This window comes from Betta splendens, chromosome 2 (genome assembly GCF_900634795.4).
Source record: "Betta splendens chromosome 2, fBetSpl5.4, whole genome shotgun sequence".
NCBI lineage: Eukaryota > Metazoa > Chordata > Actinopteri > Anabantiformes > Osphronemidae > Betta > Betta splendens.
Window position 1 is genome coordinate 28,043,885 of NC_040882.2, and position 66,064 is coordinate 28,109,948.

The following is a 66,064-nucleotide window of genomic DNA, read 5'->3' on the forward strand; positions in this document are numbered from 1 at the left end:
CACAGACACGTGAAGGGCAGATAAAAAGCCACAGGGAAGTATTTAACTGGGATAAATAGAAGGAGGAGACAGACAGAGATAATGAGACAAACGCAAGTCTCTTGAAAGTTTAGACGAGGGAATATGACAAAGCGTATGCAGCGATTAGCTTCACTGTGACTACGGTGGGAGACGAGGAAAGACCGCTATGTTTACTGTCTTAGTTAAGTTAAGTTGTTACTTAAAGACATTACACCACAATCACACTGATAAGTTGACGACTCTCCAACAATCGTCCGCTTTGTGAACGTTACTCCAGTAAACTAACGCTGCACTGGTGAACCTGTGTAATGGAGTGTTATAACTACACTAACTGTGTGCAGAGGTGCGTGTTAAGCTGCTGATGCTGAGGTTGTAGGTTTGAATCTCTAACGTCAGAAGCTGAAAGCGTTTTTATCGAATTCTGAGAGGGGGTGGAATGTTTACTTCCTCCTGCAGGGGGCGCAAGAGAAAATAATACAGAAGCACTGGTTTAGATCCTTAACGTGTGGTGATAAAGATGCTGAGCTGACGGTGCCTTCTTCCTGCAGCAGCTCTGCTCAGGAAGCGGACAGCGTGGTTCCGGACCAGAACCAGGACCAGGAGTCAGAGGCCGGCGGCGCTGCTGAGCACGAGTAGTGGAAACCAGAGGCTGAGCCGCAGGCGAGGAAGCGGCCACGGCCTGAATACTTGCTCCTGGAGAGGAGCGGGCGTGAGGGCTGACGCACCGGACGCAGGGCGGCCCGGTCAAACACGCCTGGAGCAGCGCTTCAAGCTGCCCGGCACCAGCGGCAGCACCAGCAGGTCCACGCGGCGCTGCCGCCAGGAGCACCTGACGGTCCACATGACCCACAGCAGGGAGAGACCCTACGACTGCAGCCTGTGAGAAGGCTTCACCCAGAGACACTGCCTGAAGACGCCACCGGGAGCCGCAGACGCCGCTGGGTCTGAGTGCTGCTCATGGGCTGTTGGAAACGCGTGGATCAGCGCCGTGTGGAGACGTGGACCGGTTCCGAGCTGCTTCCCTTCAATCAGCTGTTACAAACTCTAGCTTCAGCGCACAACACGTCAGCTTCATATGAGTTTATAGCTTTGATGCTGAGCACAGAATCAGTAACTGAGGTTCTGTATTTAACCAGAACCAACCCATAAAGGAGCTCCAGTCTGTGTCTCTTACTGTGAACGCGTCTCTGATGAAAACAGACCCTCATTAAACGTTCATTTACGTTTTTTCAGCCGTTTGATTCCATTCACAGCCAGTAACCGTTGCTCCTGAACGCAGCACGCTCCGCTCGGACCCACAGAACCTGCCTACCTGGGCCTGCTGGGTCGGGTCAGGGCAGCTCCAGCAGGCCACGCCGGGCCAGGATGCGCTGAGTCCGCGCGTGCACCCGCGTCAGCGCCTGGACCAGAACCCGCAGCACAGGCTCCGCCTCCTGCTGCTCCACACACACCAGCCGCAGGAAGAAGCCGCGCTCCGGCAGCGCCACGAACAGCAGCTCCGCCGCGCGGCGCAGCATCCAGGGGTGGTGGGGGGCCAGCGCCTGCTGGTAGGCCTGCCTGAGGACCGGGAGGGGCCGGGAGGAACCGAGAGGAACCGGGTGGAACCGGGAGGGGCCGAGAGGAGCCGAGAGGAACCAGGAGGAACCGGGTGGAGCCGGGAGGAGCCGGGAGGAGCCGGGTGGAACCAGGGTTGAACCACATGGAGCCAGGAGGAACCAGGAGGAACCGGGAGGAGCCGAGAGGAGCCGTGAGGAACCAGGTGGAATCGTGAGAACGTTGCAGAACCAAGAACACGTAGGTTCTTCTTGGGTTTTCACTCCTACCTGCCGAGCTCTCCTGGCGTTTTGAACCTTCCTGCTGCGTCCGGCCCTTCAGCCAAACCCTCCAACATCAGCTTGAGCCACAGCAGCGAGCGGTGCAGGCGCAGCAGCGTCCGGCAGCCGGAGTCCGAGCGCCGCGAGAAGTCCACCATTCCTGCTCCCAGCTCCGCCTCCACCATGGAGCCCACGGAGCGGTAGGCCTCCACACAGAGGACAGCGTCAGCCCCGGGGTCATTCCAGCCTCCCCCCTCACCCTCAGCCTCACCCTCAGCCTCCCCCCTCACCCTCAGCCTCCCCCCTCACCCTCAGCCTCACCCCTCAGCCTCAGCCTCACCCTCAGCCTCCCCCCTCACCCTCAGCCTCCCCCCTCACCCTCAGCCTCACCCCTCAGCCTCAGCCTCACCCTCAGCCTCACCCCTCACCCTCAGCCTCTAGCCTCTCACCCTCAGCCTCAGCCTCTAGCCTCTCACCCTTCCTCACCCTCCAGCCCCCCTCTCCTCCCCTCAGCCTCTAGCCTGTCTCACCCCACATCCTCTCACCCTCACCCTCCAGCCTCCCCCTCTCTTACCCCACTCAGTGGCTTCCAAGGAGCCTCTGCCCCGTGTGAGAGCGACAGCTGTCGCATCAGCAGGATTTTCTCCTCCACCTTCTGAGAGAAGAATCGGACCACGGCCCCCAGAGACTCCATGAAGCTGGAAACGAGAAGGACGAGCTGCTTCAGTCTGCGGTAACAGCAGCAACGAGGAATGAAAGGAGGACAGGTCTGTACACGAGGAGCTGGTCCCAGCTCTGCAGGTACGGCTCCAGCAGGACGTCGTCATCGTCCGACAGACTGGACTCTAAGCTCAGCAGGAGACGCCAGGTCTGGAACCTCTGGCCCGGACACTCCTTCAGAACCGGGGCTGCCTCCCTGACCCGCGGAGGCCTGGGCTGAATGAACACAGACACTGAGGCATCGGAGCTGCGTTCACACCTCCCACGTGTGAAGCCTGAAGCAGTGAAGGTTCAGGATTGTTGCTTTTACCGTGTGGTAGAGGCTCAGACACGGCGGCCAGGCGGCGCCACAGTCTGGACCTCCGCCGTGAGCTGAGGACACAAACCAGTCACAGTTACTTAGCACAGACACGTTACGTAAGAGAATCACAGTCAGTGAACACAGTCACATGTCATTTCCACCAACCGTCCGCTTCAGGACGTCACTGAACAGAGGGTGCCCAGTGATGGAGGCAGGAGGAGCCAACATGGCCGACCAGCGGCAGCGACACTCACGTAGCCAGAAGGAGCTGATGAGGAGCAGCAGAGCCAACATGGCCGCCAGCAGCAGGTAGCGGAGCAGCGGCGTCCGTCTGACGAGGACCATGGCGGCGACGGCGTGCTGTGATTCCAGCTCCGTGTCACAGGCTCCGCGTCCGTCTGCTGGGGTCAAAGGTCGGCTACGCGCTCCCACAGGTAGCGACAGAGCAAACAGCCCACAGCAACCTTTGCCCTGCGTCTGTCTCACAGGAGCTAATCAGCATTCTGCTCAGAAGTTAATGTTTCATCAGCAGGAAACGGAGTGAGGTGTCGAAACAACAGGCTTTTTTTAAAGGAGTTATTAAAGCAGGTGCCTCTGTTAAACACTGGTTAAACACAGGCCCATAAACAAAGACAGTGAAGAAATCAACACAAGCACAAAGTGGAACAAACCGCATCGTGGTTGTGGTCACTTTTCCTCATGGTGCTTGTTCTGAGTTCTGTGTGTCTGTGATCGTTCTGAGTCTTTGCTTTTAGTCTCTGTGTCATCGTCATTGTTTTGCTGGAGCAACTAAATAATCAAATGTGTAAAGTCACAAAGCTGTTGTTTAGCCCAGGTTCACGGAGGCGACTACAGCCAGATGTACTAAAAGGAACAGAAACTCCAAACTAACAAAACCGTGTGAAGACCTGCTTCCTGTGCTAATGAGCAGAGCTCCAGACCCTGAGAACCAGTGAGGTATGGGTGGGGGGAGGCGGGGGAGGCAGAGGGAGGCGGGGGAGGCGGGGCCTCATCGCCTGACAATACCATAACGTGACTAAAAAAGCGTAAAATGAAAACTCGTTTCTGTCCATTGATCTGTGTTATACATGTTATAAAATATTTTTTCCTTATAATTTCGATTATCTTAACACTCTCCTGAGTAAAAATCGTTAAAACTGCACATTTCATGATCTAATATGGCGAGAAAACCGGAAGTGAGGCGTCAGTGAGGGGAGTCTTAGAATGAGTATGAATCATGAAAAATCCTGTACATGGAGGCTAGAGGTCAGGTCTCTTACTGCTATATGTGATATGTTCCTTCAAGACCAAATATGTTCCTTAAGGTGAGATAGGAATGAAGATAAAATGTGAAATGTGGCCAGTAGTAAAATGCATTCTGACAATTAAATAGTAAAAATACACTCTTTTAAGGTATCATGGTTGTAAAGTCTGACTTTGTGCCTCCGCAGCCATCAACCTCACCGCACGCCACCATCTAGAAACCAGGAACCCCATCAGTACTGGACTGACTTCCATTTGAGCTGTTTCATGCTTGTCAAGGAATCGGCCCAATAACAACAGTCTCCTGACACCGATGAGAAAGGATTTATTTATTCAGCAGCCGTAGGTTCAAACACAGAGGATCCAACACGTCTGCAGCGCTGACAGATGGTCTTTGGAGTCCGGTGTCAAACTATTTGTGCTCGTCTTGAAGGTAGAACTTTGGCTCAAACCTCAGTCCATTATGGCTTTGAAACAGAGTACAAAGGTTTTCATCCACATTTGAAGGAGGAGCTACGACTAAATCATTACGGGGTTGATAAGAAGGATGAGGAGTCCTCTACAGTGAGAATCACAAAAGGCTTCAAGGTAACGGTTCTGTTCAGACAGGACGAAGGAAGTGGAAGAAACTAATGTGGGTTTTACTTTAACATGAAAGTGTTTTTGCAGCTCTGGGATTGATTTGCCCTTGATTTTATTGTTTCACCAAATACTGATGAGTAATGAAACAGCCCATTGTCCAGAACCTGTCAGGAATGAACCCTGTTCAATGACCAGTGGAGTCAGGGACTGGAAACCAGTAGCTTCTGATGATCCCTGAGTGGAACCAACACTTTCCTGAAGCGATCGCGTCGTTGTAGGATTATTGAAAGAGACTGGATTTGTTTTAACGAGGTTCCTCGTGAACCCACAGCTGTGAACATTAAAGCATGTGAAGAGGTTCTGGTTGTGGAGTCGGTGAAGCTGAAACGTGGTGGAAGGAACGCATCATATTAATACATACACATGTGCTGGAACCCTGATAACGTCTCCAGACACAGACACCGCAGCTGGAGCAGAGGCAGTGGACCTGGACCGACCCGCTGAGTCTCCAGACAAACAGCCCAGAACCTCAGGCCCAGTCCCATTCAGTCCGTTTAGGATCACCTGCTGTAGCTCAGGTTCAGGTTCTGTCCTGGTGGTTCAGATCAAACCCTCCGACACCTGCGGTGGACGTGGAACCAGGCGACGGAGAGCTTCACAGACGACTGGGACCGGACCTTCGCTGAGCCGGTTGAGAGATGCAGCAACAACTGCTCCAAGAACTCAGCAGAACCGATGAGCTGAACTCTGATCTGCTCTGAGGGTTCAGGGTTTTTACAGTCCTTCAGCTTTGACCCGTAGGACGCAGTCCAGCCCCGGACGCTGCTGGAGAACCTGAACCAGCATCATCACAGACACTTTTGTAGCTCAGCTCCGGTTGTAACTCTGGGGTTAAACAGCTTTTGAGGCGTAACACTGACCTTCAGGGTGCTGAGGATTTCTCCAAACAGATGTTGAGCTTCCTGAGTGTGGGGCTCGTCGAAGTAATCTGACGCTGAAACCTCGAGCTCAATGGACCTGAGGTTGTGACACATGCCTGCGCACACACAGAGGATGTGAGTGTTTGTGTACGTGCACTAATGACCCAGTCCATCTCATGCTTCGTGGTCTCACTGTGGAAGTGCAGCAGGGCCTGGCCGCTGACGGGCGTGTGCACCAGGACCAGCGTCTGCAGGGCCGTCAGCCCGGCCTCACACAGGTCCGTGGCCGCCTGGAGGCCGAGGTCGCTGAAACGCTCCAGCTCCAGCACCTGCAGCTGAGCACAGCAGCGAACTGCGCCCAACACAACAGGCATCAGCTCTGGACTCATCAGGACGGGAACAACAAACGGCTCCACTCACCAACATCGACCAGTCCCCGGGTCCCACAGCTGGCCCCGCCCACCCCGAGGCAGCGGAGGTGTGGCCAACATCGACCAATCGTCTGCAAGCAGCGCTCCCCAAAGCGAGTGGGCTGTTGGCTGAAGGAAGGTGTGTTAGCAGCTAGCGTAGCGTTAGCGTTAGCTGTGACCTGCAGGTCACTGAGGCATCGCTGCTGCGTTATAACTAACCATGGGTGAGCTGGCGCCACCTGCAGGCTGCTGATGCTCCTGCAGCCTGCACCCAGGGCCCAGAGAACCTCGTGACCCACCGGGTCTGAAGAACTCCTGCACGTAGAGAGGTAGCGGTCAGTCGGTGGACGCTCAGGTGAACCGTGAGGGGCGTTACCTGTACGTGAGCGTCTGCAGGTTCCTGCAGTAGCAGCTGGTCAACCACAGCGTCCTGTCCGTCAGGATGTGGGAACACTGGGACACCCACAGGTGGAGCAGGCTGCCTCCCGCTGACCTCAGCACAGCCTCCACCCCCAGCTCCACACTGCCTCTGGGAGAGGACGCACCCAGTCAGCTCAACTACAACACCCACAATGCACCTGGAGCACGGCTTTAGTCTGTGTCTACACCTTGGTGACCTGTTCATCACTGTAATACTAACGTCTCTGGTCGTGCCTTTATCCGTTCTGACCAATAGGACAACTGCTGAACTCCTACTGAAATTAGATGTTACTATGGCAACGCGCCACAGTGAAGAAAAAACAGATTAAGAACAGCTCTTCCCTGGTGAGCAGCGCTTTACTACGTCCTTAATCCCTGAGATGTGACGACACGTTGTCTCATGTCTGTAAACCACTGCTTTTAGTGTGTGTGTGTGTGTGTGTGTGTGTGTGTGTGTGTGTGTGTGTGTGTGTGTGTGTGTGTGCGTGTGTGTGTATTTATGTGTGTTTGTGTGTGTATGTGTGTGTGTGTGTGTGTGTGTGTGTCTATTTATGTGTGTGTGCGTGTCTATATATGTGTGTGTGTATTTGTGTGTGTGTGTGTGTGTGTCTATTTATGTGTATGCGTGTCTATATATGTGTGTGTGTATTTGTGTGTGTGTGTGTATTTGTGTGTGTGTGTGTGTGTGTGTGTGTGTGTGTGTGTGTGTGTGTATTTGTGTGTCTATATATGTGTGTGTGTGTGTGTGTGTGTGTGTGTGTATTTCTGTGTGTGTGTGTGTGTGTGTGTGTTTGTGTGTGTGTGTGTATGTATTTCTGTGTGTGCGTGTGTGCACACCGTGTGCTCCTGTGATAATCCTCTCGCGTTTCGCCGGCTCTTCTGCTTCGAGGTCTCAGGTTGTGCAGAACCACAGTGTGCGTCTGAGTGCACCACTGTGACAGTGTGATCAGGAACTAGACGCCACAGGGAACAAACAGTGAGTGTTACTACTGTGACACGGATCAGAACCAGTGGCCCATAATCACAGCATGCGCTGGCTGTGGTTCTGTTGGAACCAACATGCTTCACGCTGTGTAGACCTGTAACATGAATGTGACGCGTTCGCTGAAGTGGTACCTGAGCCGACACTCGGCCGTTCTCCAGGTGAAGACGGGTCCAAACCGCCGGGTGCCGAGCAACAAACCTCCAATCAGAGCAGACCTCAGCGACACGCAGCAACGAGCGCACGTCCAAATATGGGAAGACGCAGAAAAGCCCCGCCCTCAGCCTCAGGGTGTCGGCCTCCAGCTGTCTGTCACCATGACGACGGGAAGGGGTGGAGCACAGCGATGAAGGGGCATCTGAGAGGACGAAGGAGGACTCTGGTGTGAACAGGAAGCGTCAGGAAACAGGAGGATCAGCTGGACGCTCACCTGAGCCAGGTGTGTGTGTCCTGATGAACCTCCTCCGCTCAGCGCTGCTCCAGAGTCTGAGCTCCTCCTCCTCCTCCTCCTCCTCCTCCTCCTCCTCCTCCGTGCTATGGTGACGGTTCCCCCATCCTCCCTCTCCAAACCTGTAAACACAGAGGACAAGGTTCAAATCGTCCCATACAGAGGTTTTCTGACGGCTCATGGTTCGACAGGACTCGTTTACCAGAGTCGCTCCTCTCGTCCTCCACCTGCAGCGTAGCGGTCACCGTCCAAACCGCCCGAGCCCAGAGACAAGGTCCGTGTACGACTAGCAAAAGCACTGAGGGAAAACAAAGAACATGAAGGGTGGCGCCCCGGTCAGAGGCAGGTAATAAGTCATAGGTGTGAGTCCAGTCAGAACGGGTTTCTCTCTGACTCCCTGCCCTGTTCTGGTACCTGTGGGGATGGAGGCTGACGGGCCGGTCCCTCAGTCTGCAGGAGCCTGAGACGCTGTAGCTCCTCTGGAGGAAGAGATTCATGCCTCTTAATCTGTGCAGGCCTTAAGGCTGCGACGCAGGTTAATGTTAAACTGAGGGTGAGGAGCTTCTCACCCGGTTGCCCACGGTTTCCTGCATCTTGTTTGTGATGATGTCATCAGAGCCGCTGCCTCCTGGTGCATGCGTGCAGTGGTTGGGATGCGAGTGGGAGCTGAGCAGCAGTAGTCGCTCCGCTCGCTCGGCTCGAGCCAACAGCGTCTCCATGAACACCTGCCAAAACGAATGGAGCGTCAGGCCTCGGCCGCGGCGGGTGAGCGGAGCCCCGCCTCCATCCGTACCTGCAGCCTGGACTTGGCCTCGGCCTCTTTCTCAGCCGTGTCCCTCAGAAAACACTCGACGTCGACCATCTCCCTGCAAAACACATAAATGCAGTGAAGACACGACCCCGTGGTTCTAATTAAGACGTACGTATGCGGCGAGCTGTAATAATGGAAATAACAGCTGTACTGAGATGTACATGTAACGTGATCATTACATAGGACCTGAGGCCGACTCGCCTCCATGGCCCTAACACTGACTCACATACTGTCCCAACACTGACTCGCCTCCATGGCCCTAACACTGACTCACCTTCACTGTCCTAACACTGACTCACCTTCACTGTCCTAACGCTGACTCGCCTTCACTGTCCTAACGCTGACTCGCCTTCACTGTCCTAACGCTGACTCGCCTCCATGGCCCTAACACTGACTCACCTTCACTGTCCTAACACTGACTCACCTTCACTGTCCTAACGCTGACTCGCCTTCACTGCCCTAACACTGACTCATCTTCACTGTCCTAACGCTGACTCGCCTTCACTGTCCTAACGCTGACTCGCCTCCATGGCCCTAACACTGACTCACCTTCACTGTCCTAACACTGACTCACCTTCACTGTCCTAACGCTGACTCGCCTTCACTGCCCTAACACTGACTCACCTTCACTGTCCTAACGCTGACTCGCCTTCACTGCCCCAACACTGACTCACATACTGTCCTAACACTGACTCGCCTTCACTGTCCTAACACTGACTCACATACTGTCCCAACACTGACTCACCTTCACTGTCCTAACACTGACTCGCCTTCACTGCCCTAACACTGACTCGCCTTCACTGCCCTAACACTGACTCGCCTTCACTGCCCTAACACTGACTCACATACTGTCCTAACACTGACTCGCCTCCATGGCCCTAACACTGACTCGCCTCCATGGCCCTAACACTGACTCGCCTTCACTGCCCTAACGCTGACTCGCCTTCACTGCCCTAACGCTGACTCGCCTTCACGGCCGCTCGTATTAACCAGACAGAAGCAGGGCTCAGTGAGGCAGACGAGACGAGACGAGACGTGACGTGGCCTCTGTGTGCAGCCTGCGGCTCAGACATGTGTCCTGTGACATTATGCTGAGGCCAATCAGTCCATTTTACACAAACAACACAGGAGGAGGGTTCAGAGACAAAGGAATGAAGCTGTGAAGGAGCCTCAGCAGCTCATGTAGAAGGTACTGACTGCTGCCGTTCACTCAGCTCTGCCTCCTTTTCCTGCAGATCTGTCTTTAATCGCTCCATCATCTCCACGGCAGCTGAGACCTGATGGATGAATGAGACACTACTAAACATCTGAGCAGGAACAGGAACAGAAGCAGTGAAGCAGCTGCTTCCTCACCTGTCTGGACAGGTATGCTGCCCTCTCCTCCACCTCCTGCTTCTCCCTCCTCAGTCGCTCCCCATCCAGCCTCTCGCACTCCAACTGCGCCTCCTTCTTCTGTAGCTCTACCCTCAGTCGGCCCATACGCCGGTTCACTCTCTCCTCCACCTCTGCGAACGTCCGGCTGATTTTACGGTCCAGCGCCAGTCGCTCCTCCAGCCCGATCCCCACAGCCAGCCCAAACTCCACCACCCCCTCACTGAGGCGGGTCCCGGGGAGGGCCAGGGCCGTGGACGCCTCCACCGGAGCGTGGTCCGCCGGACCAAACATCCCCCTGAGGAGCTGGACGGATGCAGACGAGGATGCGAGGTCCAGGCAGGCCGGTGGCAGAGGGAGGCCTAGAAAAGAGCCCTGCTCAGCGGAGCCGGGCGGACCGGGCAGCGGGAGGAGACCCGCGGGTCTGGAGCTTCTGGCCCGAGCCTGAAACGTGGGACCAAACGCACCTGATTTTAAATGAACTCATTACTGATAACAAAAACCTCCTGTTCATTACCCAGTTAATGTGTAGCAGATTAGACAAGTAGATCAGTAATATCACATGAACCTAGAACCGGAATGTTGTAACAGGAGGTCCATCGGCACTGCACACTTTAGAGCTTGGTCTAAATCACCTGTGACAGCACCAGCAGCGTGTCATAGGTGTGTCGGCTGACCAGGTGAGCCCGGAGCTCAGGTACGGACCAGAAACGAAGCTCGTCACCACAGCGAGGGCAAAAGTAGGGCAGCTCCGAGGATGAGGAGGAGGAGGAAGACATGTTCAGCAGGGAGCTGCAGACCTGAGCGATTCAGGAAACAGTGAAACAAGGTGTAAACCTGCAGAAACTGGGTCAGGATGTGTGCTGCATAATTGATTGTATGGACATAAAGATTTAATGAGACCGGAATCTGTACATTTGACCCAATTCTGGTTTATGAATCATTGTGGCAGTTTAAATATCACACGTCCTAATGTCAGGTCCAACAGAGCAGAAGCTGACACGTCTTCACCCTCTGACAGCGTCCTGAGGTCAACGCTGAGCAACGTTAGCCACGGATGGATGAGCAGGAAGAAAGGAACGTCTGACCTCCTTTAACCCGGAGGCACAGACAACAGACACACAGAATGACTTTGACTGGATGACGTGAGGACTGCAGGTCTGAATCCATTCAGCACACATTTAAATGTGTCTGTGATCAGCCTCAACTTTGTGTGAATAAAGCAAAGTGCTGAGCTCCTATGTAACACACAAGCCTCCAAACCAAGATGGCCGCCACAGCTTCATGGACTGGACGTGGACCATAGACGGAGGAAATGCTCATCCACAAAGTGAGCGTCCAACATCATGCTTCAACAGTCAGCTCTCAGTGATTCAGCTCCAAAGCACGAAACAGCTTTTCTCCAACAAAATCCAATCAAGATGTCTTTAAGTCTAAAGTAGTTTGTTAAAACAGCAACAGAAGCGTTTGTGTAGAGTTTCTGAGATTTAACAATTACATTAATTTACCGGCAGAGATTTAATTAATTCTAACTACAGCAAATAAATAAAAAAACATTTTGATTAAAATGGCCATTTTTCTGTTTTGACGCTGTATTTGGGAGCATTTAAACACATCACATCTGATTAAGTGCAGTAGTAGAACGTTTTCTAGTCATTTACGTCAGTTATTAGTCGTCTCATAAATGTTAAGACCGTTTATTCAACACCTTCATTTCAGGAAACTCACCTGCGCTGGACCGTGCGTCACTCGCTCTTCCTCCTGATAAAACCCGTTGCCATAGTTTCCAAGTTTCCGGCTCCAGGCTCGCGCGGCGGCGGATCCACGAGTCCACGCGGTCCGGAACCGTAACGGTCTCGTGCAGGTGGCGCAGCGGCGGGAAACGTTTCAGGCGGCGAGCGTCTCAACCGCCGCCCCGCCCCCTCCCCTCGTGGTGTGCAGCCACCGCGTGCTGCTGACGTAAGAGCCGCGTGACGTGTCAGTCCAGATGTGCAGACGACGGCGTACGGAGGAGTGGGCGTGGGTTTAAACAAAGTTCATCAGCGTCACTCACATTAATGACGGATCCAGTTATTAATAAACCAATTAAAGTGGTGGAGGCTTTGTTTACTTTATGAGTGAAAACATCTGTACCAGCTGTTACCGTCGCTGCTGGCTGAGGAACTTCTCCTGATCATAGGTTCTGAATCATTCAGTCTGCAGGTTTTAACACAGGTTTCTGTGTCCAGGTGAGTCTGAGCATCCTCTGAATAATGATGATGTGGAGCCCAGAGGGACCAGGACCCTGGAGGACGGACCCTGGAGGACTGGACCCTGGAGGACTGGACCCTGGAGGACGGACCCTGGAGGACTGGACCCTGGAGGACTGGACCCTGGAGGACGGACCCTGGAGGACTGGACCCTGGAGGACTGGACCCTGGAGGACGGACCCGTGGAGGACGGACCCTGGAGGACTGGACCCTGGAGGACGGACCCTGGAGGACTGGACCCTGGAGGACTGGACCGTGGAGGACGGACCCTGGAGGACTGGACCGTGGAGGACGGACCCTGGAGGACGGACCCTGGAGGACTGGACCCTGGAGGACGGACCCTGGAGGACTGGACCCTGGAGGACTGGACCCTGGAGGACGGACCCTGGAGGACGGACCCTGGAGGACTGGACCCTGGAGGACGGACCCTGGAGGACTGGACCCTGGAGGACACCAGGCTGCAGGGTTTCAACCAGGACATGTTAGTCTGCTTAATGTCCTCTCCTGTCAGAGGTCAGAGGTCAGAGGTCACGATTCAAAGGAACCTTGAAGCCTCCTTTCACTGGTTTTGGTGCAGACGCTCTGTCCTCGTTCTCTGAGGGTTCTCTCTGGTTCCTCTGTTTGATTCTAGCCTTCAGTCGAGGCAGAACGTCCTTCGTCGCTCATCATCCTGATGGAGGTGTTTGTTGTGAGTACGAGTCACACTTCATCATCTTTCACGTACACGTGTTCCAGACTTCAGGCAGTGAACTGGATCCATGTTTTTACTGTGTGTTAAAACCATATAAAGGCTGTGCTGACTCTAATGTCTCTAACGTGACTGTGGATATTTTAGTTCTGCAGTGTTTCCACTTCCCTGTTGTTTTTGGTTCTGCCTGTAAATCTGTTGAGTACGATTCGTTACTGCAGAGATTCTATTGCATTGTTAGATTCAAATGAACATTTAAATTTGTGATGCACTTTAAGCACAGGAACATTTCTCAACTAAAGCTGACATTCATCAAACATGGCATTTAGCGGTTTTATGAATTAGCCTTGAGCTGTGATATTCAGTAACCTGCCACGAATCTGCTTTATTATTATCACAGCAGCACAGATCAAAGCAGCCAGTGGCCACAGTGACCAGCAGAAGGGTTTTAATGGAACAGGATTCAGTCCAGTTTATTTACATAGCTTCTCTTCAGCACAGATTAGGTTTTAGAGCTGCATCTGAGGGACCGTGTGCTTCCCTGTTCCTCAGTGGCAGTGAGCAGCCGCGTCCACTAGGGGGCGCTGGGGGCCGTGGACGCCAGTCTAGAGGCTGCGTGACCGTCGGTGCCACAGAGCTCGGCCTCCTGCCCCACATTTCCACTGAGCCCCTGAGGATGAACCCGCACTCCTCCTGTGTGTGAACATTCATGACTTCAGGAGGATCCACAGACTACGGGTTTAGGGTTGCACAACATGCACAAACACATGACATGAACTGAAGGTGACCATAAGAGGTTAAAAACACATTTGCAACAACTCAAAAACATAAAAATACATAAAAAAGAGATGAACACAAATGAAACTCCATTGGTAAACGGCTGATGATAAAGACACTGAGTTACTGCAGCTTGAAAAGAATCAGGCTGTTGATTCTGATTCTGATGAAGTGAGTCAGAGGAGTTTGCACATTTTTTTACTGTGAAACTAAAACTGGATGAAACCGGTTTCCATGGCAACACGACCTTCACAGTTCATAGATCTGGACGCACTGTTATACTGAGAGGACTAATAGTAGTGTTTGTTGCCTGGCAACAGCATCATGTTGTTGAATGGATCAGGAAGTACAGGAATCTGTGCGATGATGATGATGATGATGATGATTATAATGAGATGGATGTCAAATTAAGTGGAACTGATGCTAAGAAAGATAAAACGGACACAAGAATGCAGAAGACAAAGTTGATGAAGGGGACTTTGACAGTGACAGTGATGAACAGGATGACGTAGCGATGACAGGAGCAGCGACTCAGACTGCACGATGCTGATGAAGACGATGGTGCTGACGAGGGCGAAGATGTAAAGAACAAGAAGGACAATAACAGCAAAGACAGTGATGATGACAATGACAAAAGAATCACGAGGACATGATGACGACGATGATGAGGATGGGTGTGATGATGAAGAGCGCGTCTGATGTTGATAGAAGCTCTCAGACCGGTTTGCTGATGGTTTGTTTGTTTGTTTATTGACAGCGACAGCAGCAGCAGCAGCCTCCATGTAGAACGAGGGAACAGGAAACCTGCACAGCTCCCACCAAGCTGCAGACAGTGGAACCGCACAGTCCTCACAGCAGCTACAATCAGTCCATAGAAAAGTGACATCATTGCACATTGATCCACCATAGAAATGTGGCGTCTTCTCTATAAATATATACACTCTGATTGTAAAACAGTGACAGTGTAAAGAGGTAAACAAACCATCTAGAAAAATAGAGCTATGATACAAACATAGAACTCCTCAGTCATGTCATAGAGAAGCATTGACATAAAAATATCTGAGTCACAACAGACCAGAAGCACGACATCCACGTTCTTCACTGTTCACATCCTCATGCAGAGAAGTAGAAAATGTATATTTTACAGTGAGACGTTGCTCCTTCAAAGTCTTTGTACACGTTCAGAGTCACATCAGGCCAGAAGCTTTCCAATAAACGGACGTTTGAAAGTTCAGAGCACCATGATGATGATGATGAAGATGAGCAGGAGGTAAACCAGCTGGTCCGGGTCAGAACCGGACGCCGTCGGGAAGAATACCAGAACCACCTCCTCTGAGTCCTCGACCTCCTGCAGCGGTGACAACATGCGCCTTCAGCGGATGCGCAGCTCGGACGCAAACACCTCCTCACCCAAAACCTTCACGCTGTGACGTCACACTGAAACGTCGCTCTGACGGCGTTACGGTTTGTCGGTTCAAATCCCGAAGCTTTAGCAGCCTCGCAGGTAAATGTGTGGCAGCTCGTTCACACGCCAGGCGCGTTCAGGGCGAGCGAGTAGGCGGCCATCATCTGCGCGCGCAGCTGCTGCTTGACGTGGACGCGCCCGTGCCGCTTCCGCTCGTCGCTGCGCGCGAACCTCTTGCCGCACACGTCGCAGGAGAAGGGCTTCTCTCCGGTGTGCGTGCGCGTGTGCGTGGTCAGGTGGTCGCTGCGGCTGAAGCTGCGCGCGCAGATGGCGCACTGGAAGGGCTTCTGGCCGGTGTGGATGCGCACGTGCCTGTTCAGTTCATCCGAGCGCGAGAAGCGGCGCTCGCAGCCCTGCACGGAGCAGGGAAACGGCTTCACCTTCAGGCCGTTCTTGGCGGGAGCTCTTCTGCCCCCGCGTGGCACTTTGGGGGCTCCTGTCGCGTGCACGCCGCTGATGTTGACTATCGGGAACGCGCCCTGCAGGAGGGAGGAGAGCAGCTGAGCGTCCAGCGTGGAGGGGAGGGGGGCGGGGGGGAAGTGGAGGTCGTTCCCGTTCTGCACGAGCTCCGTCTTGACGAACGGCCTGCTGATGACGTAGCTGCCGGGATCTCCCCCGGCAACGGGAGCGGCCGCCAGGCTCTTCAGCCACTCCTCCAGCCCCAGCGGCTCCTGCTTCACCTCGCAGCCCGGCCTCTGCTCGCCCGGGCCGGACTCGGAGCTCAGCAGAGCGTCGATGAGATCCGCCGCGTCCACCTGTTGCTCCAGAGCCGAGAGCGGCAGCAGGCAGTCGGCTCCGAGCGGGAACAGCGCGTCGACCCCGGTCATGGAGGGCTGTGCGCACCCGCTGCCGCAGCTGGAGGTCCCGACCTCGCTCTTAACCACCACCAGCGGCTGAGCGGCGGGGGCGGGGGCGGGGGGCGCCGGAGCCGTGCTCGTGCACGGAGAGACCAGCGGGGGCGAAGGCGAGGCCGGCGCCGCGGGGGGCGCGCGCACGGCGTCGCCCTGGTGCTCCATCTCCGTGCAGATGCCGACGATCTCGGTGATCATGTTGAGGATCGCGTCTGCGGTGCTGCTCAGACCCGCCGCTGCGGCCGTGGGCTCCGGCTCCGCGAAGAAGCCGCCGGTGTCGCCGAGGGACGGAGACAGCGTATCCGAAGAGCAGTCGCTGAAGTCCGAGAAGAAATCTGAGTCAGAGGCGTCGGTTCCCGGAGAGAAAACTGGAGAGAGGAGGGGGGGGGGGGGGAAGAGAGGGGGGGGGGGCTGTTATTGCATAATATCAGATCAGCAGAGCAAATCAACACGGTGTGAAGACGCATCTGCAGCGCCACATCTGGATGACGGCTATTATTCTGAGACGGGTTCTACCCAGAACGAACCACGCACGCAGTGACGCACTGATGGAGACACGCACCTTGGCAGAAAGGGGAGCCCACGTCAGAGTCCGCGCCGTCGCTGGGGCTCGAGCCCACGCTGTCCACCCAGGCGCTGCACGCGTCCTCGAACTCCGACATGAAGCTGTCCTCGCGCTCCAGAAGCATCGCTGCGTGAACTGATTACGGCTAATGCGTGTGAGCTGCTGCTGAGCCGGAGCAAAGCTGGTTCTGAGCGGGTAGAGGTCCAGGTGATAATCCGTCAGCGCGGACTGAGAGACACTGTTCGTCCGCTCGGTGATGCTGAAGACGCCGGGCTCCCTTCGCCCGCTGCCCGTTTTATACTCTCCGTCTCCTAGGTAACTCCTCTGCTGCTCCAATTGGCTGGCACCGGCGCGAGGGATTCCCCCCGCCGAGCGCTTCGTACCTGCCCAAATATGGGTAGCATCCGGTGGTGACGGCGGGTATCCCCATACCATAATAGGACAGGCGGGAGAGCGACGTAGACAAGAGAGGAGAGAGGGGTTTCCTTCACTGCGGCAGCAGAGAGAGGCACGGAGAGAGGTTATACAACCAGGAGGGAGGGAGGGAGGGATGGAGAGGGTGGAGGATAGGAAGGATGGAGGGAGGGATGGAGAGGGTGGAGGATAGAAAGGATGGAGAGGGTGGAGGATAGAAAGGATGGAGGGAGGGATGGAGAGGCTGGAGGATAGAAAGGATGGAGGGAGGGATGGAGAGGGTGGAGGATAGGAAGGATGGAGGGAGGGATGGAGAGGGTGGAGGATAGAAAGGATGGAGGGAGGGAGAGGGTGGAGGATAGAAAGGATGGAGGGAGGGAGAGGGTGGAGGATAGAAAGGATGGAGGGAGGGATGGAGGGGAGTGAGGGATGGAGAGGGTGGAGGATAGAAAGGATGGAGGGAGGGATGGAGAGGGTGGAGGATAGAAAGGAGGGAGGGAGGAAGGGAGGGAGGGATGGAGAGGGTGGAGGATAGAAAGGATGGAGGGAGGGATGGAGAGGGTGGAGGATAGAAAGGATGGAGGGAGGGATGGAGAGGGTGGAGGATAGAAAGGATGGAGGGAGGGAGAGGGTGGAGGATAGAAAGGATGGAGAGGGTGGAGGATAGAAAGGATGGAGGGAGGGATGGAGAGGCTGGAGGATAGAAAGGATGGAGGGATGGAGAGGGTGGAGGATAGAAAGGATGGATGGAGGGATGGAGAGGGTGGAGGATAGAAATGATGGAGGGAGGGATGGAGAGGGTGGAGGATAGAAAGGATGGAGGGAGTGAGGGAGAGGGTGGAGGATAGAAAGGATGGAGAGGGTGGAGGATAGAAAGGATGGAGGGAGGGATGGAGAGGCTGGAGGATAGAAAGGATGGAGGGATGGAGAGGGTGGAGGATAGAAAGGATGGAGAGGGTGGAGGATAGAAAGGATGGAGGGAGGGATGGAGAGGGTGGAGGATAGAAAGGATGGAGGGATGGAGAGGGTGGAGGATAGAAAGGATGGATGGAGGGATGGAGAGGGTGGAGGATAGAAATGATGGAGGGAGGGATGGAGAGGGTGGAGGATAGAAAGGATGGAGGGAGTGAGGGAGAGGGTGGAGGATAGAAAGGATGGAGAGGGTGGAGGATAGAAAGGATGGAGGGAGGGATGGAGAGGGTGGAGGATAGAAAGGATGGAGGGATGGAGAGGGTGGAGGATAGAAAGGATGGAGAGGGTGGAGGGTAGAAAGGATGGAGAGGGTGGAGGGTAGAAAGGATGGAGGGAGGGATGGAGAGGGTGGAGGATAGAAAGGATGGAGAGGGTGGAGGATAGAAAGGATGGAGGGAGGGATGGAGAGGCTGGAGAATAGAAAGGATGGAGGGATGGAGAGGCTGGAGGATAGAAAGGATGGAGGGAGGGATGGAGGGAGGGAGGGATGGAGAGGGTGGAGAATAGAAAGGATGGAGGGAGGGATGGAGAGGCTGGAGGATAGAAAGGATGGAGAGGGTGGAGGATAGAAAGGATGGAGGGAGGGATGGAGAGGCTGGAGGATAGAAAGGATGGAGGGATGGAGAGGGTGGAGGATAGAAGGATGGAGAGGGTGGAGGATAGAAAGGATGGAGGGAGGGATGGAGAGGCTGGAGGATAGAAAGGATGGAGGGATGGAGAGGGTGGAGGATAGAAAGGATGGATGGAGGGATGGAGAGGGTGGAGGATAGAAATGATGGAGGGAGGGATGGAGAGGGTGGAGGATAGAAAGGATGGAGGGAGTGAGGGATGGAGGGAGAGGGTGGAGGATAGAAGGATGGAGGGAGAGGGTGGAGGATGGAGAGGGTGGAGGGAGGGATGGAGAGGGTGGAGGATAGAAAGGATGGAAGGAGGAAGGGAGGGAGGAAGGGATGGAGAGGGTGGAGGATAGAAAGGATGGAGGGAGGGATGGAGGGATAGGGTGGAGGATAGAAAGGATGGAGGGAGGGAGGGAGAGGGTGGGGGATAGAAAGGATGGAGGGAGGGATGGAGGGATAGGGTGGAGGATAGAAAGGATGGAGGGAGGGATGGAGAGGGTGGAGGATAGAAAGGATGGATGGATGGATGGATGGATGGATGGATGGATGGATGGATGGATGGATGGAAGGATGAACTGATGGATGAACTGATGGATGAACTGATGGTGCAGGGTTGGAGAGGGTGGATGGTAGGGTGGTTTCTGACAGGATGCATCAAAGCATGAAGGACTGAAACATCTTTTCTTCATTTCTGAGTTTGTGGGTAACTTTGCCCTGAGCTCAGTCTCACAGGCAGCGCAGCTAAAGCTAAGGCTGGTGCAGCCTGTCTGGAGCCCAGACCAGGTCCAGACGGGCTCAAATGCAGCCTCTGCAGCCAGGACCCATCAAGCAAAGCGGGATTTTATTGTGAAGGAGAAGAAATGCAGCAACTTGTGATTTATAAGGTTTCAACAAAGGTCAAAGGTTCCTGCAGGTCACAGTCTGTTATCAACACATGCTGTCGCCGTCTCGAAACCTCTGAGATCTGTGAGCAATGCAGCAACTCCTAAAATGTTACAGGAGCCTCTTTAAACTGCAGCTTCTATTTAAATCCAGGCAGACGGACGCTCATGAAGTGAGGCGTTCAACAGTGGAATATTAATGCTAGCGCTGGCCTGAATACAGTGTCAGAGGAGTGGTACCACCAGAACAAGACATCATGAATTGAACAAATCTGCTGCCATCGAAAGTAGAAAATGTCTTATTGCTGTTAATTATCTCCAAAAATAAACATTTACTCGTTCGCTAAAGCAAATGGGGCCGAGTGTTGAAATGAGCCGCCTTTCGTTTTCCTCCCAGGCTGCGTCGCACTGAGACCTGCTTCAGCACCACGGACAGTTCTGCAGTGCTGCAGAGTGGGCGAGCGACATAGAGACAACACAGAGGAAGAGAGAAAGGGAGGGAGGGGGAACATCACATATTCCTGCCCCACATATGACATTCCTGCACATCAACATTCACCCGAAGTGATGCTGTCGCCATGGTAATGAGCCGACATCCAGGGCAGTTATGTAAAAAGGACGTCAGGACCAAAGGCTTCGGCTTCTGGCTGTTCAAAATGCTTCTGCTTATTATTTATGTAACTGAAGCTCTACTGTATCAGTCCTAACTTAAAACCCATAAGATAACGTTGAGTCTTAACTGTACGTTTTATTTGCTCCTGGCTGCAGCGCCCCCTGCTGTCAGGAACCAGACGCGCATCAAAGACATGAGCCACGTAAAGGCCTGACATACGAAAAGCTGCGCGTCCTGAGTCCAACCAAAGCGTCACGTTACATATATGTAGATCAGGAGATATTTGTTCTCCAATGTCATCCATTAAAAATCAAAACACAGTCAGCAAACCGTTGTCAGTCCATTTATCCTACAGGAATATAATGAAAAGTTTTTCACAAAATTCAGATCAAGGTGGTTAAACGTCACAGGTATTTTACCCACAGAGGACTTCAAGCACTGCCTCTTCCTCCTGGTCACGTTTCACGGTCTGTGTTCATTTGTCTACGGTTTCTATTTCTTATTTTCTGTTGAGTTCATTTCATTGACTTAGTTTAAGAAACAAAATAACAACAGAGCCACACGTTTACAAATGTGACATGAAAAAAGAAGGCAAACAGCTGCAGAGATTAAAAACAGCCACAAACATGTTTTTAGCTCCAAGAGGAGCCTGAAGACGTGGACCGGACCCGCGTGGACATTTGGCCCCGCGTGGAGCTGGGGTCACGCTCCATCTGCGGATGCTGGCTGCTCCTCAGCACCGTGTTCAGGCGGCGCTTGCGTGTGTTTGCAACCAGACTGACAAAAATAGTGCTGGACCTTTGTCTGAGACAAATCACAGCGACGCGCGACCAATCAGCTGACGACGCAGAGAGAAGCGGACGCTCGCAGGAGCATGGACTGAGCGCGACATGCAGGGTGATGGAAGGATGTGAGCGTGGGGGAGGGAGGAGGCTGTTGCCATGGCGCCGCCTCCACCTGTTACACATCACACACATTCACGCTGCGTGGCGTCAGACGCGTTCGTCTGCAGCCGTTCTCACGCGTCGAACAGCAAACGGGTCAGACGCTCGCAGTCCACAGTGGATCTTTGACGTTCACATTCATCACACTCTCCTCACTGCACACACTTTGTTCACACTGACGGACGTCACCTGTTCCCTAATTATTCACTGAAACAAACAAACGACAACAAAGCGGTAAAAACCCCCAGAGCACCAGCGGCTCAGGACTTCTGCATTAGAAGGTCTGCAGCGGATCCTGCTGTAGTTCCTCGCTCGGCCACTAGGCGGCTCTGGCTAGACTGCTTCAGACCAGCGACGAGACACGTGTGTAGGTCAGAAGGGAATATACACAACGTAATCAGTCCAAGAGACACAAAAGGTCAAAAGGAAGGGTACAGAACGAGACAACACAACAACAACATTATAACAACATAACACAACACAACAGCAACATAAGAACACAACCACATTATAACAGCATAACAACAACATAAGAACACAACAAAATTATAACAGCATAACAACAACATAAGAACATAACAACATAACAAAAGAACTACACAACAACATAACATAATTATAACAACACAACAACTTTATAACAATATAACAACAGCATAACAATCCAACAACATTATAACAACATATCCCTTATGATCACAGTAAAAGAAGACCCCACGTCCTCCTGGTTCTTCGTCTCCTGACGTAAACGCTCCGTCTCGACGCTGAAGCCTCATAACGGATGCGACGCTGCCCACGGACGTCTGACAGCTGATAACATCAAGGTTGGCTGAGCGAGATAAACCCACGGTCAGTCTGAGGCCGGCCCACACGTGACCTTTGACCCCTCCAAGGTTCCTTTGTGCGAGGACTCCTTAAAAGCCGACCCCTCGGCCTCCGCCTTCAGTTCCTCGCAGCCATGTTCTCCCAGCTCCTCTCCTCGCTCCCTTCCTTCTCCCAGCTCCTCTCCTCGCTCCCTTCCTTCTCCCAGCTCCTCTCCTTGCTCCCTTCCTTCTCTCCATCGCTGCTCCTCGTCTTCTTCCTTTCTGTGTCGCTGGTCTGCTTTCTGATCCCACGTCGTCCTGGTTCTGAAGCCCGAGCCTCCATCCCGTGTCTGCCGAGGGTCCCGGTCCTGGGGAGCCTGCCGTGGCTGGGAGGAGGCCTCCCCCCACACCTGCTCTTCTGCCAGCTGGCCCAAAGGTGAGACTCTACCACTGGTTACTGCTGTAAAGGGCCCATAATGTGTCAACAACCTAAAAGGACCAGATCATTCATTAATGTCTTTGAAGCATCGTTTAGTTGTAAAAGGCTTTGTTCCAAAATGCTCATTAGTGTTTTTAACTCAAAAATGTATCTGGCTTTTTTCCTTGCAAGATTCAAAAGTGTGTTTTCTCCCAGTCAAACCAGTGCGAAGCGTGAAGCAGCGTGTGGCTCGTGTGTGAGTGAAGTGTGCCTGTGTCGTAGACTCGGGCCCCTGTTCGCCCTCTACCTCGGGCCTCATTACACCGTGGTGGTGAACGGCCATCAAAACGCCAGGGAGGTGCTGCTGCACAGAGGGAGGGACTTCGCCGGACGGCCGCGCATGGTGACGGTTACTATGACAACGCAAACGCTCAGAAGCTCCGTTCATCAACAGAACTTCAGGATTGTTTTCATTGTCATGAATAATAAATCTAATCTAAAAGAATCTAAAAGTGTAAAGTAGTTGAATGAAGCTGCATGTGCCGCTCACGCTCCGTCTGGGCAGGTGACCACCGACCTTCTGACCCGCGGCGGCAAAGACATCGCCTTCGCAGACTACTCGCCGCGGTGGAAGCTCCACCGCCGCCTGGTCCACAGCTCCTTCGCTCTGTTTGGAGAAGGAACCGGACGGCTGCAGGACATCGGTGCTTTATCACCATCACTACACTGTAAAACAGCAAACACCTAAGAGAAGTTTATTCACGTACAAGTACTTCAGACATTTACAGTACTACACATTATACCACTAAATACAGCTAATACAAACACATGCTACATCTGTCACGTTGAGTCCAGAAGCAGCTGAGTTTAACTCCACCGACTCCACCCGGAGGTCCATGGTGCATCTCATTATACGGTTCATTCACTGAGTAACAACTGTGTGTGATGAGGCTGTGGTTCCGCGGCGTGTGCTGAGAGTTGGAGTGTGAGACGTGTCTCCTGGGTTCTGTTCTGACTCCATCTCTCTCCAGTCTCGTCCTCGGTGGACGGCCTGTGCGTCCAGCTCTTATCTGGAGGGACGCGAGGCTTTGACCCCGCGCCTGCCGTGATCAGGGCCGTCACCAACGTCGTGTGCACGCTGGTGTTCAGCTCCACCTATCGCCATGGCGACGCCGAGCTGCAGGAGGTGGTCCGGTACAATGATGGCATAGTCCAGACGATCGCCAGCGGAGCGCTGGTGGACATCTACCCCTGGATCAGGGTACGACCCCCTGCACGCGGACCTACTGTTGATACTGGCTGTGCTCCTTAACCCGCGTCCACCCTCAGGTTCTTCCAAACAAGGTTCTGAGCAAACTGAAGGACTGTATCACAGTGAGGGACCGACTGCTGACGCGCAAACTGGAGGAACACAAGGTCAGTGCTCCGTGACCCACAATGATTCTGATGATTGATGAAGATGGAGTGGCTCCAGGAATGTGTCACTCTTGGACCCGTGTCCAGGCTTCGCTGAGCGACGGCGAACCCCGAGACCTTCTGGACGCGCTGCTCAAAGGCCAGAGCGGCAGCCGCCGAGGTCAAAGGTCGCGTGGGTCGGAGGGCGAGAGCATCACAGACGACCACGTCCTGATGACGGCGGCGGAGGCGTTCGGAGCGGGGGTGGAGACCACGTCCACCACGCTGCTGTGGATCCTGGCCTACCTGCTGCACCACCCGGAGGTAAGAGGCTGCGGTGGCAGCGCCGCTCCCTGTGAACCAGCAGTGAGTGAGTGAAACCCTCAGGTGCAGGACCGGCTCCAGAGGGAGCTGGATGAGAAGGTGGGAGCCGAGCGGGCGGTGAGCGTGTCCGACCGCAGCCAGCTGACCTACCTGGACTGCGTCATTAACGAGGGCATGCGGATCCGGCCCGTCAGCCCGGTGCTGATCCCACACACGGCCATGACCGACAGCAGGTAACGGCACAGGCTCCGTGGGCTCCGGTCTCAAGGATCATGTCCTGTTACTTTAAGGATCTCCAGGCATCACTGCAGTAGTTGAAGTGCCTTCACATTAAACACTATAGAGCATAATATTCATGTTTAGTAAGTTAGACGTTAAAGTATCGTCTATTAGTTTAGCTCAACAGGAGCTAAAAGTGGCAAAGGATAAATACTGATGTGGAGCTGATGAAGCAGTGGCACCTCGTGTTGCTGCACTTGATGCAGCGTGTGCTCACAGACGTTTAGCTGTTAGCTAAACCTCTGAGCTAACAGGGAGGCCACGCTAGCTTCCAGCGTCATGTTGATCCATCCTGTCCATCCTGTAGCATCGGGGGCCATTCCATCTGCCGTGGAACCCGTGTCTTGGTCAACATGTGGTCAATTCATCATGACCCACAACACTGGGACAAACCGGACCTGTTCAACCCAGGTAAAGTACATACAAGCACAAACATTAAAGGAGCTTCTCATCTGACCCTGTTTGCTTTCCCATCTTTCCAGATCGTTTTCTTGACGACCGGGGTCAGAAGGTCACGCCTACGTGCTTCCTGCCATTCGGAGCTGGACCTCGGGTCTGCGTTGGCGAATCACTGGCCAGGCTGGAACTGTTCCTCTTCCTGTCCTCTCTGCTGCAGCGAATGAGCTTCAGGCTGCCAGACGGGGCTCCCCTGCCCAACCTGCAGGGGCAGCTGGGCGTCGTCTTGCAGCCGTTGCCCTTTAAGGTTGTGGTGACTCCGAGGCCAGGGTGGGAGAATGGAGCAAAGTAAACGACAGTCAGGGCAAAGAACCAGGAAAGAAAGATAAAAGGCTTTTATCCAATAGAGCAGCGTAAAGGTGACTCTGATTTACTTATTAGAGGCTTTCTGACATGTTTGTATCTACGGAACAAAACATTCCTCAGTTAATTCAAATGTAAACATATTGATTCCTTTTGTCTGAGGCTCATCAAAACCAGGAGGAATGTGATGACTAAGCAGATGGATGATCGTGGCTCCGCTGCACAAACAGACAAACGGGTTCAGAATCTAACATTTTATTTTATTGAATATCTTCACACACATTTAGAACAGGCTGGTTAAGTTAGGTCACACACATACAAACAAACAAACAAACATACACACTAAGTTAGTATTACTAACAATTAGCATTGTTCTCATATTACAAGAATTTCAAATCAAAGACAAATCTCTTTGATTCTTAATTCAACTCTGCAAACAGGAAAGACAGAAGAGATTGGAAAAAGAAACTATCGATGCTCAGTGAGGAAAGTGCTTCTACGACAGAGTGAGATTTTAGTAAATTCGCTAATTTTGCCAAACACTCGATGAGAAACTGCTTCCAGTCTCCTCACAAAACATGTGAACATTGATCAAACATTATGATTCCAAAATCTAGAGTTAAACAGACCTTTGACTAGGTTCACTCCTCAGTCAGTCCTGGGTCCACAACGAATGGAGAACAAACACACTCAAGCTGAAAACTGTCCTTCAGCTTCTCATTGTCTCCTCGTTTGTTCTAAAATCTTGGCTTCCTTCGTGTCCTAATAGTTTGTTAATGTTCATCCAAAGGCTTCTAGGGTTTGTTTCCGCCTTTTTTTTAGGATTAATATTGTCTATTTAACATCCTCAGCAATGTTCTGTCACCTTTTAATCAAATTAAACCAACTAAAGCTTTGCTTGCTTGTTTGTTATCTTGGTTTTTATGTGCATGTGGGGATCAAGGACAGGAAGAATTCAAAATCACCGGTAAAAAGGTCCAGCTGACAACAAATAGCAGCTCTGGGCTGAAGGTCTGAGAAGCTTCCAACAGCTGCATCTAATAACTGGGTCGTATCATGTCGGCAAAGTGTGAAGCCAACTTTTCACCACAAAAACAACGTAAAAGCACGTAAAACCTATTGAACATCTCTTGCAGATGGATTTAAAGAATACTTCTATTTATGGCTTGGGAACCTGCAGTGATGCATCACTAGCAACTCTCACCAAAACGTACAATGCGGTTACTGACAATAGAAAAGCTGTTTGAAGCTTTTATAGATAGAAACCAGAGCTGACGTGCTGATGTGAACCCAGTCAGTGCAAAACTCTACAGAAAAGACCATTGTTTAATGTTTCATCCACTGAAAGTTAAATTCATAACAAAAACAGACAAAGTGTGGTTCCCAATGCTTCGTTTCACCCCAACATCAGCCTCGAGTCTTCTCAGCCTTCACTCAGCTGAAGATTTTACATCTCTTCATTAGGAAGTGAACAATGGTGCCACTAGAGCCAAGAGACCTTAGAGAAGATCAGACCAAGATCCAGACGTTTTCAAAAATAGAGATTAGAATTAGAAAATAGTTTTAGCTATTTTTCATTAGCCCTAATGTTTGAGATAAACATTAGAGTTCAACAGATGAGTCAACGACAGCGTTTGGGGGGTTTAACAACTCCTCTGGTGCTGTGAGGTGAAGGTCCAACCCTCACGTCCCTGAAGGAGGCTGATCTCAGCTGATGAACCTTTGGGAACCTGAAACACAGACATACCTCTGACCTCGTCTCTCCACTCATTCTAGCCTAGTCCACACCCACACAGAGCGAGAGCAGCTCTATCTAATGCTAAGTAGTAACAGCTGTCAAGTAGAAATGGCACTCAGTAACCATGGAGATATATAACCTTATTAGTTCAGGTAAACAAAAACACCATCCACCACAACATCAACCACAACATCGACAGCTGGGTGTCATCCTGGAGCTCGGTCCCTCAGTGTCGACAGCTCCTTCGTCCTCAGGCAAACACTTAGCCTGCATCCAGTCGATCAGTCCATGACAAGACGTCATCAGAGAATCTGTGAGAATCTGTGAGCTACCTGATGTCCAGATTCCTACAAACTTACTCACAGAGGCTTAAAAAAACAGAAGGGAAGGTAAGTTTGATCCATCTGTGTACGTTTCCCAACTGGTGCATGTTAGCTTCCAAACCGACCATGCAGAAAACATCCAGGGGTCATTTATCCCACGTTGACCGGCCTCTCCATGGACGCTGCTTTTGTTGGAAAGAAGTCCAACACTGGCCACTGCAACAAATGGGCGAAGTGTGGGAAGGCTGAGTATGGCTGCAGCGTGGACACGAGGGTCAGGGGTCGTCAGTAGGACTCACGGCCACCGCCATGATGAAACATAAAACAAATCCCTACGTTAAACTAGACAGAGACCGGTGGGGAACTAAATATTCATTGCGCTGCACACATGATGGTCTGTAACAGACAAACAACCCACATCCAACATCATGGGGAGAATGTGGCTACTCAGGTATTTGATCAACACTACCAGAATATTACTGTCACTAAATCCATGAAAACCCGCCTGAGAATCACCTGGGTATCAGGTTCCTTCAGTACATTCATGGCTTCAGTCTGACCAGGAACTGCTGAGGTTCACCGGCTTTTAGTGGAACCAACGTGTCAAAAGTCTCAGAGCACTCGCAGCAGAATGTAAATGAGTGGAAGATCAGCCAGTTCAGAGCAAAGCGCTAGATAAAAGCTGTAATTACTGGAGTGTAGGGAAACGGTCGTGTCCAGAACTGAGCAGAATGGACCAATCACCTGCAGCTACAGGCGGCGGGGGGCGGGACTCTTAGTGGCCAAGGTCCCACGCGCTAAATGTCAACATGCATTTATGAGTGTGATTACGTGACCCCGGCAAAACAAACGCACTTTGTAGCAAAAGGTATAAAACAATGAAAGAGACGTGTCGCTCCCAATAAAGACTGTACCATGTGTCCATGGTTACAAAGCTGCTGCCTTTGAATGACTCCCAGGGGGTTTCAACATATCCTCATCCTTAACACATCAATCACCTAAGTGGCACCAACAGTGCATTGCTTTGCTGTCAACCCAACCTCACACGCTTTGATGTTTCTGGGAAGATTATTTACATACAGACTCCTGCTGATGAAAAATATTGCTCTTCACTAACTTCAGCTCGAAGCTAATGGTGTTTCTGAACACACCAGCATGTACTACACAAATGTCATTGACAAAATATAGTGTAGCGTTATTGTTTGAGTGAGGAAACAAGCACTGACAGCGTACTAAACATCACTAAACCCTGAAGGAGCAGTTCGACCTGTTGCTGAACTCTGCAGGACGATGTGAAGTCAGTCTTTGAGCTCTGGATGCTGTTGAAGGAGGGTGCAGGCGTTCAGACACAGCTGTGGTGTCGCCACAGAATGATGACGTGATCCTGCCTCTGTTCTGTTCGCTGCTTTGTTTCTTTCTGAAAGTGCCCATTGTTGATTTCTACGTGTCAAAGCCGACGCACAGGAAACCGACTGATCCTGATGAAACTCTGCATGAGGCTGGAGTTAAACGCGAGGTCTGAGACGCCGTCCTCCTCTTCCATCAACCACCCACCTAACTCCGCTTTCCTGACAGACTTGGCCAAAAACATCCCCACTGATGAATGAATCAGTTTTCCCTCTGTCAGTCAGAGTGAATCATCCTCCTACATCGTCTCCCTCCATTTTCTAAACAGCGTATTTGTTTCCAAGCCTCCGTCATCAGACGAGACAAACGAGGCGTTGCCTGTTAAATGTGCAACTTTTTTCAGTAGCGGCCGACGTCAGACAGACAATCTGATGTTTGCTCCAAGTCTTAATGTACAGGAAACATGTCTGCAGACTTTGATGCAAACATCTTGCGCATGGTTGTATTAGTCAGGGGCCTGTAGACCAGACTGGTCCTGCTGGGAACGTCTGCAGCTGTGTGAACTGTGTGACCGCTACATTTCCACATTAATGATCGATCCTTACAGCATCACCCACTAAACAGGAGAACATCTGGCCACGTGCAGCAGACAGTGGAAGCAACCACCGTTAGCATGCTAACATAGCTACTGGCTAAGGTTTAGCTAATGAGCAGACTCGGCAGAGCAGCAGACACGGGACAGGACTACACTAGCTGATGACTGGATGAAACAATGGCTACTACGACTCAGCACCACAGCTACAAAGGGTCTGTGGACCCAGAAGTCCCAGAAGCAGAGACCAAAACAAGTGAATTGTGTGTTTGTAGTTTGGTTTATGTCATGAAAACAATGGGGTGAAGACAAACTAAAGGACAGGGGAGAAGGTTGACGTATGTGCTGGTTGTTGGTAACTTTGTGTTCTTACTGGATCCTGAAAACCAGATTGGGATCAGAATGTAAAACCAGGCAGGCGCCGTACGGGCTCCTTAGGTCGACGGGCAACTAATCACTTCAACGACCAACAACTGGTTGCTTCAATGTGAGCAGTTCCAACTTCCCAAAGACCTCGCCTCTGTCCAGGCTTCACAAGCTGTTTCATCACTGACTGACAACGGTCCAGACAACTCAAACATGAAGAAGCACTGCAGTATTTGTGAGACTGAGGTTTTACTTTTCAGAGATTCCTAAAACCAGTCACTATAGAAGCAAACACACCATCACTAATGTTTATGAGCTCCTGTTTCCTCATCTGATGCACGTGTTGGTCTGACTGACAGCTGCTGAACATGTGATGTAACACTTCACTTGACCTCTATTCACCCTGGTTTGGATGGTGCAGGTCAGTCCACTTGGTGATCACACCGTCTCCATCACGATGACAACTTTGCCGCTGTCCTCGGACGTTGGTGCGGTGCTGGAGGTCGGGGGCTGGTTACACAGTGTGAGTCCCTCCCCTGTGATTATCTGACCCCTGGCAGGGCAGTCCACACTGTCATGGAGATCAGGGTCGTCCTTCTCCCCCCCTCCTCCTCTCCTACCCTCTTTCATCCTTTCCCCCTTCTCTTCATCGTCCTCCTCTTCCTCATCTTCCTCGTCCACCCGACACCTACATACCTCGATTCCAGAATCCCCGGTCAGTCGACGATGTCTATACTGGCTCTCATCAGCTGCAACGTCATCCTCATCCTCGTCTTCATTACCCTCCTCCTCATGATCCTCCTCCCCGTCCTTCCAGTTTGGAGGCCCCGGTTCAAACACGTCCACACAGGGGGAGAACAGGGTCTGTTTAGGAGGGGACTGAGTGGCACGAGGTGAGGGAGACAGCGAGGACGCATGGCCCGAAGACCCACCTTTGTCTGACTGGTGCAGAGCAGTGAGAGGATCCAGAAGTAAAGATGGAGCAGGAAGGGAGGCGGAAGGAGAAGGAAGGCGTGGGGGCGGGGTTGGGGAGAGAGCGGGGGAGGGTGTTTGAACAGGAGCAAGGGAGGCTTCAGACTCTATGTTTATGGCCGGGCAGAAAGAGCTGGGAGAGGAAGGAGGAGCAGAACCAGAACCAGGCCTATGAAAAGCCTGGGCAGAGGGATCAAGGTCAAATACAACAGGACCAACAGCTGCAGACTCTGGGCTGGGAGGAACTAGAACCACAGCTGAGCCACTAGAAGGTTCTGTGTTCTGGCACACGAGTGGCTCACATGAGGCGGCGGCTGCATCTGTAGCACGAGTAGGCTTCAGATTTAGAATGGAATCAAGTGTGAAATGATGCACAGAGGTGGTTTTATACTGTGCTTGTGGCACTGAGGTGACCTTTGTGGGTTCGGGTTCGGGTTCTAGGCCTTGGCTCAAGTTTGTAGGTACCTCTCCCAGAACATGGGTAATTATTGTAGACTCTGCACGTGAAGTGCAGGTAAGGCTGGTAGGTACTGGGCCTGGCAGGGGAAAAAGGTTTGTGGATACTGGTTCTGTGACTTGGATCAAGTCTGTAGGTACTGCGTCAGAACTAATTGGACTTTGGCTGAGGTCTGAAGATGCTGGCTTTAGCAGAAGGCTGGAGTTTGGGTCACAGGCTGTGGGACTAGTCGAGCCTGTCATTGTGGCCAAGCTTCCACCACCACCTGTGGCTGGTACTGAGACCGGGCCAGATAGAACAGTGGCTGCGTTAAAGGTCCTTGTTAGGGGTTCTGGGGTTCTGGTGGTTGTGGGACCGTCACACGTGTTAACTGTTGGGCCTGAGGGGCCTGGGTTCATCTGGGGACACTCATCTGTGGTTATTATTTGGATGGAGGGGAGCGGTACATCAGCAACGTTTGGACTGGGTTGGTTACAGAGGCTACAGGTGCTGACTGCTGGGGCACACTGTTGCATTATGGGGGATGTAGTTCCAGCAGCCACATTAGTACCAGGAGAGGAGAGAGGCGAGGCAGCCCTTGTAACGAGGGCAACGGTAACAGTCTGGTTGGGAACCGATGACTCCGTGGCAACAGGTTCCTGTGGTCTGGCAGCATCTGTATCACAGACGGCACCTCTGGGAACCAGTCTGTCAGGAGAAAGCCGCGTCTCATTTACCTCCAAGCACGAGGTGGCGGCGGCGATGGTCTCCATGGTGACATCAAGAGTGAGGGGCGTGGCCTCGCTGGGCGTGGAAGCGTGGCTAGTGTCTGTCTCATAGGTGATAGGTGCTGAGAGAGAGGAGCTGCATGGAGATGACGGGCAGCAGGAGTCACAGGAACAACTGGAGCTACAGGAAGGAGACGCAGCACAGAGCTCATCCACCGCCACACCTTTTATTAAGGCCTAAATGGTTTAGAAATTGAACTGAATGTGACACTAGACAAGCTAAGATTGTGGTAAAAGCCTTTACGCAGAAGCTAACGATGGCATCCTGACTCTGCCATCATTCAGAAAGCTCACCTGTTGTCGGAGCTCAGGGAGGAGGGACCATCGCTAAGCGGCCGGTGCAGCAGGGGGTCGTGCTGCGTCAGCAGGTGGGGGTCCGCGGCGCGGGGGGGCTGCGGGTATCGGGGGGTGGTGAACACAGAGCTGTAGGGTGGAGGAGGGGTGGAGGGCTGAGCTGCTACCTCCTCGTACGACGGCAGCTTCAGGGACGCCAGGAAACCTGGAACACAGGAATGGAGCAAGTGGACACAAAATACGTCGTACTGTGGGCTTTTACGTCATAATCACAGGAAGGAATAATTCTAATAACCAACTGAAGGTCCTTGGACAGAAGCCAACACAGAGAGGTGGTTAAAAAGTCCAGGAAAACTCTGACCTGGATTATTATGTGAAGGTCAGCTCTGATCCTAATGCGAACTCGAGACTGAGCTGTAAACTGCCACTGAGCTGCACAGCCACACATCGCTCGACACCGATCACACAAACACACTGAAAGCAACGAGCACTGCGCTGCCTGACGCTGAGTGAGGTCTTACTGAGGTCCAGCATGGAGGAGGGGTAGGAGTTGGCTCCGTGGTAGGCCAGCAGGCTGATCTCCCTCTGCCGCTGCTGCTGCTGGACCCGCAGTTTGGCTCGACGGTGTCTGTAGGCACAGCAACAGCTGAACAGGATGAGGACGGTCCACAGCAGCCAGAACCCTGCACACACAGGCCCCGTTACAGAACCTACAGAACATCAGCCAAGAGCCAGGGCTTCACTCCAGAGGCCACTTACACCAGAGCTCGTAGTAGTAGGTGCAGCAGCCCGTCTCTCCACAGCAGTGACCCGTTTCACACAAGTATCCCCCGTTGGCGCTGGCCCCGGGGCAGTACCGCGGTCTCCCCAGCAGGGGCAGGCTGCCACCGGAGTGGTACTCCATCGCACCCCTGCTCTGTCTGGACTCAGCCCCACGCCACCGTCTCCCTCCCACCACTAGCCGCTGAGCAGCCGCTAGCCGCTGGGCAGCCGCTAGCCGCTGGGCAGCCGCTAGCCGCTGAGCAGCCGCTAGCCGCTGAGCAGCCGCTAGCCGCTAGCCGCTGAGCAGCCGCTAGCCGCTAGCCGCTGAGCAGCCGCTAGCCGCTGAGCAGCCGCTAGCCGCTAGCCGCTGAGCAGCCGCTAGCCGCTGAGCAGCCGCTAGCCGCTGAGCAGCCGCTAGCCGCTGAGCAGCCGCTAGCCGCTGAGCAGCCGCTAGCCGCTGAGCAGCCGCTAGCCGCTGAGCAGCCGCTAGCCGCTGAGCACGTGGTCCTGGGCGGACTCGCTCTACATTTTCAGGTGATTTGGTTTTTCACTGAATCTTTGGGGGAAAAAATATGTGTTCAGCTCAGTGTGTTAGCGATTAGCTGCTAACAAGAAGTAGCTTCAGGAGGTAAATATCTAATCTACATGTTCAGAGCAGCTGAGAGAATTTAACGGTGGAGATTCTGCCAGAATGACCAGTGGGTCAGAGACGTCCTGGGCTCATTGCCAGCGACTACGACGCCTGTGGAGGATTCAGGGCCTCGGACGTGGGAGGTCTGCGTAAATCGGCCTAATGCGCTCAGGGTGTCGTTCCAGGCGAGCTGATGTATCCTCTGCTAGCAAACCCTGGAGGACAAGGACCTGCTGGTGGAGCGGCACAGGATGGAGGCAACAGGAGGTTCTGTACTGGAGAGAGGAGAAAGCAGACAATAGTTGATTGATGAGAGCTGGACAGCACGTCAGACGCAGCTGAAGCGTCCACTACGAGAGGCCTGTTTGAAATTCAGCACCGCTGCGGCTCAAAGCACAGTGCTCCCTCACATGTCGCACACATGCATGTGTTCCCACCGCTCACGTGATGCCTTCACTGGCCTGGACCCTATGCAACTGCTGTGTTTCTACATTAATATGACATCTGTCTGTGCTTCAGTGACTGAAACACCTCAGTTAAAGTCAAAACGAAAAGCCTGCAGCTCAAACAGTCCCCAGATTATCCACCGACCGAGTGTCATCACTGCGCGATCAAACAGGCTTCTGGCTGAATCTGAGTTCCAGCATTGTTTCCTGCGTCCACGTCCCGTCAGCTCTGGACACACGCCCGTTGTTCCACATTAACGGCTCTTTGTTTGAGCCGTTGCTGATGGTGAACTTCTTCACCCTGACATCAGCCGCTGCAGAGCAGCTGCTGGACGCTGGCTTCCGTAGGTGACACTGGCGCTGGTGAGTCCAGACTCCAGAGCTCAGCTCAACGCATCACACCATCAACGGCACACAACGAGACCGTGACGTGAGTCCCTGCGTCTGGAACAAAGCACGAAGCTCCGTGATCCGTCAAACCTCCAGGCTTCAGGTCTGAGCGGAGGACTTCCTACAGAGCGGTGCCAGCGTGCTGCAGTGCTGCACACACACATACGCGCACATGCATGCACGCACGCGCACAGGTAAAACGACAGCCCTTGCAGAGGTAAACATGTCTAATCACCAGTCAGTGAACGCCGCACAATCACCGCAAAGGCGAATCTGACAAGCGCAGAATCCTCCCACACATGAGACACGGCGCGTCCCGGAGCCCGTGACCGCAGCACCGTGTTTATGTTGACGGAAAGCCGTCCCCCGCGGCGAAGCAACAAAACAGCCGTACCTTTCCACCGTCAGGGCGCCGCCGCCGCCGTCGGTGTGATGGCGGTCTGTGCGTCGCTGCTCGCCGCCGCCGGGGCCTCCTCTCTCCGCGTCTCCGGTTCCACGCCTCCTCGCGCTCCCTCCTCGGTGCGACCCTCCGCGAGCCCCGCCGCCATCAGCGCCAGAGCGGCGCGTCAAGCGGACGTGGAACGAGACGGCCCACTTCCGCCGCGCTACGCGGGTAGATTTCAAAATAAGAGTCAAGTCAAACGAAAGAAAAAGTCATTTCCACTTTTGACTAAAAATCAAAGGCCGGAGGTTAGAATAAGTGACCTTATATGCTCACATGAACGAGCCCAATACAGTTAATGTAATAACTTACACAAGCAGTGACAATGAAGAACCACCACACAAGTGTTCGTCTGTTAGGCAGCAACGTTTTAGTTGGAGTTTGAATATGCATATGTAATTATAAAGACTTAAACATAAACGCTTACATGACAGGCGTGGAGAGATTAAATAAAGACAGGGTTATAACTCGTCCGCACTTTAATTTCTTCCAAATGAACAAGCGTTTCTCAAACCGGAAATGGAGAATGTCCCTGTTCTTTTCGAACTCGACAGCCCGCCATTACAGCCGTGAACCAGTAACGGCACCCACTGTTTGCAGGACGGGGCCTGTCTGTCGATGACAGCACTGAGGGAAATAACTGAAATAACACGACGCATCACATTTCATTAGTTTCCCCAACGGTAGTACTGACGCTGCCACAGCCGTTTTACCTTCTGTGTGCAACAAATGCCTTGCTTTCTATAAACATGTCTCCATGGAGGTGGAAGAAAATAAATAAAACAACAAAAGAACAAGATGCACAAAGCGTTCACATATAAATCTAGTGTCGATAATACATTTAGAAGGGACGATTAAAAAAAGAGGTTATGGATTCGCCTGGTGGACGCTCTGGCTTCTGATTGGCCAGATCCAACAGGGCGCAGGCCAATCAGCGCTCATGATGAAGGAGGCTGCCGATCTTAGCAACAAGAGAGCGTTTTTATTTTTTAGACTGAGGAAGAGTTTGTAATTTCTGTCTATATACAATAATACAGTTTGGCAAGATGAGCAAAACAAAAAAGATTGTTTTGTTTCATTACCTATTTTACTTTGTCTCACTTTGTTCTTTTCTCCTTTCTGTCCTGTAGTGTCCTTTTAACGGCATTATTTTTTTCTTAGACGGTTTTGTTTTCTATATTTAGGGTATAAATTATTTAATAAATAAAATAATAAATGCAGAGGTTTGAAATGTGTTTAGCATGTATTAGTTTTATATAGTGGTATTTTTTTATTATTTCTAAAAAGCTGCAGTGCAGTAATTACAGTAACTTAAAATTAAAAAGGGCACTGCACTAATCTGCAGGATAATGTTAATTTTTCATTTATGTGTCCAAGATCATGATTAGAACTTCATATACGTACAGTGTGAAACCCAGACTTTTCCTCGTATCGTGTTTCCCTCTGGTGGTTGCAGAACGTTCTGCACTGAAAGTTATGGAGAAGGAGTCATTTTCAGGATAATAACTAAATAATAATGTCGATTTACGGTGCAGTTGTAAAGTAACGCTTCAACTGCCATTACTAATTTTCCAACTTTTAATTATACAAATGTTTAATCAAGCAGAATATTGTTTCTTAAGTTGGTGTAACAATACAACACTATTAAAGTACAACACTTCCTTAAGTACAGTAATCGCGAACAGAAAGTACCTCGAACCGAAACGAAACGCTACTCGAGTCACGTGACCTCACTGCGCATGCCTGCGGCTCGTGTAACCTAGGTTTCTTCACCGGACTCGGCCGTGGACGCTTCCGCAGCTGACGCTCGAGCCAAGCGCACGTGCTCCAGGCGCCTCCCGCGGCAGCAGCTCGTGTTTGCTCCCGGCAGAGGCAAACGCCTTCCTTTCCGTTTGCTGGTTTCGTTTGTCAGTTAGTTCAGCATGAAAGCCCCGTTAGCGGCGTTTCACTGCGGTCCAGTGAGCCGTCGTTCGTTCATCCGTCGTTCAGCCGCGCTTCAGAAACGTCTTGCGCCCGTATTACGCGCTTTACAGCAGAGAACAAAACACGCTCGTCGCGACTTCCTCTTTTCATAGCGACACGTCTGGTCTGTTCAAAATATTGAAAAATACGAAACAAAATATTGCATATATAGAAAAACTGTCGCCTAATGAAGATCTGTATACTTTTACTGTAAAATTAAGCATTTATTATTATTTAAAACTACCATGTCATACTGTGAAACTTTTATAATTAATAACTTAACTTTGGTGCATAGTTCCAGGCTCAGACCACTTTCCCCTTGTTCTACTAGAGGTGTACTATTACCCCACAAAGATTTGTGTATTTTTACTGTATAGTTTTGGATTTATTAGTATTCAAAACTACCAGTTCATACTGTAATACAGTCAACTTTGATCATTAATAACTTGACTTTGGTGCATAGTTCCAGGCTCAGACCACTTTCCCCTTGTTCTACTAGAAGTGTACTATCACCACACAAAGATTCATGTATTTTTACTGTATAGTTTATGATTTATTAGTATTCAAAACTACCATGTCATACTGTAACTGTATGGGCCGTATAGTCAACTTTAATCGTTAATAAGTAGACTTTGGTGCATAGTTCCAGGCCCAGACCACTTTCCCCTTGTTCTACTAGATGTGTACTATTACCCCACAAAGATCTGTATATTTTTACTGTATAGTTTTGGATTTATTAGTACTCAAAACTACCAGTTCATACTGTAATACAGTCAACTTTGATCATTAATAACTTGACTTTGGTGCATAGTTCCAGGCTCAGACCACTTTCCTCTTGTTCTACTAGAGGTGTACTATTACCCCACAAAGATCTGTATATTTTTACTGTATAGTTTTGGATTTATTAGTACTCAAAACTACCAGTTCATACTGTAACTGTATAGGCCGTATAGTCAACTTTAATGATCAATAACTTGACTTTGGTGCATAGTTCCAGGCCCAGACCACTTTCCCCTTGTTCTACTAGATGTGTACTATCACCACACAAAGATTCATGTATTTTTACTGTATAGTTTAGGATTTATTAGTACTTGAAAGTACTATGTCATACTGTAATACAGTCAACTTTGATAATCAATAACTTGACTTTGGTGCATAGTTCCAGGCTCAGACCACTTTCCCCTTGTTCTACTAGATGTGTACTATTACCCCACAAAGATCTGTATATTTTTACTGTACAGTTTATGATTTATTAGTACTTGAAAGTACTATGTCATACTGTAACTGTATGGGCCGTATAGTCAACTTTAATCGTTAATAACTAGACTTTGGTGCATAGTTCCAGGCTCAGACCACTTTCCCCTTGTTCTACTAGATGTGTACTATCACCCCACAAAGATTCGTGTATTTTTACTGTATAGTTTTGGATTTATTAGTATTCAAAACTACCATGTCATACTGTAATACTCTATGGGCCTTAGATTCAACTATGATGATGAATAACTTGACTTTAGTGCATAGTTCCAGGCCCAGATTATGCTACTTTTCATATAAAAAACTGTGAGTGAGACTAAGCACACACACATTAAATCCTTTTATTACCATCTGTTAGGACTCCAAAGTGTGACTTTTAATATTGAAACTAAATGTTTAATGTTTAATATAAAGTCATTGAACAGTCAAAAACTGAATATTTATGTGTGAAACATACATTAACGTGGTGGAGGAGTTTGTGTGCCTGAATGACCCCGGGAGCTATGTTGTCGGGGGCTAAATGCCCCTGGTAGGGTCTCCCAAGGCAAACAGGTCCTGGGCTGGGCTGAACTGGAGGAAGTGTCCGGAGAGAGGGAAGTTTGGAGTTTGCTTAGACTGTTGCCCCCGCGACCCACCCCAAGAAAAAGCGGTTGAAAATGGATGGATACTGAAATCGTTATTTGTTCTCATTAAACCATTTCCCATGTCTGGAGTTTGTTTTATCAAAGTTATTGCCGTCTCTGTTCTTACACATTGTAATATCTAGTTTTGAACACTAAAATGTAAATACAAAATGTATATAACCAAATATTCAGGATTACATTTAATGCAATTATTCTCTCTTCACAATACAGACTTAAAACAATAAAAAAGAAAGTTACACACTACACTGTTTGTAGTGCAGTACTTATTGGTTTTATGCTTGACTGTAAGGGCCATATTTCGGCATAACATGGTACTACTAAAATCCTAAACTATACAGTAAAAGTACACAGATCTTTGTGGGGTGATAGTACATCTCTAGTAGATCAGGGGGAATGTGGTCTGAGCCTGGAACTATGCATTAAAGTCTAGTTATTGATTATCAAAGTTGACTGTATTACAGTATGACATAGTACTTTCAAGTACTAATAAATCCAAAACTATACAGTAAAAATACACGAATCTTTGTGTGATGATAGTACACATCTAGTAGAACAAGGGGAAAGTGGTCTGAGCTTGGAACTATGCACCAAAGTCTAGTTATTAACGATTAAAGTTGACTATACGGCCCATACAGTTACAGTATGACATGGTAGTTTTGAATACTAATAAATCCAAAACTATACAGTAAAAATACACGAATCTTTGTGGGGTGATAGTACATCTCTAGTAGATCAGGGGGAAAGTGGTCTGGGCCTGGAACTATGCACCAAAGTCAAGTTATTGATCATTAAAGTTGACTATACGGCCTATACAGTTACAGTATGAACTGGTAGTTTTGAGTACTAATAAATCCAAAACTATACAGTAAAAATATACAGATCTTTGTGGGGTAATAGTACACCTCTAGTAGAACAAGAGGAAAGTGGTCTGAGCCTGGAACTATGCACCAAAGTTAAGTTATTAATGATCAAAGTTGACTGTATTACAGTATGACATAGTACTTTCAAGTACTGCTAAATCCAAAACTATACAGTAAAAATACACGAATCTTTGTGTGATGATAGTACACATCTAGTAGAACAAGGGGAAAGTGGTCTGGGCCTGGAACTATGCACCAAAGTCTACTTATTAACGATTAAAGTTGACTATACGGCCCATACAGTTACAGTATGACATGGTAGTTTTGAATACTAATAAATCATAAACTATACAGTAAAAATACATGAATCTTTGTGTGGTGATAGTACACTTCTAGTAGAACAAGGGGAAAGTGGTCTGAGCCTGGAACTATGCACCAAAGTCAAGTTATTAATGATCAAAGTTGACTGTATTACAGTATGACATGGTAGTTTTGAATACTAATAAATCCAAAACTATACAGTAAAAATACACAAATCTTTGTGGGGTAATAGTACACCTCTAGTAGAACAAGGGGAAAGTGGTCTGAGCCTGGAACTATGCACCAAAGTTAAGTTATTAATTATAAAAGTTTCACAGTATGACATGGTAGTTTTAAATAATAATAAATGCTTAATTTTACAGTAAAAGTACACAGATCTTCATTAGGCGACAGTTTTTCTATATATGCAATATTTTGTTTCGTATTTTTCAATATTTTGAACAGACCAGACGTGTCGCTATGAAAAGAGGAAGTCGCGACGAGCGTGTTTTGTTCTCTGCTGTAAAGCGCGTAATACGGGCGCAAGACGTTTCTGAAGCGCGGCTGAACGACGGATGAACGAACGACGGCTCACTGGACCGCAGTCGGCGTTTCGCCTCCTCTGTGTCTGTTTCCTGCTGTTTGTCGTCTCTTCGGCCGCAGGTCAGTGTCTTTGCATGTGTGTGAGTAGTGATTTCGCCGTCACACAGACGTGAAAACATCTGCTGAACGAGGGATTTCTGCCACTGCTGCTGGATTTACATAAAAAGTCAACATTGAAGATGGTGTCGTATTGAGTCCTGTTACTGGTAAAGATCTGATGAACAGACGGCATTTACAGCTTCTAATCAGCACGTTAAGCATAACAATTTAAGCAGATTGATGATAAACTTTTCTCTTGGTTGCCTAGCAACGGGTGTGCTAGTCCAGTGGACCTTACTGCAACCTGACACACTGGAGTTGTTTTGTCTGTCAGTTTCCTGGAAACCATGTGATCAGCAGGTTTCATCCACATGTGAAACCTGAGTCTGAGCTGAGGAGTGAAAGTGAAATTACTTTCAGTTCATGACAGGCGGTAAATATATTCAAAGTCTGAGCTGTGAAAAAGACATAATAATATTAATAATTCTGGTCATATTACCAAGATGAAGGAGCTTGTGACAGTGAGGATGACTGTTCATCTGTAGGTCAGTTAATTCATTTTGTGGTTGTTTCATTGAGTTGTAGGAACCAACAGGAGCCTCTGGCTACAGCTCCTGTACATTCAGACTGATCTGTTTGTGAACCTGCAGGTAAACTGCTACAGAGCGGTCAGGACGTGGTGCTGCCGTGTGGGTGGTGGGTGGAGCCCACGCCGCACGCGTCACTGCGGTGGAGTGGACGGAGGAGGACGCGTCGCAGCGCACGGTTCACGCGGAGCGCGACGGACGAGAGGAGGAGAAGGATCCAAAGCAGAGCAGAACCGCTGCGCTGGACGGCGCCTACAGGTCAGCGGGTCGGGCCGGACCGACCGCACACTGAGCTCTGAGGACCTGCGTCTGTGCTGAAGGTGCGTCTGTGTGAGCGGAGCAGCAGCAGATGAAGTGTCCGTCACACTCGTTGGTGGTGAGTTGAACATATTCAAATGCTAAAAGTGGTGATGCCCAGAGGGTGAGGGAGTGATTCTGTGCAGCTGAGGCGCCTGACGTCAGCGTGGTTCTGCTGTGGGGTCCGGTCCTGGACGCGCTGGTGCGCTGGGAGTCTGGAGGCAGGGTTCAGGAGCTACGCGTCTGTGCAGCGGGTCGACGGCGAGCAGCTCAGCGGCGTCAGGGCCGAGCTGGACGGAGCGGCAGCTTCAGGTGAAGGAGGAGCAGGAGGAGGAGCAGGAGGAGGAGGAGGAGCAGGAGGAGGAGGAGCAGGGCTGGTTCCAGCGCTCACACAGAGCTGATGACTCCTCTGCTCCCACAGGAAACGTGAGCGTCATCTGTAGAGACACCTGGAACCAGTGTGAAGGAGAGTTCCCATCACGGGTGCTGGTTTCACTGGTTCTGAGCACAGACCCTGCATGTATCACCTTCCTTCAGCAGTGAAGTAAACGCTCACTTTCAGACGCCCTCCTTCCTGTGGAGGCCGTCGTCCTGGCTCTGGTCGCTGTGGTTTTTCTGGTTCCACAGAGATGATGGAGAGGCTGCGGGCGCTGCTGCAGCGACAGATTCTGTCCATTCTGACAGATTCCAGGTTGGATTCTGTGCAGCAGCTTTAAGTAGAGCCCTCATTCACTCCATTGGCTCAGACTACAGACACGTCAGCGTCATGGACACAGGACCCTCCTGCTGCTCAGTCAACCAGCAGGTGGTGAACGGAGGGGGACTGTACTGTCTAGCAGCCTCTTGCACACTGACCCAGGGTCAGCGGCCGTTTGGGTCGTATGGCTCAGGAACAACCACTGGTTCTGAATGTTCTGACAAAGTAACTGAACACGGGTCTGATGGTGTCCGTCCTGTGTTTCAGAGTACGGAGACATCACCCTCAGGATCATCTGCGATCAAGGTTAAAGGTGCTCTGTGTTGGACTCAGTCTGATGGTTCTGGTACAGGTCCGCTTAAAATATAAAGCAGAGGCCAAACCCAGGTCCTCCAGAAGCTCGAGCCCCACTTCTCGTCTCACTTGTCTTCCTGTCTTAGGTCACACACTGACTGGAGTTGAAGCCTCCCGTGAGCTGGCGAAGGAAGACCTGCAGAGGCTGAAGACGAAGAGGAACTCATCAGAGAGAACAAGTACCTACTCAGCAGCAGCTCTTTTAGCTCCTCCCATGGTTTCAGTCCGGCTCAGTCATTTCCTGATGACTCCGGTCTTGTTGTTGTCACACATGCACTGGGCAGCTTTACCTCCAGTGAATGAGGCGCTGGGATCTAACTGTCCACCCGCTGTGATCGCTGCCATCGCCTCCACACAGTCGGAGCTGTGCTTAAAGTGGCGGCTTCAGACAGGGCGGCGGCAGCAGCTTCGGGCGCTGCTCGTCTTCCTCCCACACACGAGCGAAACAACGCATCCCAGCTGAGCATCTGTGGTTTTGGTGCAGATCAACCGACGGCACCACGCAACAAAGGGGTCCACACGGCGACGAGCCCCTGGACCAAGGCGTCACCTTCCTCATCCAGCTCATCCAGACCATGCGGCGGCGCAGGTGGAGCTGCACCAGAGAGCAGCAGCCGAACGGTAGGAACGCAGAGCTCCGCCTCCTGCTGCCGCTCACGGCTCTGCACGCGGTGCTGTTTCAGGAGCGCTGGCACACACACACACACACACACACACACACACACACACACACACACACACACACACACACACACACACACACAGCGAGTCCTCCCTCTGGCGTATGAGGGGACTTCTCCAGCGGTGGAGGCCAGAGCCAGAGGTTCAGAACGCCGTTCAGATGCACTGCAGCGCGACAGAGGCTGAGGACGCGTCAGAGCGACCACGACGTCCACCCGTTATCGGCTCCACGCGCTGTGGATTCAACGGTGAATATGTATTAATAGGAGGCATTTAACAAGCTGCTGTCAGATCATAAGTTATTATGTTTGTCAAGCAAAAATGTTACATTCAGCCTGTTTTAGAAAGTGGACCAAGTAGCAGTGTTTGTGTCTGTGAGCGGATTATCAGTTCTCAGTTACAGTTCTTACACACACAGCTGTGTACCTGAGTGTACGCTGGTGTAGATCAGTGTTAGAACCCGTTAATGTGACGAGTATCAATCTGTTTGCTGTGAGTCTGAGTCATGAACCTGTTCAATCCTTGTTGACTTTGTTTTTCTTTATGTAAGTGGTTGTGTTTAGGGCAAAAAGTGCCTTGAATGATAAGAAATGTATTTTTTGGTTTTATCATTTAATTCCAGATATTTTCAGTTTTACTCCCGAAAGTATAACGTTCACTGGAGTATAAATATTGTCACGAGTAAAATGTGAAGAAAAGTAAATTTTGAAAATGAAATATAAAATGCTGTTTTTTTTAACATCCTACTTTTTTATTAAGCTAGTTCTTCTCTAAGTGCAGGCTTCTGTTTGACTGTAGGTGTAGGTGTGGGTTTAGGTTTTAATGTGCAGATGTCAGCAGCCGTTTGTAGGTTTATTCTGTAACCACAGTGTCACAGCAGTCAACAGTGAAAAATACATGTTTAAGTGCAATTCAGTCAAAGAGTTGTGCAGCCTTTTATTACAGTCTGAACGTTTCAGGATTCCAGTGAAGCTCACAGACGATCTGAAGGAATCTGGAGATCTGTTAAACGAGTTTAACTTCAGCAGCAGAGAAGCTCTGTTTGACACGACACATGCATCAACCATCACAAATAACAGGAAAGTTATTTTAAAGTTGACAATTATATATTAAAACATAAATCCTAATAAAACACAAAGCTTCTAATATCTGAACAATGAAAGCTAAAAATCTAACCATAAAAAATTTTGCTATAAACAACATAAATATGTTTTGATTCAGACCATGCACATAAGATAAGTCAACCTTGCACATCTTCTGTCAGTGAAATGGAAATGTTTAATCTTCATGAAGTTATTAAATACAAAAGAATGACAAATGTCAACTACAACTAATTTTCGTGATCTTACGAAGCTTTGATCAAATTTTGAAGTAGCTTGTATTTAAAAAAGAGTGACCAAACAACTGATTATTATTGAGTAACAGTGAAGCCACGTCCTTCAGACAAACTGCTGGGGTTTCTGGGTAGCGGTGGGCGTGGTCTGTGATGGGAGGGGCTTGTGCTTGTCTGTCGGCTCAGGGGCAGGCTCACCTGGAATTGATTTAATAAGAAAACATCACTAAGGTTTGGTTGTGTTTACCGCATCATGATGGTTTAGTCTTAGTGTAATATAAAAATCTAGATGCTTTAGATCAATTTAGTCTAAAAGACACTGTGCTGCCGACCTGATCCCAAGTTTAATGTTTAGATAGAGTTACTTAGTGATGGTAGATGAGGCGTCATGAAACGTTTCGACACATTGCAAAACTGTATTGATACTGTGTCACTGAATACTGACACCTGCTGGACATTAAAAATCCCTACAGGCAACATAAATGACAGACTCAGCTGACACTGACTCCATGACCTAATATATACAATAATAAAATTTAATTAAGTCATTGTATTTTTATATAGTATTATTTCATATCTGATATTTTTAGATACAGTCGATAAAGTGTATCATAACATAAAAATCTAAGTGAACATGTTGTGAATGAAGATGCCTTTGTTTTTTTTTTTGTTTTTTTTAAACAAATGTGGTCTCTCTGCCCACTGCAATGAGGAGATCTTGCCAAAGGTTATCTAAAAACAACACACTGGCATTTTAGTACACCATTTCCAAACATCAAGAAACAAATAATGCTGAATAACATGCCTGAAGTGGGTGCAGACAGCTGCTGTTCTGACTGCAGTCTACTGACGGCCTCATTGCACTTGGAGGAACTGCGGAACCAGAGTGAATTAAATCTGGGGTCTAGAAGTGTTGCTGGGGTCAAAACTCTGAGGTGGTTTGGTTTAAATAGGAAAGTTCTGTCGAATAAATACGAAATTTAACCTGCATGAAATACTATTATTAGTAAACTAAGAGTCACTTTGAAATTAATCTGAATTCAGATAGATCAAGTGAAAACTTTTTAAAATTAATTAATTATTTTAATAATACACTTTCACTTTATTATTAAATTAAATAAAAAAGACACCTTATTTTCCGATATGAGATGAATTATAGATGAATTTGACGATGAACGGCAAACGCTCAGGAATTCCATTCGGCAGATGCATCCCGACACATGCACTTCCTTATAAACACAGTCTGGCGCGTCAGACAGTGACTGATACAGGAACTGTATCGGTCACGTGCTTTACTAACGCGATACGCGCACCGACAGTGTTTCGGTCTAAGAGCTCGACGCAGGCGCCGACGCATCGGTGGTGCCGGACCCATCACTAGAGTTACTAAATATACACAAACTAACACTAACTTTTCCTTTCCTCACTAAGAGCAGTGGGAACATTTCTGGGTTAGAACCCAAGAAATCCAGGATGATGAAGGTAGAAATATGCCCGTCTTACTTTGAATCCTGGACCAGGACAACTCCAGCCCCTTCATGGCTTTGACTTGGTTCATTTAAACCTGGTGAGACCAAACTCCTGGGAAACAAAGCGAGAGAGTAGTGAAGGCATGACTGCATTGACAGAACCTAGATAACACTGCTTTGTGTGATAAGCAGCGTGTACCTGTATGGGTCAGACGAGGAGATCCAGGCCTCCCTCCTCATATGGTCCAAGATGGCCGACTGTGGTCCTGCTCAAACAAACACGTGGCCGGGGAGGACGCGTTCCGCACAGCCCGGCAGGCGGTTGGTTTCAGTCAGCAGTCGCCGTGACAGCAGGTGGTTGTTAGGGGTGACCTCGCGGTACAAGACATCCTCAGTGAGGACGTGGGTGCTAATGGACACACACAGGGACACGTCCTAACTCTGCCTCGTAGTACTAGTCTCCACAGCTTCCCTGACCTTAGTGTGGTGTAAGTGTAAGGACCTGTAAGGGTTTGGGTAGCGCTGCCAGAAGGCGGCCAACACTGGAGCCACGGACTCTTTATGTGGACCTCCCCATGGAAATACCTCCCTATGACACACACACACACACACACACACACACACACACACACACACACACACACACACACACACACACACACACACACACACACACACACACACACACACACACACACACACACACACACACACACACACACACACACACACACACACACACACACACACAGTTTATGGACGACTCATTCAGAAGCTACAGGAAAAAATAAAAGAGAAGGTTCTAATCATTGACTTATATTAGTGATTATTTATTTATTCATTCATTGCTACAGTCTTGTTAATTTCCTGCTGGTTACATCATTTTTGGATATAGTTTCCAAATATAAGTTATAACCCCATGAAATGAAAAGTTGCGTTGGCCGGGAATCGAACCCGGGTCAACTGCTTGGAAGGCAGCTATGCTAACCACTATACCACCAACACATTATAGTCCGCTAGCGGTGAGATTTTGTGTCTGACAAGCGTATAGGCCCAGTTCGTGAAGCCATTGTTTTACGGCTTTTTACTGGTTTGGACTGGTTAACGCAGATGCACGTTAGCGGGAGCAGACTAGCGTTTTTTATTTCAGTCACAGAGCAAAGCGTCGGATTCTGATCAATTTAAACGTCCGTATATATTTGAAAGGCTAAAACAGCCGCATGCAAATGCTTTACGGTGTTTTAAAAGTTCCTAACATCTTGGAAGACATTGCTAATAATCCGTGTGACAGAATATCCAGTTCACATAATGATGAAATACGATTTCGTTATAGTTTCTCAAGTATGGGTTCAGTGTCAGATCTTAAAAACAAAGATGGCGGAGGATCCCGACAGAGAGGAAGGAGGAGCGGCGGCGGCAACTTGGGGAAACGGCCGTAAATCGTATTTACTGAGGTCAAGACGGACATCCACGCGCCCGAACAGATGGAGACGTTCATATTTGTTCAAGAAATGTCATCAGAACGACGGCAAGTCATTCTGAACGAGCTTCTGGGCCTTTCAAACGTAAAGAAAATAATGGTTTGTCCGCAGAGTGCGAGTAAGTGAGGGAACAAAGTGTCGTCACAGCGTAACGTGCAATGGATCAGAAACTGCGAAATGAACACTGGCTGTTTCTATCTGAACACGACGGGAACCGGCGACCGGTGCGTTGTTTTGACGGGAGCCAGTCAGCGCGCTGTCAGCATTTAGCTCGCGGTGCTGGAGGAGGATGCGCCGCTTACCTGCCGCTCAGGCTCCCAGCGCTGTTTCACTCACATCATCAGCGGAGACGTAGTCGCGTTGACTCCGCAGCCGCTGCAGGAAATTAGACACAGAAAGAGAAGAAAGTGAGTCAGGTGATTCTGACTGAACCCGCGCGCTTCTCTCGTTGCTCCACCAGATGGCGACATTTAACCAATCCTGGGCCACTTACTGAAATTATATAACAAAACTATAACATCCGTTTGTTTTTACCGCCCTGCGTCCACTTTGTTGAGGCTCTTCGCTTATCTTTTCATGTGATGTGTATTACACGTTTAAAAGTCACCTGGTTTGGATTTGGAGGAAGACGCGGCTGCTTGCTGTCACAGATAAACACTGAGCGATGGGAGGACGGCGCCGCGCGCAGGTGACTGATGTGTCCGTCACCGGAGGGCGCGCGGCCGGTCCGCGGTGATGGACAGGCTGCAGCAGGAAGATAGTGGATCAGTGAGGCTTTAACGCCGTGTAACTGCATGTTAGTGACAATCAGCATGACGGAGCACAGGGAGCTGATGCATGCGCCTCTATTTCCCAGCAGCACAATTGATACTGTTGGTGGAGCAGGAAGGAGTGTGAGGGCTGCAGTCAACAGTGTGTTTGTTACCCAGTTAAAGAAGGAACTTTAGAACTTATACCTCAGAGACTCTGCATCAGACATGAATTGGGCCCAGCTCCCTTGCATGCAAAGACAGTGGTTCTGTTGTCTGGCCGGTCTATGTTGACAAGAGTGAGCAAATAATAATAATATTCTCCAATAAGACAATTAACATGTTGGATATTTTGGTCCTAATTACTAAATTCAACTTGACACTGTGGATATTAAGTAAGTATTCAATTAACTGAATAATCTCAGTTGTAGAAATTCTTCTGACTCATCTTGTCAGCATTAATTTAATTTCTGCAAACGACAAATAATCATTTTTTGTAACAACAAACATCTCAAACGTCGATATGCGCAAGTGAGATTTTTAAAAACAGATCAAAGTAATACATTTATAGACATAAATCAGAATTGAAATAGGGGTCCTGATTCATATGTGAGTTAAATAGATAAAATAAACTTAGTAATAATCACTCAAAGTTACATTCTATCATCTGGAATATGTAAAAGTAAAGACCCTTAAAAGTGCAGAGGTGACAGGAACAGTGGAAAAACTTCCTCTGCTGTTTAGTTTTTGTTCAGACCTGATTCACAGGTTAAATAGTTATGGATGTAAACACGGGGTTAATCCTCTGGCAGCTGACTTAAACAACAGTTTAACGCAACTAAGCACAAAACGTTTTCAGAATGACCGATTTGTTTTAGTTTGAACATCTCAAGTTTTAACGCGTAACAGACACTTTACTGACAGGAAACAAAGTAACATTTTACCAACACTAAATTCAACATTTTGTATTTTATACTTTTTTGTTTCAGATGTGTCTCAAATACATGTGAAATTATAATAAGCACACACACAAATTGTAGTAAATATTCCATTAGTCTGCTCTTCACTCAGCTCTCCCTCCCCGCTCTTTTCTTATGTCTCTCTATCGCTCGCTCTCTCGTTGGCTGGCAGCCAATCAGGAGCGGGATCTCGCGCCTTCTGTTTGCCCCTCGCTCAGCCTCAGCGCCAATCAGACACCTCACAGCACGCGCGCGACACGACACGGCACGCCGCCACGGGCGCCGCCGACAGGAGACAGCGGAGAGCGCGAGCCGCGCACACACGCGCTCACACACTCCCTCCCCTCCCCTCTGCTCTCTCCGTTACTGCGTGCACCCCCTGCCACCCCTCCCCTCGCCTTTCACTCCGTCGCGAGAACGACGCACGTATCTGTTCATAACCTCCGCCATTATTCACCACCCCCCTCGTCTCCCTCCTTTCATCCCATGGAGGTGTTTTTTCTTTCCTCGAGCTTTTTCCCGCCCTTGAAGGGTCTCCACGGAGCCGCTTCCTTCCTCCTCGCCTCGACCCGGCTAATTTAACGCCTCTCACCCCCCTCCCCTCCCCCCGCCTCGCGCTCGCTCGTGCCAAACCCAGGTGATTATCTATCCGCCCCCTGTTATCCATTACCCCCTCCTCCTCCTCCGTCTCTCCCTCTCTTCCTCCTCCTTCTCTCCTCAGTGCCGACAGACCGACAAATCCCTCCCGGTGCTCCTCTCCCCCCCCCCTCCTCTCTCGCTCTCCTCTCTCTCTCTGTCTCCTTCCCGCCAGCCATGATCCGTGGCGGGCTAATTCCCAGACGGTCTTCTTCTTCCTCTTCTCCTTCTTCCTCCTCCTCTTCTCATCATCACCCTCTTCCTCCACCTCCTCCTCTGCCGCTTCCTCCTCCTCCTCGCGGGCCCGGTAAGTAGCAGCAGCAGCACGCGCCGTCCATCTTCTCATTTTCTCCTCCTCTCTCTGTCGGACTGCATGCTGTGTTCACGGTATTTATCGGTTGTTATCGAGTCTGGCTTTTTTTGATTGACCCCCCCTCCCTCCTTCTTCACCTCCCTCCCTCCTCCTTGCGCCTGAGGGGGAGGGGGAGGGGGTTAATGTGTCGCGTGGGAGAGCCGTTTCCCCTCGCGGCCGGCGGCCACCATGACCTTCTGTCGGAGCTCGCGCGGCCGGTTGACCAGACAGGGTAATTAGTTACGCCTCGAGGGAGAAGGGGAGGGGAGGAAGGGGGGGGGGCACATTTCACACTGACTGCGCACGTGCACACGCTCGCTCAGCACACACACACTATCATTCTTTTTTCGCAGCCGCGTGCATTTTGTTTTGTGCACACAGTTGCGTGCATGCACACACACACACACACATACATATACACCCACAGAGACACACACATTCTTTTTCTGCGTGTCTTGCACACACAAAGCAGACACACACTGCACACGCACACACGCACGCACGCACACACACACATTCTTTTTCTACCTGCTTTGTGTGTCTTGCACACACACACACACACACACACACACACACACACACACACACATTCTTTTTCTACCTGCTTTGTGTGTCTTGCACACACACACACACACACACACACACACACACACACACACATTCTTTTTCTACCTGCTTTGTGTGTCTTGCACACACACACACACACACACACACACACACATTCTTTTTCTACCTGCTTTGTGTGTCTTGCACACATATTCACACCTCCCTCACATCTGTTTTTGGTCAGGCACAGATGTTGGACTGTAGGAGGCAGGTTACAGTGTGCAGAGGTCAGAGGTCAGGGTGTGTAGATGGCAGCTCACTATGATGTCACAGCTCTACAGTGACATAATCTGAACTCACCTGCTCTGACACCGGACGCTCCAGCAGGTCTGGGACCTCAGAACTTGCACTCAGTGCTGCACCGTGGCCACGTTACACTCAACACTGGAGTGTGTGAAGAACCGAAGCAGAACCGAAGCAGAACCGAAGCAGCAGCCACATGTTTAATTTAAAACAGACGGAAGCTTGTGGTCTGATTTGCCACAGAACCTGCCCCAACTGTTCTTTGTACCTCCACATGTTGTGGTCCGAGGACGGGTTCTGTCTGACCATCACCTTGTTTCTTCTCTCTGCAGAGCGGAACCAGGCGGCCACGCAGGTTTGAGTGCGTGACTTTGTGCGTCAGCGTGCATGTGTGTGTTGGCGTGTGTGTGAGGTCATGTCGGGCATGACGAGCAGCGTGTGCGTGGAGAGCGACCTCTCCTCCATGCTCCAGAGAAGCTCCGCCCCCTCCCACCACCACCCCAACCACCACGGCTACGGCGGACAAGGACAGGTGAGTCACGGGTTCCTCTGACCAGAACCGGGCCGGAGCTGGAGCCTCACCTCTGGGCTGCCCGGTCCTCCACCCGCGTGGAGCAGGTGGTGAGGTTGAGTTAGCGCACCACGTCTGAGCAGTTCTGTTCAGTGGGTGGGTTCGGTGGTTCTGTTCAGTGGGTGGGTTCGGTGGTTCTGTTCAGTGGGTGGGTTCGGTGGGTGGGTTCAGTGGTTCTGTTCAGTGGGTGGGTTCGGTGGTTCTGTTCAGTGGGTGGGTTTGGTGGGTGGGTTTAGTGGTTCTGTTCGGTGGGTGGGTTCAGTGGTTCTGTTCAGTGGTCGGGTTTTGGTGGGTGGGTTTGGTGGTTCTGTTCAGTGGTCGGGTTTGGTGGTTCTGTTCAGTGGGTGGGTCCAGTGGTCGGGTTCAGTGGTTCTCTTCAGTGGTCGGGTTCAGTTGTTTAGGTGGTTCTGTCCTTCCTTAAAATGAGCGATGAACAGACATTTTCTTGGTTCAGTTCTGTGTTCGTGTTGTGGGAAACCAGGAGGACGCTCCACCGGCAGCACTAGTGGAGAGAGAGCGTGACCCGGCAGCTCCGTCCGGTTAGAACCGAGTCCGCCTGCAGCAGCACCTCGTGTTCTGATGGACTTGGTTCTGGCCTGAGGAGCTGTGTGACGCTGACGGGGACTCGTTATTGTTTGAATGGATCAAGGGTTTAGCAGTGCTTCTTCTTCCAGGTCTCCAGCCTGGCGCCGATGCTGGACTACACCACAGAAATGGACCGGTACCGTTCGTCCATCGCCAACTTTTACAAGACCAACGTCAACATGAACATGAACGTAACGAACTTCCCTCAGTCTGCCAAACTGGCGGCCCGCTTGGCCGCCGCCGCCCCCATCTTCCCTCCGACTGCTGCTAGGCTGGGCGCCATGGCGACGGCACCCTGGGGTTGCCACGACAACATGAATATGAACCATCCGGCCGCCATGTTTTGGGGCCGGCCTAAACCTGTGGCGACCGCACCGACCCATCACCACCACCACCACCCGTCTGCGGCGCCGGGTCACATGACCCCCTCACACGCCCAGAGCACCAGCATGCAAGGTGGCGGCGGGTCGGGGGGAGGGGGCGGAGCCAGTGGCGAGGGAGCAGGAAGTGAAAAGCACGGACCCGCGGCGTCTTCACTTCCTGTGACACAGGCAGCGGCGCACCATCACCCCATGGCGCCCAGCAACGGGAACTTCCTGCCCAGTTACGGCGCGGCCACAGACTGCGGTGTCATGAACAAGCAAGGACACGCCCACCCAGACATGATGGGCCTATCAGAGGGCGGCAACTGCAACGGGGGAGGGGTAATGGGCAGTAGCTTCCTGGGTGGGCTGGGATTGCCCCCTGGGGTCATCGTCATGGCAATGGGGTCAGGGGGCGGGATCTCGGACGCCGGCAGCGCCTTCCAGATGACCAGTAGCCAACGGGCGCTAACGGACTGCCAGCAGCTGGCAAACCCCTCCCCCTGCCCCTCCTCCTCCTCGCCCTCATCGTCGGGGGTGACGGCAGGAGGCGTGGCTCTGTCGTCGTCGTCGTCGTCGTCGGGGGCCAAGAGGAAGAGGAAGCGATGCGGCGTGTGCGGTCCCTGTCGCAGGCTCATCAACTGCGGCGTGTGCTCGTCCTGCCGCAACAGGAAGACGGGGCACCAGATCTGCAAGTTCAGGAAGTGTGAGGAGCTGAAGAAGAAGCCGGGGGGAGGAGGGGGGGCGCTGGAGGTGAGGGCACGCACGCACGCACGCACGCACGCACAGAGATATCAGGTAAAAACTGTCTATATGAGGGAATTCCTGCGTGTGTGTGTGCGTGTCTGTGTGTGTGTAGGAGCGTGTGTGTGTGCGTGTGTGTGTGTGAGAAAGCGTGTGTGTGTGTGTGTGTGAGAGCGTGTGTGTGTGTGTGTGTGTGCATGTCTGTGTGTGTGTAAGAGCGTGTGTGTGTGTGTGTGTGAGAGAGCGTGCGTGTCTGTGTGTTTGTGTGTGTGAGAGCGTGCGTGTCTGTGTGTGTGTGTGTCTGTGTGTGTCTGTGCGTGTGTGTGTCTGTGCGTGTCTGTCTGTGTGTGTGCGTGTTTGTGTGTGTGTGAGAGAGCGTGCGTGTCTGTGTGTGTGTGTCTGTGTGTGTGTGTGTGTGTGTGTGCGTGTGTGTGTGTGTGTGTGTCTGTGTGTGTCTCTGCCCTGGCTCACTTAACCCAGATCACTGCCAGCGAGGCATGAGCTGGAAGGCATCGCTCACCCTGCTGAGTGTGTGTGTGTGAACGCTGTGCAGATGGTGGGTGGTGAAAAGCGAGAGCTCGGTCCCTGCTGAGGTCTGGCAGGCTGCCAGCAGACACACACACACACACACACACACACACACACACACACACTGATTCATAGTGATAAACTGAGCCAAGGAGTGAGGCTGGAAGGAGGACATTTACGCTGTGTGTGTGTGAGTTTAAGTGCGTGTGAGAGCAGGAGGAATTAGTGCAGATCAATAATTCATTGACACCAGCATTCGACCTGCTTGACGCCTCTATATATATCACACACACACACACACACACGCACGCACACACACACACACACACACGTCCTGCAGGACACGCTGTAGGTAACGTGTTGTCGTCGTTGTGGGTTTGTGTGTTGTGATGTGATCCTCCTCCATTGCGCTAATTGGACCTGTGGTAAGTGACAGGTTTGTGTGTTAATCAGGTAAACACACATGAGTGTGTGTTGTGTGTCAGCGGTGCTTTCACCCTCTTGCCTCATCCGCTCCCTTTGATGTCGACCTCACAGACTTTCAGCCAGTCACAAAGTTTAGCTCCTGAAGCAAACAGCTCCACCTCAGTGTGTTGTTGAGGGCGGCTCGGCTCGGCTCGGCTGCTGCTGAGACCAGAACCAGCGGGTCTGGACCCGCTCAGACCCCTGGGACCCAGTCCAGACTTAAACGTCTGTAGCTTCAGCTTCCAAACCCGCATTGAGCCAAGATCTGTGTATAAACCTCAGTGTTAAAGGACTGGAGTCAGTTGATGATGACGTGGTTCCAAAGCTCCACCTGGAGCTGGAGCACGTTCCACATAGAACCTCCTGTCATCTGAACGCTGACCCCTCGTCTCCTTCCAGCTCCTCAGTCTGGACGTAGCCTGTGGTCAGAACCAGTTCCTCGTGTGAACGAGCAGGTTCACAGCGTTGTCCTGGACGACGCTGCTCTGGGCCACAGGCAGAACCTCCCGGGCCGACAGCAGGTTCTGCCTGGTCCACCGGGCCGTAGAGTGGAGGAGCCCAGGTCTTGTAGCGTTTGCTTGTTGTTGTTGCACACGTTGACCTCTGCCTGTGTCTCGTCCCCAGCGCCCGCCGTCCGTCCCCACCGGTGAAGCGTTCCGCTGGTTCTTCTAGCCTCCCGTCAGAACCACACGCAGGACCGGGCTGGCTCCACACAGGACCACGGCTTGTGGAGCTTTACAGAAGTGTGACAGCAGAACCTGGGCCCAGCTCGAGGACAGAGGAGGACGGACTCTGGTTCCGGCGGCAGCTGCTTCCTTCATTCTAGAGACGAGAAGCTGTTTTCATCCGGACCCGCTGGCTCCACGTCACACAGCATCAGCGGACCCGACTGGACCCGCTCTCACTAGGAGCTGCTCCAGCTGGAAGTGTGCGCCCATCGTGTGCAGACTCAGACTCAGCTCGGTCCAGAAGCTGCTTCTCGTTTCAGCCAGCGCTTATTGTGAAAACTCTGTTTGACGTCACTGAGCTCAGCGTTAACCGTTAAAGTCGTCTGTGTTCAGCCCAGTCCTGGTTCCAGTAAGTCCAACTCAGCAGTCATTCTGGACTAGACCCCACGAGGCCCTGTGCTCCCACTCACTCACTCACTCACACCTGGATCCGGATCGGTTCTGCAGACTGCAGCCTTCTCACAGAACCAGTCGATGCCAGATCCAAAACCCAGATAAACAAAGAGAATGATCTGAAATGCTTCTTTCGCTCCAGAACCAGCTGCCTCCCTGTCATCGAGCGGTCCCGCTCCTCCTCCGTCTCCTTCTCCGACTGGAGAAACGTCACCTCGACCAAAACCCGACGACACGTTGACCTCAAAGGAAGAAGGACGCGGTGCAGGAAGTGATCCGGGCCCGTTCAAACCAATAGGACTACATTTACCACATCACTGTCTCTCTGTCTACCTCCTCTCGAAGGCGCTGGACTGACCTCTGTGGACCGGGCTGGTGCTGGAGCGACATGACCTGCTTCTTAACTCTCTACACGGTCCAGCGCTGATGAAACCTGCTCTTTGGATCATTGCTCCATTTGCCTACGAGCACCAGTTTAATGTGTCAGTGGAATGTTCTCAGGGCACAGTCTCAGTTCCAGTCGTAACTAAAGACTGGAAAACGGGCTTTTCTGTATTTTTCTATATGCAGCGGGTCAGTAATTGACACGGATCAGGACACATTCAATCAATTGGCGCCTCCAGTCCCGAACCATTGTGCTGGACCCAGAGAGAGCTCAGAACCAGTCCTCTGTGCTCCAGTAGACACCAGGAGGGGAAGGAGGTGAAATGGGAACCCAGAAGGAAGCACTGGATCCGGCCCCGGGACACAGGAACCGAGCTGACCTGACAGACCGGATCAGAACATTCCATGAAAACGCGTCACTTCCAACACGACTGTGAGGACGTTTGACACATGATTCAGGGAAATGACTCACGCTCAGCATCATGAAACAGACTTCTCATTCACCTGCTGCAGAAGAATGTAAATGACTCCTCCTGCGTCGCCCATGGTTCATCCTGGTGGTGTTGATGACGTCCCACCCTTCGCTTCCTCATTTGATCTTAAAGTTCTGTTTTGTTCTATATGACAAGTGTGAGGAAAAGAAAAGTGGGACTTAAAAACTCAAATAATTTCACCTAAACAGTGTTTTTTACAGACCAGTGTTTTGTCTCATTCCACAGGATTCTACAGGACTGTTCTGGTCCAACTGGGCCCAGCTCCCTCACAGGAAGACGTTCGGCCAATCAGAGCAGGTGGTGGATGAAGTTCTTTGTCCCCAGAGGATAAATTGACCTCTTTGATTCTGAGGCTTTTCTTTATGAACCACATTTAATAACAGACACGTATTTAGACGTTATTTCACTCATGAAATGAGTCTTGAAGTCATTGAACTCCTTCTCTGGCGTCAGTGGTTGCTTCCTCATTTAGCTGCATGTGCTCTCATGCTCCTCTCGTGGATCTGAGTTTTCAACCTGACTTTTGATGATATGTGCACTCACAGACGTGTTGGAAAGACTGATTTACTTTGTGTTTCTTTATTAAATGATTTGAGCATCATGAGGAAACGTTCCCTGCGTCTTTGTGGGAACGGAACTCAGCGCCTCTGTTTCTCAGGGTGGGGGTGGGGGGGAGGGGATGTTTGTTTTGTGTGTCTGTCCTCCTCATGTAGTCTTCTGTCTCTGTGACCTCCTCATGTGCTGAATTATAATAAAGCGCTTCAAACATGAACTGACACACACACGGTAGAATGTGGATGTCAGCGGCTTGCATCACGCAGCGGTGAGCGTGTGAGGAAGCAGAGCAGGCATGAAAATGAACAATATGTTGTTGTGTGAAAATTCCCTGCCAGCGTGATGCCACAAGATGGAAGCTGTGTGTGTGTGTGTGTGTGTGTGTGTGTGTGTGTGTGTGTGTGAGAGTGTGTGTGTGTGGGCTTGTCATCTCAGTAATGGTGTTGCTATCAGAGCTGAGAGAGCGACAAAGACAGAGAGGCTGGTTGTCCCTGACGACGGTGCGCAGTGTTGCCTGGCAACAGCGCTAACAATGGCCCACCACCAGTGTTCTAGAATGTGGGCGTGGCCTCACGGCGCTGTGCTTTTACACCCATTAGTTTTTGACACACGTCCAGATGTGACGCAAACGGTTGTTCCTCATGCGGCATAAATCTGCTGCTGAAGCAGGATCGAAGAGAGGAACCGCATCCTTCGGTTCTACTGGTCATCGCTCATCACAGTCTATGAGACAGTAGTTGATGTAGCATTAGTCGACGTGTAAATAACCAACGCTTCGTTCTGCTGGAGCCAAACCCAGCTGTCAGGTTCTGGTCCTGGACGGGTCGTCGGCCCAACAACACATCTGGTCAATAAACTGAAATGTGGATCAAAGCCGAGGTTCACAGCGATCCCACACTGGCTTTGGGCTGAATGTTCACTGTGGGCTGAGGCTCACACACCTTCGTTCTCACCTCAAACACTGGAATCTGTGGGTTCAAGCAGGTGGAACGTTCCTCAGCGCCTGCTTCATAACAGTAGAACATCCAGTGACACGCTGGTGCGTTCTGGCTTCAGCGTCAGGCAGTGAATCTGGCTCTAAGACAAGTAATTAAATGTGGTCGGAGCTGTTGTCGACCACGTTTAGTTTTTAACGTTACCTGAATAGTTTCTGTATCGTTCTCATCTTTTTCCTGCGTCTCCTGGATTATTACTCCGCTTCGTCCCTTCGTTCCCGCTCTTCAACCAGCGCCAGGACTTGGCAGCGGTCCACCACACACTGTGTGTGTTTAACAGCCGTTTAATCGGACCCTGATAGTCTTAATTAGTGTGGGAGCGCCGCTCTGTCTCTGTCACCTCCTCCCTCGAGACTCATTATCCCGCTTAGCTTCCCTGCTCTGAGGGCGGGAGCGAGATGAGGCAGGGAGCGAAAACGAGGACGCAAAAGGAGCAACCAAGGAGTGAGGAGGAGACAGAGGCAAAGGAGCAAGGAGGAAACGGAAGCAAAGGAGCGAGGAGGAACAGGAGCAACCAAGGAGCGAGGAGGAACAGGAGCAACCAAGGAGTGAGGAGGAACAGGAGCAAAGGAGCGAGAAGGAGCAACCAAGGAGCGAGGAGGAGACAGAAGCAACCAAGGAGTGAGGAGGAACAGGAGCAAAGGAGCGAGGAGGAACAGGAGCAACCAAGGAGGGAGGAGGAGACAGAAGCAAAGGAGCGAGGAGAAGAAGGAGCAACCAAGGAGGGAGGAGGAGACAGAAGCAAAGGAGTGAGGAGGAAAAGGAGCAAAAGAGTGAGGAGAAGGAGGAGCAAAGGAGTGAGGAGGAAAAGGAGCAAAAGAGCGAGGAGGAGAAGGAGCAAAAGAGCGAGGAGAAGAAGGAGCATCCAACAACTGAGGAGACAGAAGCAAAGTAGCGAGAAGAAGGAGCAACCAAGGAGGGAGTTTCTCCTCAGCTCCATCTGTTGGTCAGACGCCTTCAGCTGCTGCCTCTCGTCAGGACTCGCTGATAAACACCCTCCTGCTTCAGCTGTGAAGTTGTGTCTAATGTAAATAAGACGCGTCCGCCGTTTGTTGGATGATGAGCTGCTGCTGTTCCCACAGTGGGAGGAGTCACCCTGTGTCTGTTACTTCCTGTTCTCACCTCCAGCCGAGGTTCAGAACCAGCGCTGGCACATGTTGCTGGGTTCTTCACTTCTATCATGACACATCATGGAACCAGAGTCGGGTCTAAGTTAGACCTCAGTAGAACAAAGCTTTATTCAGCACTCACTCATTCTACAGGTCTCATCAGTGCTAACGATGCAGGACTCCGACAGGGAAAGTGTCATTGATGCGTTTGTAGCTAATTGAGTGTTGACGCAAACGAGTTTGGAATCAATTCATCAATAACTGATGTGATCTTTAAGGAGTTTACCATCGATAAAGAAAATGTTGGCAACTTATCTTCCAATTGTAATCAAGTGTATGAAACATGATCATAAAAACCCAGCATGTTGACTTGTCAAAGGCTCGATCCTCAACCAATCACTGCTCTTTATACACAAAGCATCTAACAAGAACTTGGCCTTAATGTTAAATGAGGAAAAGGAGGGACGTAAAAAACATTAAACACCAGCGATGGGTTCAGTCGTCGGTCCTGAACGGCAGCGTGTTCCAGACACTGCTGCCTGAGCGCTCGTCAACGGGCGACTGCGAGTCTGAGTGGGTGTCGGTGGAGTTGGAGTTCCACTGGGTCCTGACGGGGCGCTGGGGAAGCGACAAGCAGCTGTTTGTGTGGAGCCCGAGGTCTTTCACAGAGTTCCTGGGACGTAGGTCAGTGGGCGGCTGAGACTCACACTGGGAGTCAATGTGCAGCGTACGCGAGTAGGAGTCAGAGTGGAACCGGGACGTGGAGCCGGCACCAACGTGGTTCCGATGTTTAGGCTCGGACTCATTCAGGCAGAGGACGTTGGAAGCGCACTTCCTCGGTGATGTGTGGAAGCCCATGGTGAGAGCAGGGGGACGGGAGCAGAAGGCCGCGTGGCTGAAGGCTCTGTCAGGGGGGGTGGGGAGGACTGGAGCAGTGAGCGGAGCGGGGGCGGTGGGAGGAGGCGCGGGGGCGGTGGGAGGAGGCGCGGGGGCGCAGAGAGGAGGCGCGGTGCCGATGGGAGGAGGCGCGGTGCCGATGGGAGGAGGCGCGGGGGTGGTGGGAGGAGGCGCGGTGCCGATGGGAGGAGGCGCGGGGGCGGTGCCGGTGGGAGGAGGCGCGGGGGCGGTGCCGGTGGGAGGAGGCGCGGGGGCGGTGCCGATGGGAGGAGGCGCGGGGCCGGTGGGAGGAGGCGCGGTGCCGATGGGAGGAGGCGCGGTGCCGATGGGAGGAGGCGCGGGGGTGGTGGGAGGAGGTCTGTGCTCCTCACTGACTCCTGTCCGGCCGCCTGCGTCCGAGGCCAAGCAGCTCTGCTTTTCATCTAACGTCTGGGAGTCGTGAGTTCTGGCGTCAGTGGGTGAGAGTGAAACGAGGGGTGACGTGTTGTTAGAGTGGGCTCCTGATGAAGCGCCCCCACCGGCGCACGGGTCTTTAGCAGGAACCTGCGTGTGGGGGTGGAGGTGGGAGGGCAGCGCGCTGCGGGTCTGGCCTCCAGAGGTAGAGTCACAGTCAGCGGGTTCTCCTGAGGACCAGCTGCTCCCTGCTGAGTGGAACAGAGCCCCTGAACCCACAGGAAGCGAGTCTGTGGACGACGCTCTGGGAGCAGAACGCGTTCCGTGTGCGTTCTCTGTGCTGGAACGGAACTTTGAGGACCAGAGGTCCTCAGCGCCTGCAGCCGCTGAATGGGAGCCAGCGGGTGCTACGTGACGGGAGGACCGCTCCATGGCTGCACCGCTGGCAGAGCCCAGCTCCCGTAGCGCCAGGCCGAAGCGCCTGTCCAGCGCTGGAACCTGAGGGAACCTCCGGGTTCTTCTGCAGAACTCAGCCGAGTGCAGACTGGCAGTGGGATCTGAACCCACAACTGTGGAGCCGGTGTCAGCGAGGTGAAGTAAGTGGGCGTGACCTGGAGGAAGGGGGTCCTGTTTCCCACGGGACCGATGACATGAGGACAAGTCCAAGCCCCGACCCTGACGCTCCTCAGGAAAAGATGCACTGACAGCTTTGCTCTGAGCCAAACGTGGGTCCTCGTTGGAAGAGGCCGGAGCGACGGGTTCCTCGCATGGGTTCCTGAAGCGCTGGTTTCTGCTTTCAGGTGAACAGCTGGGCTCAAAGCCAAAGGCCACGTCGCTCTGAGGAGCAGAGATCCCCCTCAGGTCACTGAGGACTGTGGCCAGCAGGCATCTGTCAGCACCTCCTGCTGGACCAGTGCCACCTGCTGGTTCTCTAGGGTCATTACTGGTGTCGTCCTTTGCAGCTTTACGTCCCAGCACAGAGCTGCTCCTTTCCACACTTTCCACGTCCACTTCATGGTCACTGCCCCCCTTGTCGACCGGGACCAGAGCCTCAGGTTGTTCCACCGGTTCGGTATCGGACCCGTCAGATCCTCGGTCCAGGATGTCAACTGGAAGCTCACCAACGTGTGCTTCCAGGCCCCCGGCAGCGCTGGCAGAATGCAGCAGGGCGAGGGGGGGGAGGTCAGAGAAGTCCACCGTCTGCTGGCTGCTGAGTGGGCTGCTGCTGCTGCTGCCGCCGCCAGCGTGCCGGTTGCTGATGGCGTCACGGCTGCTGTCGCTGTCCAGAGTGATGATGACTGGAGAACTGGGAGACAAACGTTCAAAAGGTTTCAGAAAGTACCCGTTTATCTTTTTACCACTTAATAGGAGAGTACAGGCTGCAGTGCCCCCTGCTGGCCGCGCCGTGCCACTGCAGTGACCTGCATCAAGCCACCGCTGATGCTGCTTTACCTGCTGTGCTGCGTCCTGCGGGGGCGCCTTTTGCGGCGTTTGCAGGGAGGTTGTGTCCCTCCAGCGGTGGTGGTGCCCTCGTAGATAATCTCCACACTGGGACTGCGCTCCTCCCTCAACCTTCTGCTGCTGCTGTTACACAAACGAACAGGAAACTAGATTATTGAGCGTGCGAACACACGCTGCTGAAGGTTAGTCTTGAACTGAAGCATCCTGAGCGCTTGTGGCTCATCTCTATCGCCTTCTCTTGCTCTGTGGAGGATGTATAACTAGGGCTGTAACTAACCATTATTTTGATAATCTATTATTTTTTTTGATTAATTGGATTAAAAAATAAATGTTTGATGAATTGCTTATTCTAAATCACGCATCAGTTTTTTTAAACTATATTTTCATTCTAACTCAAGTCTCAAATAAAACAAAATCCAGTGTTTGAATAATAAAACGTCAATATCCAAATATACAAACTAAAAACAAACCAAGCAAGCACAGTTTTGTGTTTTGAGATTTGTGAAGACCTGCAGCAGCTCCATTGACCCACGCGGACACGGGAGAACATGGAAACTCCAGACTCCTGGACCTTCTGGCTCCGAACACTGACAACCACTGACGCATGCCGTCATATGTTAATGCTGCTTCTAGATTCAGTGTCTGCACCGTTGGTGGTGCATTACTAGCGAGCGAGATGATTGCACAGCCAGCAGCACAGATTAGGTCACAAACTAACTTTTTCTTCTTCATGTGACAGACACAGGTTTGTTACCGCTGATTTGACCAGAACAACGTTTTCTTCCCACGTGCTCATGTGTCGCTGCTGCTGGTTGATTTGTTTTCTTCACCAGCGGCAGCGTTTGTTTATCGACAGGCTGCGCCGTAAAATGGGCAGCCCAACTAATCGATATCAGAAAATCATTGTCGATCATTGATTACTATTGATAATATCGATTTGTTGTTGCCGCCCTGTTGCAGTTTACCTTCTGCTCCCTTTTTTAGCCTCCTGTTTAATGTGAAGCCTTCATCTCTGCTTGTCGACTCCCTGCTCTCAGACACTTAGTCAAAACTAAGACCATCAGAAAGCACCAACGACTCTTTAGACTCAATTTTTACACTGAATTATCAACAAAGCAAACAAATATGGTTTTCACATGTTTAACGGGGGGTACAGTGTAGATTAGTCACTTACAGCTAGCTCCTGTTTGGACATTTGCTAAAACAAACACAGAACCGCGCGCTGCAGTGGCTTCGCTCTGTGGTTTAACGCACCTTTTTGCTCAGGTTCAAGGTCACACATTAATGTATTAATGTGCATCTAGATTCGTAGCCAACCGTTTCTCGCTGAAGCTTTGACCTTTCTCACCTCTCTCCACCGTATCCTCCCGCCTCCTTATGACTGCCCCTCTGGTGCCTTTCCCTTCTCCTCCCTCCATCTCCCCCCCTCCTCTTCCTCCTCTCCTTCTCCATCCTCTTCCTTCTCTTCTCCCTTCGCAGGCTGTTGCTTGGCCTCCTGCTGGCCTCCTCCTTGTTGCTGTCTAAATGCCGGCTCTTGTACTTCCTCTTCCCCCCGGGTTTTTCACCACCACAAGGATTTCTGGGGGACAGCGAGGGCGTCGGCGGCGTCTGTGGTGGCAGCGAAGGGTGAGGAGAGGTAGACAGGGGTGAGGAGGAGGAGTGGGATGATGAGGAGATAGAGGAGGAGAGGGGGGAGCAGTTGTAGTCCCAGCTGGAGTCGGGCGGGCTGGGAGGCAGTGGTGAGCCAGAATCGATGCTGGAGTGAAAGGGTGAGGGTGAACGCCGACGCATCATGGCTGGATACATGGCGCGGTTGGGGTTGAACAGGGTGCCGCTCCTTCTCAGCCACTCGCTGCTCCTTTCCCTTCCTCTCCTCCTCTTCTTGCGCCTCCTCCTCTCTTTCGCTGCCTCGCTGCCTGACTGCTTTCGGTCTTTCCAGCTTTCCTGCAGCCGTTCGCTTGGACTCAGCGTGAACACGGACCCGGGGCTCCTCCCTGAGCTGCCGGACCATGAGCGGCCACGCGAGGGCTGCCCTTCGGCTTCACCGCCTTTGTCCTTCAGTGCGTCTGCCTTTTTGTCTCTGTATGCGCCTGATGTGGAGGGTGGGACCGTGGGAAGGTAAGAGAGGGGAGGAGGCGTGGAGGTGAGGGGAGGGGGTTTCTCCTCCACCTCCACCTTCTCCTTCTCTTCTTTCTTCTCCTCTGCATCCTCCTCCGTGTCAGAGGACAGCTGCACCAGCTCTGGGGTTCGCTCAGCTATTGGCTTTTTGTAGCCAACAATCAGACACTCCTCCTCTGCCTCCCCCTCCTCCCGCTTCTCTCCCCCCACCTCATGGGAGGCTTCTTGAGGGACGGGACTAAATGACAGTGACGCCAAGGAACACGACGGTTCAGCGGTGGAGTAGGACGGGCCTGGAGTCTCATCGTCCCAGGCTGATAGGCTGAGACAGCTTCCCGTCTGGATGTCGATGTCATGTGCCCCCACAGATCGCCCCTGCAGACCCTCCTCTGACCTTCCTCTCGTCTGCTCCTCTTCCTCACCCTCAGAAATGGCAATGACAGAGCTGCTTTCAGACGAGCTGCTTACTCCGTCCAGCTCCAGAGCAGCAGCTGGCGGCTCATACACCGCCTGCAGGTCGTAGTTGTCCAGGCTGAGGGGGGAGCGGGCAAAGCTTACCAGCTCATGCAGAAAATGGTCAGTGCGAGCCAATAGGAAAGGTCGTAGCTCTTCTTCTACTGTAGGCGTGTCCTCCAGCCCGTGGAGGGCAAGCCGTGCCATGATGAGGCGCTGGACAATGTGGACCAGCACTCCATGTGCTCCATACAGTACTGTCAACTCTCTGCGCAACCATGGGCGGAGTCTGTTCAGGTGAGCAGAATTCTGACGGAAGCTCTCCGCGGTGATGTCACGCTGCTGGTTACCCTGGTTACCAGTGACCCCAGCGACACCACAAACCCGTATCCCACAGCGGTAAAGGGCGCGACGGAAGGCCACCATCTCTCTCTCCCTCAGACGCCGCACGGATCCACCTTCTCGCTGCACCCGCTGCCTTGCTGCTAGACGCGTTATCAAGCGCCGTGACGCCCGTTCATTGGGCGCCAGCGGTGCCACTGCCCCCCCAAGCCCTGTTAGTCCCTCGAATATCACGCCCCGCTCCGCCAGATCCGCCTCTCTCCTTAGAGGCCGCTGCGCTAGGTTTTCTGCCTCATCGCTATCGTCTGTCCCGACAGATGGATGGTGGGGAATGTGGGGGAGATTATTAGAGTCAAGGTACCACTCCAGTCCCCTGGACCGCTCCCCGGCTCGCCGGCTTCCTCCTCCTCCTCCCCTCTCCCTTCTGTGCCTTCTTGTGGTCATCTCACCGCCATCTTCCACTCTGTGCCTTCGCAACTGGAGCCTCATCTGATGGTCAATCCTTGATGCCATCGCCGCGACCATCGCCACAGTGGCGGCGATGTTGCTGTCGGCAGGCGCCGGCCTCAATGTGTACTCCTTGAAGTCATTCTCAGCACGCACGGAATGCAGGATTGAGGTAAAGGGCTGCTTGCAGAGCGGACATTCGGGCTTGTTATGCGACCACTCCTGGATGCAGGGAAAGCAGAAGCGGTGCAGGCAGCGGTCCAGGTACGCCAGGTTGTTGAAACGGTCGAGGCAGATGGGGCACTTGGAGTCAGGTGAGGCATCCTCTGCCGCCATCACTGCCCGCACAGAAGCAGATGCAGAGGAAGTGGGAAGAGCTGAGGAGGTGGCCGCAGCAGCGGCGGCAGCAGAAGCAGGTTCGGCTGTAGTGTTGCTGGCATTTTTTCGCCTGCTGCCACGACCGGCACTTTCTCGACGCCTCTCCCCTTGTCGCGCTGGCTGACCATCCCCTGCACCTCCTGCCGTGTTGTCACGGCGACGCACGCGCAGTTTCATCCGCGTGGGTGCCATCACCTGAAAACACCACACAGGTATGGATTTGGGATGATTTGGATATTTAACAGCTGCAGTCCTAGAATTCAGCAAAGTTCTTTCTAGATACCTTGATTACTTTATTCCCGACTGGATCACACATCAACTAACACAAAGGAGCCTTTTATCCTCAACTTTTAAATAATCAGTCTCAATAACGATCACATTATCACAGAAACATTATAACCCAAAACATATTTACCTTCTTATTACAGTTTAGTAAAGGTTTAATAAATGAATGACTTAAATCAATCATTCTACTAAAGGAAAAGCACTAAGAAAACTAATCATGCTAACTGAAGGCTAAGCTACTTTTACACTTGATTAGAAGTAAATTTATTAACAATCATAGTGCAGCTTAATCATGTCCACCTTCCAAATGTCTGGTATTGGTTTCTTCCCAGCATAATGCAGCTTTTGGGTGAATAGGATGGTCAATGATGACACTACTGTCTACTGATAGCTAGCATGCTAACAGTGACATCCAACGAACCAGCAGCCTTAAAGCTCATTTCCTCTGCTCGCTTCACACGCGTTTAGCAGAATTCTACCCCGGAGCTACACACTTTAAATTTTATCATGTTCTTTGCTTTAAATTTAAATTTGAATTCAAACATAAAGCGAGCGACTGTGCTAGCATGCTAAAAGCTGTAGCTTTCCGTACTTGAGCAGAACAGTCCTCCGCCGCTCCGGGAGCTTCTCATTCGGCTTTGTTCTCGTCCTCCGGGCAGAAATCCGC

General features: G+C 51.4%; 8 protein-coding genes, 1 long non-coding RNA gene, 1 other non-coding gene and 1 pseudogene across 19 annotated transcripts in view; 3 read left to right on the forward strand and 8 right to left on the reverse strand.

The window, feature by feature from the left end:
• LOC114851274 (ceramide-1-phosphate transfer protein-like) overlaps positions 1 to 3,231 on the reverse strand; it is a 4,907-nt gene extending 1,676 nt beyond the window's left edge. The window contains exons 1-6 of the mRNA XM_029143020.3: positions 3,111 to 3,231; positions 2,866 to 2,927; positions 2,611 to 2,771; positions 2,410 to 2,533; positions 1,845 to 2,041; positions 1,334 to 1,578 (exon numbers count right to left, since the gene is read on the reverse strand). Coding sequence (XP_028998853.1) covers positions 1,353 to 1,578; positions 1,845 to 2,041; positions 2,410 to 2,533; positions 2,611 to 2,771; positions 2,866 to 2,927; positions 3,111 to 3,201 — 861 coding nt within the window. The 5' untranslated portion in view covers positions 3,202 to 3,231 and the 3' untranslated portion in view covers positions 1,334 to 1,352. The remainder of the gene's footprint in view (positions 1 to 1,333; positions 1,579 to 1,844; positions 2,042 to 2,409; positions 2,534 to 2,610; positions 2,772 to 2,865; positions 2,928 to 3,110) is intronic.
• Positions 3,232 to 4,424: 1,193 nt separating this feature from the next.
• Positions 4,425 to 12,333, reverse strand: LOC114843925 (F-box only protein 41-like). Of its 4 annotated transcripts, XM_029130778.3 has the most exons (17): positions 11,792 to 12,331; positions 10,699 to 10,863; positions 10,046 to 10,507; positions 9,890 to 9,969; positions 8,675 to 8,747; positions 8,451 to 8,606; positions 8,296 to 8,360; positions 8,084 to 8,179; positions 7,864 to 8,003; positions 7,568 to 7,791; positions 7,289 to 7,404; positions 6,408 to 6,560; positions 6,251 to 6,346; positions 6,042 to 6,160; positions 5,815 to 5,973; positions 5,622 to 5,737; positions 4,425 to 5,535 (listed from the first exon to the last, which is right to left on the reverse strand). In XM_029130778.3, exons 2-17 carry the CDS (start codon positions 10,840 to 10,842, stop codon positions 5,476 to 5,478), a joined length of 2,259 nt encoding a protein of 752 aa, XP_028986611.1. In that variant the 5' UTR covers positions 10,843 to 10,863; positions 11,792 to 12,331; the 3' UTR covers positions 4,425 to 5,475. The 4 variants fall into 4 exon arrangements, with proteins under 4 accessions (XP_028986611.1, XP_055370325.1, XP_055370331.1 ...); XM_055514350.1 differs by having other exon boundaries at positions 5,622 to 5,973; positions 11,792 to 12,333; XM_055514356.1 differs by lacking the exon at positions 10,699 to 10,863 and having other exon boundaries at positions 5,622 to 5,973; positions 11,792 to 12,333.
• A 2,167-nt stretch (positions 12,334 to 14,500) lies between these two features.
• On the reverse strand, positions 14,501 to 17,185 carry LOC114851256 (early growth response protein 4-like). Its single transcript, XM_029142979.3, has 2 exons — positions 16,656 to 17,185; positions 14,501 to 16,461 (listed from the first exon to the last, which is right to left on the reverse strand). The coding sequence occupies exons 1-2, from the start codon at positions 16,780 to 16,782 to the stop codon at positions 15,302 to 15,304; spliced, it is 1,287 nt and encodes a 428-aa protein (XP_028998812.1). The 5' UTR covers positions 16,783 to 17,185; the 3' UTR covers positions 14,501 to 15,301.
• Positions 17,186 to 21,501: 4,316 nt separating this feature from the next.
• On the forward strand, positions 21,502 to 25,973 carry LOC114851252 (steroid 17-alpha-hydroxylase/17,20 lyase). 3 transcript variants are annotated; one of them, XM_055514398.1, is made up of 9 exons: positions 21,502 to 22,338; positions 22,603 to 22,723; positions 22,886 to 23,048; positions 23,352 to 23,581; positions 23,665 to 23,736; positions 23,824 to 24,039; positions 24,103 to 24,272; positions 24,626 to 24,729; positions 24,801 to 25,973. In XM_055514398.1, exons 1-9 carry the CDS (start codon positions 22,058 to 22,060, stop codon positions 25,064 to 25,066), a joined length of 1,623 nt encoding a protein of 540 aa, XP_055370373.1. In that variant the 5' UTR covers positions 21,502 to 22,057; the 3' UTR covers positions 25,067 to 25,973. The 3 variants fall into 3 exon arrangements, with proteins under 3 accessions (XP_055370373.1, XP_028998803.1, XP_028998804.1); XM_029142970.3 differs by having other exon boundaries at positions 21,511 to 22,338; positions 23,650 to 23,736; XM_029142971.3 differs by having other exon boundaries at positions 21,516 to 22,338; positions 22,886 to 23,024; positions 23,650 to 23,736.
• On the reverse strand, positions 25,317 to 32,980 carry LOC114851241 (uncharacterized). Its single transcript, XM_029142955.3, has 4 exons — positions 32,693 to 32,980; positions 32,455 to 32,616; positions 31,934 to 32,138; positions 25,317 to 31,760 (listed from the first exon to the last, which is right to left on the reverse strand). Exons 1-4 carry the CDS (start codon positions 32,835 to 32,837, stop codon positions 29,882 to 29,884), a joined length of 2,391 nt encoding a protein of 796 aa, XP_028998788.1. The 5' UTR covers positions 32,838 to 32,980; the 3' UTR covers positions 25,317 to 29,881.
• Positions 32,981 to 41,655: 8,675 nt separating this feature from the next.
• LOC114851292 (uncharacterized) lies at positions 41,656 to 43,797 on the forward strand. Its single transcript, XM_029143048.3, has 2 exons — positions 41,656 to 42,199; positions 42,288 to 43,797. Exons 1-2 carry the CDS (start codon positions 41,917 to 41,919, stop codon positions 42,662 to 42,664), a joined length of 660 nt encoding a protein of 219 aa, XP_028998881.1. The 5' UTR covers positions 41,656 to 41,916; the 3' UTR covers positions 42,665 to 43,797.
• LOC114843932 (PRELI domain-containing protein 1, mitochondrial-like) lies at positions 43,794 to 46,277 on the reverse strand (annotated as a pseudogene).
• A 5-nt stretch (positions 46,278 to 46,282) lies between these two features.
• LOC121202627 (uncharacterized) lies at positions 46,283 to 49,228 on the reverse strand. Its single transcript, XR_005898397.2, has 3 exons — positions 47,773 to 49,228; positions 47,468 to 47,540; positions 46,283 to 46,459 (listed from the first exon to the last, which is right to left on the reverse strand). It is a non-coding gene; the product is annotated as an uncharacterized LOC121202627 (long non-coding RNA).
• On the reverse strand, positions 46,618 to 46,689 carry trnag-ucc (transfer RNA glycine (anticodon UCC)). The gene has a single exon. It is a non-coding gene; the product is annotated as a tRNA-Gly (tRNA).
• LOC114851259 (CXXC-type zinc finger protein 5-like) lies at positions 46,831 to 56,565 on the forward strand. Of its 5 annotated transcripts, XR_008696620.1 has the most exons (5): positions 49,553 to 49,816; positions 51,043 to 51,242; positions 51,956 to 52,981; positions 54,590 to 56,074; positions 56,190 to 56,565. XR_008696620.1 is itself a non-coding variant. In XM_029142986.3 (4 exons), exons 2-4 carry the CDS (start codon positions 51,126 to 51,128, stop codon positions 54,635 to 54,637), a joined length of 1,191 nt encoding a protein of 396 aa, XP_028998819.1. In that variant the 5' UTR covers positions 46,831 to 47,212; positions 51,043 to 51,125; the 3' UTR covers positions 54,638 to 56,565. The 5 variants fall into 5 exon arrangements, 4 of the variants coding, with proteins under 4 accessions (XP_028998819.1, XP_028998820.1, XP_028998818.1 ...); XM_029142986.3 differs by lacking the exon at positions 49,553 to 49,816 and adding an exon at positions 46,831 to 47,212 and having other exon boundaries at positions 54,590 to 56,565; XM_029142987.3 differs by lacking the exon at positions 49,553 to 49,816 and adding an exon at positions 49,323 to 49,510 and having other exon boundaries at positions 54,590 to 56,565.
• Positions 56,566 to 59,118: 2,553 nt separating this feature from the next.
• LOC114843935 (serine/arginine repetitive matrix protein 2-like) overlaps positions 59,119 to 66,064 on the reverse strand; it is a 7,158-nt gene continuing 212 nt past the window's right edge. Inside the window, exons 1-4 of the mRNA XM_029130805.3 lie at positions 65,990 to 66,064; positions 62,723 to 65,307; positions 61,366 to 61,497; positions 59,119 to 61,219 (exon numbers count right to left, since the gene is read on the reverse strand). The exon at positions 65,990 to 66,064 is cut by the window's right edge and continues 212 nt beyond it. Of these exons, the coding sequence (XP_028986638.1) occupies positions 59,119 to 61,219; positions 61,366 to 61,497; positions 62,723 to 65,304 (4,815 nt within the window). The 5' untranslated portion in view covers positions 65,305 to 65,307; positions 65,990 to 66,064. The remainder of the gene's footprint in view (positions 61,220 to 61,365; positions 61,498 to 62,722; positions 65,308 to 65,989) is intronic.

Bases quoted from the DNA above. Each gene is read 5' to 3' on its own strand.
- LOC114843925 (XM_055514350.1), bottom strand. From the start codon at position 10,842: ATGTCTTCCTCCTCCTCCTCATCCTCGGAGCTGCCCTACTTTTGCCCT. The intron at 8,361-8,450 runs GTGAGAAGCTCC...CTCTTCCTCCAG, and splicing joins AGGAAACCGTGGGCAACCGG to AGGAGCTACAGCGTCTCAGG. The intron at 5,974-6,041 runs GTGAGTGGAGCC...TGTTGGGCGCAG, and splicing joins CCGGGGACTGGTCGATGTTG to TTCGCTGCTGTGCTCAGCTG.
- LOC114851256 (XM_029142979.3), bottom strand. From the start codon at position 16,782: ATGCTTCTGGAGCGCGAGGACAGCTTCATGTCGGAGTTCGAGGACGCG. The intron at 16,462-16,655 runs GTGCGTGTCTCC...TCCTCTCTCCAG, and splicing joins GGGCTCCCCTTTCTGCCAAG to TTTTCTCTCCGGGAACCGAC.
- LOC114851252 (XM_029142970.3), top strand. From the start codon at position 22,058: ATGTTCTCCCAGCTCCTCTCCTCGCTCCCTTCCTTCTCCCAGCTCCTC. The intron at 22,724-22,885 runs GTGACGGTTACT...CCGTCTGGGCAG, and splicing joins TCGCCGGACGGCCGCGCATG to GTGACCACCGACCTTCTGAC. The intron at 24,040-24,102 runs GTAAGAGGCTGC...TGAAACCCTCAG, and splicing joins ACCTGCTGCACCACCCGGAG to GTGCAGGACCGGCTCCAGAG.
- LOC114851241 (XM_029142955.3), bottom strand. From the start codon at position 32,837: ATGGAGTACCACTCCGGTGGCAGCCTGCCCCTGCTGGGGAGACCGCGG. The intron at 32,617-32,692 runs GTAAGTGGCCTC...CTGTGTGTGCAG, and splicing joins CTACTACTACGAGCTCTGGT to GGTTCTGGCTGCTGTGGACC. The intron at 31,761-31,933 runs GTGAGCTTTCTG...TCCTTCCTGTAG, and splicing joins TCCCTGAGCTCCGACAACAG to CTCCAGTTGTTCCTGTGACT.
- LOC114851292 (XM_029143048.3), top strand. From the start codon at position 41,917: ATGGACACAGGACCCTCCTGCTGCTCAGTCAACCAGCAGGTGGTGAAC. The intron at 42,200-42,287 runs GTCCGCTTAAAA...TTCCTGTCTTAG, and splicing joins GTCTGATGGTTCTGGTACAG to GTCACACACTGACTGGAGTT.
- LOC114851259 (XM_029142986.3), top strand. From the start codon at position 51,126: ATGTCGGGCATGACGAGCAGCGTGTGCGTGGAGAGCGACCTCTCCTCC. The intron at 51,243-51,955 runs GTGAGTCACGGG...TTCTTCTTCCAG, and splicing joins GCTACGGCGGACAAGGACAG to GTCTCCAGCCTGGCGCCGAT. The intron at 52,982-54,589 runs GTGAGGGCACGC...TCTCGTCCCCAG, and splicing joins GAGGAGGGGGGGCGCTGGAG to CGCCCGCCGTCCGTCCCCAC.